The sequence below is a fragment of the Anastrepha obliqua genome, chromosome 6 (assembly GCF_027943255.1).
Source record: "Anastrepha obliqua isolate idAnaObli1 chromosome 6, idAnaObli1_1.0, whole genome shotgun sequence".
Lineage (NCBI taxonomy): Eukaryota > Metazoa > Arthropoda > Insecta > Diptera > Tephritidae > Anastrepha > Anastrepha obliqua.
The window spans coordinates 3,641,833-3,713,921 of NC_072897.1; the positions used below are offsets into that span (position 1 = coordinate 3,641,833).

A 72,089-nucleotide genomic window follows, 5' to 3' on the forward strand; every position below is an offset into this window, starting at 1 on the left:
CACAAAAGAGGAGGTTGCATAGGCAATTAAATAGGTTTTCACTTTTCAAATCTCTAGGCTCTGACGGGATTTTTCCCCAAGATGTTACAGGAAACTCTTTATAATATTCTGCCATGGCTAATGGAAATTTTCAAAATGTGTCTAAACCTAGGTTATACTCGAAATAGCTGGAGACCTGTTAGAGTCATCTTCATACCAAACGTAGGCAGAAGGGGACATGAATCCACCCTAGTATACATTATGGTTGTATAAGGCGGTTATACGACCAATTTTAACGTATGGCTCGGTAGTTTGGTGGAAAGCTTAGCAGAATACAAAGATCAGCCTGTGCAATAACAGTCGGTGTCCATGTCCTATGGAAGCCCTGAACGAACTGACACACGTTATTCCGGTAGATCTACATATCAAGAAGATTGCGACAATGAGTGCATTTAGGTTGAATGAAGCGGGTCGCTGGAAGAAAAAAGCTCATGGCCATGCCAGTCTATTACTGCGACAAACCCAGTATACCTCAAAGAGGACTGACTACATCGTCCCGACGGTAATATTCAGTAGAAATTTCGTCAATCTCTTTCCATCTCGGAAAGAATGGAATAAGGGATTATCACTAAACAAGTCCGACACTACAGTATATAACAATGGCAGTGAGATGGATTGTAGTGTTGGAGCTGGTATATATTCTCATAGACTTAAAATTGAAAGAAGCTGTAGGCTACTAATCGCAGATCCCTCTTTTAAGGGCAATATCGCTATTCTTTCCAGGCACTGGGTTCAGCTACAGCAACCTCTAGATTGGTGGAGCAAGGCAGGACTAGCCTTACCACCTTGAGCGAAAACCATAAAGTTACCTTAATCTGGGTCCCGGGACATCGGAGCATCGAAAGTAATGAAAAAGCGGATGCACTGGCAAGAAGGGGATGTGCCATAAATAACGCTCTTGCAGAATCGGTATTCACACCACTAGGTGCAGTCAAGAGTGCAATTTCCCTAAAATACTTCCGAATCGCAGATTGTAGATGGAGAGACCAGACGAAATGCAAAATTAGCAGAACGTTATGGCCCACCTACAACCTCAAGCAATCGTCAACATTGATAAACATGAAACGACGGGACGCCTGGAGACTAACGGCAGTCATAACAGGCTTTTGGTCTGTGGGAGAACAAGCAGCCAAAATGGACATCCCTCACAACACATACTGTCACAGTTGTAAACAACCAGAAAAAAAGGAAACAATCTTCCATTTCCTCTGCGAATGCCCTGGAAGGACAGAAGGTTAACCCTGGGTGAACCGCTGTTCGATAGTCTGGAACAGCTGTCTGGATTAGATGTCAACAACCTGATAAGGTTTTTGAACCGCACATCCAGTCATGCTGTAAATAACTGGTAAACAAGTTGTTAACGAGGATGTGGCAACAAAATGGTGTGGAAGCGCTAGTTGGATTCTGGAAGTATCACCACTTAAACCAACTAACCAACACTAAGCAAAACAGCTATATAGGGCAAATCAACTTGATAATTTTTCTTCTAAAATAGCTGCGTAACATTTTCTTGAATTGCCTTATAATGTATGTACATAAATGTGTGCACGAACTAGAGGTAGTTTAAATTATTTTGTCGTTTGCTTCAAGTCCTGTTACGTTTTAACGCTGCTTGAAATTTGAGTTTCTTGAAGGAAATTGTTATAAGGGACAAGTGCCTTCCTTAAAATTTTATTTCTTGTTGTCAAAATTGCGTGATATTTTTGTACACATTTCACAATTTAAAATGATTCATTAAGGTAAGTTGAGGAGTTTCCACTAGAAAATAAAAAATTTTCATGTGAGGAACCTAACTTTTTAGGACACTATGCCAAGAGGAGCTCAGCTATCTACCGAGGTGCGTGCTAGTATTCTTGCTTATAGTGAACTCTCAGTTCGCAAAATGGCGCTAAAAGTAAATCGTAATAAAAATACCAGTCACAACTTTTTGAAAAAACCTTATGGATATGGAAGAATTAGAATAACTGGTCCGAAGCCTAAGATTAACGACAGGTGTAACATAGAGATAGGCCGGTTGGCTGTCAATAAAAACATCAGCCCTAACCAAATTAGATATGAACTTTCTCCCAATAATACAATACGAAGAGAAGAATAGAGCAAAATTTGACTGCCGAAGCTTACACCGCAATCTATCATTTTTAGCGATGAAAAAAAAAATAATAATACGAATGAGACTGATGATTGTCAGAAGTATTAGAGAGATATTCGCGAGCTACGACAAACGCGTCAGTCCCGAAACATCCACGGTGGTTCTCTTATGACCTGGGGTGTTTTAGCTACTGTGACAATTTTGCATTAGACAAACGCAATAAATTACGTAGAGAATTTATTGAATTTTTCCGAAGAATTTCCCAGTGAATCTTGGACCGTTCAACAGGACAATGCTCCAATCTATAGCGTACAAAGGAGTTTTTCGCGTCGAGACTAGACCTCAGTTCAATGGAGAGCCTCTGGATGGTCGCAAAGAAATCTGGTAATCCTGGAAAGTGCCTACACATAAAAGTGATCACCAATTACTTTTTAATTCATTTAGGGGTTTAGAGTGTTCTGCAGTTATTGTACTTAGGCGTAGCATGCCAACAAAAAGCTTATTTACCAAAATATACACAAAAACCTTTCAGCAATTAGTGTTAAAGTTTAAGCTATTTTCCTGCGCTCTCCATATAAAATCTTGGAGAGCGCCCAAAGCGGAAAGTAAAACTTCTCAACAAAAGGGGCTGCCATCAATATTAATTTCAATAAATTCCCTGTAAATGTGAATTAATAACACTCCACCAGCCGGTAACGGTCCAAGTACTACAAACTCAACAATGTCACAAACAAATGAACATTTTCAACTCGTTCACCAATCCACGCGTACCAACCATTCCAGAAGATCTCACTCAGTAACTGAAGCAAAACTTATAGGAATAAATGATAGTAGTGCAACTCCAAGTTCTATTAATTCTAAGTGAAATCAAGTAAAAACCCCAAAAGCAAACCAAAATTGATAACTATTGGCTAATCAACCCAAGTTCATCTAAGAATAGATTTGATGATCTGGAAAAGAAGGAGCCTGACACTATTGTCGAAAAAGTCCCAAAATCCCCATCTATCTTTGTAGATAAAGTTAACAAATTTTCCTCCCTAACAAAGATTCTTTCTGAGCACCTGAAAGCCCGATTCGAAATTAAAGCGCTTAGCAGTGGAAAAAAGACTCCAATCAAACTCTCCCGCAGCTTATTTCCCTATGGTGAAACTTCTGGAGGAGAAAGAAACGGAGTTTTACACATATAAACCCAAAGATGAACGCAGTTTTAAAATGATATTCAAAAACATGCACCCTTCAATCGATGCAAATGGTATAGAGGGCGCCCTAAACGATCATGAGCACACCGTTACAAATATGAATAACACGAAAAAAAAGAGGCATTAAAACTCATCTGCCAATGGTCGTTATAGAGATTGAACCCAGCCAAAATAATAAAGAAACATACGAAGTTATGTATTACACTGGAAGTCATGCTTCAGCAAATTGCGCTAAAAAAGGAAGTCGCACTGGCGTCAAATGTGTATAATGCGCTAATTATAAAGGATGCTTAATATGTAAAGAACTTCAAAAAAATATATGCCCATCGTTAAGATTCAGGCCCACTCCTCAAAACAAACACCCACATCCAGTTCTAATCACTAATCAACAATCATATACCAAGTCCAGTGTCTCGTATGCTAATGTTGTGAAATATGACAATACCGCAACAAACCCACCAGCTAATAATGCTGTAAGAAACATCCCCAACAACGCTAAAATAAACGAAAGCTCAACTAACGAAATGCGAGAAATGATGGTATTATTAAGGCAAGCTCTGGCTCAAATACCCACTTTGATGTCGGCTGTTATGACTCTCACAGACGGACTAACGCTAAACACAACCAATAGATGTCACGCCTTATATCACCAAAAGGACGCCAACTTCTCTCTGTAATACAAATATCAAATCTTAATACAATCTCCACTGGTAAGCCCACTTATGGACCCTCAGATGTAAAAAGAAACCTAATTTGATAGATTTTTTCATTCCAAAAAGCGTACATCTCTCCAATGCACTAACAAGTCTTGCTTTGACTTGCCATCGGACCACTCACCCATAATCCTCATTCTCCACGAATGTTTGCACAACATGAATCAAAAATGCACTCTCTGCAATAACAAAACTGATTGGTTGAATTTAAACAAACAAGTCGCCTAGTCTCTAACTACCGAACTCCCACTAAAACGGGTAAAGGATATCACTTCAATGCAAATACACAAATGATGCCCATTGGGCAAAAAGTGAGCAAGTGAAAGAACAATTGATCACTCAGAGAAAGCGAGAAATACAAAAGTATGTGGAAGGCCCAATTGAACAAAACCCTCCCGATATATAGCCAGATGGAACGTGGGCTAAACGAACGCTGAGAAAGCGGACCGCTTTACTAAATGAGCCGCTCAATGCACACATCTATTAACTCCACTTTTTGAAAAATCATAAATTTAAGTGTCAAAACCCTTGGTATAATCATAACTTTTTATATTTATAATGACTTTCCAAAATAATAAGTATTAGCACCGTTAAATGTCAAATTTCTTTGGCAACTGAATAATAAGTAATTTATTTCAGAAGCCATTTCGATTAACTCCATACTCTAATATAAATCGTTTAAATAACGCCGTATCTGTTCTGGCTGTTCATCGACGCTTAATTGTTTTTAAACAGTCGAAGATGCTCTCCCCCTCAATAATATTCGTAACAAAATCGCATCGGTAAACAGATAAAAAGAAAAACAATGCAAGCGGTAGTTAGTATAGCAGTGATTTCGCACGCTGATTGTTACTGTGTACTTCATAGTCTTTTCAACATTACTCCCATATATTTTTTGAAGCAATAAATATCATACCGTTATAATCAGATGAGTGAGACCAATAATGTGAGTGGGGAGAGCAGTGATGATTCTTCAATACGATTTATCAACAGAAATTCTAAGTTAAAAAGACGTTTATCGTTTTCCGCGAATTCATCGGATTGCAATAGTACAAACCCAACAAACACATTGATTGGGAGAAAAAGAGGTTGTAATCCTGTTAAATGGATACGAAATTTGCAAAAGCATAACAGGTTTGGGGTACAGGAATAGGGGAGGAAAATTAAAAAACATTTGTCGAAATACAATGCAGATGCCGTCAAAATTGCAATAAAAAAATTATTTCGGATGGAAGAGAGGCTGCCATGAAAGAATTTTATAGCTTACATAGTCAACTTGACCAAAATATTTTCTGAAGAGGTTGTATCGAAGTTAACGAAATAAAAATAAGGCACCCTACGAAGATCACATTCGTTTACATATTACTTTCGAAAAGAGGGACTGGTTATTACTGTTTGTAAGAGATATTTTAGAGACACTTATCAGGTGAGTGACAGGAGGATATACGATTGTCGTTCTAAAGAACAAGTTACATCTTTGGTTGATAAGCGCAACGGTCGCGTTGCAAGCAATAACGTAGCACCAGTGAAAGAAAAATATGACTATAATGTGTTCTCTACAAAATTTAATTTACATTTTAAACAACCAAGGATACGTGTCAAACTTGTAATGCTTTTCAAATAAAAATTTAATCTTCAGACGATGAGAAAATTAATATGGAAAAAATTTAAAAGGAAAATCACTTAAAAGAGGCTGAACGGACTCCCAGCCAAATGGCTGCCGATCAAGTGGCAGCATCGGAAAAATTGTTCATAAATTCTTTTGACTTAGAAAAAGCTTTAGCCTTGTTGCCATTCGATCGGCAGCCATTTGACTGTTTGACCACAAGATGACCACATCCGTAGCTTATTATAAGCGAAATTTATATGTTTATAATTTTGGATGTCATTAATTCAATAAAAATATAAGCCACATGTTTGTTTGGCCAGAAACTGAAGGATCTCGTGGGTTTCAAGATATGTCATCTTGTCTAAAAAAAGTACAAAAAGACTTACGCTGCAAATTTCGAAAAAATAATATAATAAGATATTCGGATTCGTGTACCGGTCAAAACAGAAATATTAAAACCGTCTTAAGTTTATTGAAACTAGTTCAAAGCACGGAAATCAAAGCTAAATCAATTGACATGAAATTTTTGGTAAGTGGGTACAGCTATTTGCCCAATGACTCAGATTTTGCCATTATTGAGTCATGTGCGAAAAATAATTTAAACATTTTTTCACCAGATGATTGGTACCATATAATCAAAACATGTAAAAAGAAAGCGCCGTTTCATCTAATCCAAATGACTCACTAAGATTTTTTGTCAACAAAACCTGTAGAACAGTCTATCATTAACAGAAAAGTAACCGTCACAGGGCTTCCAGTAAATTGGCTTATAGATCAGCCTTTATTATATCCTAAAGGTAGAACTGTGACAAAGGAAAAATGGAGAGACCTTATTGACCTGCTAAAATTCATTACTCCTGTTAAACACGATTACACAGGTCGACAATGTTTTGTCCTATAAAAGTGTAGGGTAATTTCCGAAGGAATTTTTTGCGTAGAATCCGAATCCGGGGTTTAAATTGCTCTATCACGTCAGGATTGTGAGATATCCTAACCTAAAAGTGCAAAAAACCCTGTTTTTTGCCCATTTTTGAGGTTATGTAGCTACGCAGATTTTGCTCTTCATAAAAAAGTAAGCATAGTATTTTAAAGTATAAGTCTTCTTCTTTTAAATGCCGTTGAATTTGCTCAAATGTCTTTATTTTTCACTGAGATATCGCATTTTGAAGTTTTTTTTATTTTTTTTGGGCGACTATGTAATCGACCGTATCACGTCTCATGTTATCTCAATGGATCTTCGAATATCGAAAAATTCACAAACATGGAAACTTTGCGTTTGTCCTAATTTCGTTGGCACTTTCCAACTATCTTTCGTAAGTGCTCCTCTAGAGTGCGGTTGAATCTTTCGACCATTTCATTTGATTGTGGGTGCAAGGATGTTGAATGTGTTTTCTTGATTCCCATCAAGCAACACATCTCTTTGAATACCGCGGATTCAAAATTCCTTTCTTAGTCTATATGAAACACAATAGGTACTCCGAACCGAGCAACCCAGTTCTGCACAAAAACCTTAGCAATGGTTTTGATCTCTTGGGTTGGTAGAGCATACACTTCTAGCCACTTACTAAAGTAGTTCATAACAACGAGCAAATGTTTGTTGCCGTTTGCTGGTTGGGAATGGATCCGCCTCATTTATGGCTACTCACTCAAATAGTGACCCCAAGTTGTATTCCGGTAATCTTCCACGACTTCTCTGCTTTGGACGTTTCGCTGCCATACAATAATTTTAAGGATATTCCACTGCGCCCAATATACCTTAGCCACAGGACTTTATATAGTCATTTCAGTTTTAGATGGTATTTTTCAAGTGTCTTCCGCTTCAATGATCTTTTCAAGGTCAGCATCATTAAATGGACTTATTCTTATCGCACTTGGTTCCCACTCATCGTCGGGTTGCAACTGCATTAATCTGATATTAATTATCCCCTCAGATCTCTCGACTATGGAAAAATGCTTACACTCCATAGGACTAGGGCCACAAGGTCGCAGAGTATCATCAGTATTGTCAAACAACTTGGCGACTTGATTTACGATAATCGACCTCTAAGTCATAATTGTGCAGCTTTTCGATCTACCGTGCAAGTTGTGTTTCTGTATGCTTGAACTGGAGTACTCACCTGTGATGCATGGTCTGTGCTTAACTGGAGTCGTTGACCGTACAAGTATTTGCGGAAATTTTTTATGCACTCAAACATAGCTAAGAGTTCCCGTCTGGTCGGGGTGTAGGGCAGATCGCCTCCGCGTGGTGCACCCTAGGAAGCGCTAAATGAACTGCGACTTCACCGCCTTCCTGAACGATAACGACCCCCCGCTTTCGGACTTGGACTTATTTCTCCTTCAACACTTTTTAGACTTTTTTGACCCCTGTGCTGGTAGTCGCGGCATTCTGCCACCTGAGTATGCTGAGGTGAAACTCAGCAGAAATGGCCGGTGGTCTAATGACGTGACTGCCACCGTCCCACCAACCTTGGCAGGCCTCGGAGTACGTTTCAAACCCGTAGCCATTGGGTTGGCGGTGTAGGTGCAGTTGAGACGACTCCCGTGTTTGTGTCCGGTCTGGCTCTGAACGCATGCCCCATAAGGACATGCGTCAACCCTCGCATGGCCTCCCTGCTACGGCGCAGACAACCATGGGATCCTTTAAGGACGACTACACACTACGGGTTTGGATAGCGGCTTCGAGTAGGGACCCACTCAATACAATAATGAACTTGAACAAAACAACAAGAACAACACAACTAACAAAACAATAAACCTTAACAAAGCCTGAGAAGGTGACGGGAACTCGGAACCGAGTCCCAAAACCACCTCCCTCAAAACAGGAGGAGCGAAATCGCCTCCTCGAAAATTTTTGCCCCGGGGGGCAGTCTCTAGTGGGGGTAACGCGTCGGAATCGATGCGTAAGATAGTAGCCAAGGGAGACACCGAGGGAAAGTCGGAACCGACTTTCAGTATTAATCGGGGGGTAAAGGGTGGGAATCCACCTTTGATAGGTAGCGGAGTACAGACGGAACCGTCTGTAATTCCTAAAGTAAGGGCGATGAATGGGAAAGCCAGCACCAGCGAGGGGCTTTTCCCTAATTTTCCGGGGACTTCGGGAATATCTCTCCGGGGACCCTCCACTAGGCCTAAACGGCAGCAAGGACAGAGTAAACGGTCATTCTCTGATCTTTGTATGACTCTCAGTTTTCTGAGTTATCGAGTGGGCCAGGAAGGCCATCAGGGGAACAGAGGAGGGCAGTGGAAAGGGAGTGGAAGCGAATGCGCCACAATCGGACTCGGGAGTTAAAAGGCAACGCTCCCAGGAAGAGGATATCCCGCAAGAAAAGAGGCATAGGTTTGGTGGTGGCCCGCCAAAATCATTTAGCGAAGTCGGTAAACAGGTGGGCTCGATCATTCCTGGAGTAATGGACAGCGGTAAGGAAGACGGGAGGAATGGAAGAGGGTAGCGTCCGCCATCTCCGCAGTGTCTATGAGGGTAGTGAGGTGATGCCCCTGCACATCCGGACGTACTGGGAGACGTAAGGCCCGCGATGGAGAAAGCTCCTGTGGACATGGAAGTGGAATCCGTCATGTCGGAGGGTGACAATGCTGATGACGTCGCTCTTTACCGGGGTCCGTCATAAGCATCGGGTCGTTCTTCGACAGGGCGGAGGAGGAGAGGCTTCTGGCCTCGGAGAGCGAGGACGCTGTCCTTAGGGTGATGGACGGCGTCCGCCAACCTACTTATCCACCGTGAGCAAGGTGGAGCTGACATGGTCCTGATCCAGGAACCGTGGCTGAGCAGCAACGGCATTTCTGGGCTCAGGACGAAAAGCTACAATCTGGTGGCGTATAGCGGGACAGGTAAACCAAGATCCTGTATACTCATCAGAAAGGAACTTAACGCATTTATTTTGCCCAATTTCAGCAATGAAGACATTGTAACGGTGAGCCTGGAGAGCCCTTCTGGGAAACTATGGCTAATGTCAGTCTACATGGCACATGACGTCGAGGTGGAACCACCTCCGGTGCTGTTAAGGAAAACCCTGGCTGAAGCAAAACGCAGGAAAATCGGCGTTATTATAGGCACTGACGCGAACTCCCATCACACCTGCTGAGGAAGTTCAAACATTAATGCACGAGGTGAATCACTTTTTGATTATATTCTAAACGAGGACTTGTTTATTCGTAACAGGGGTAAGGACCCCACTTTCATTACCGCAGCCAGAGAGGAGGTGTTGCACCTCACTCTGGCTTCTTCTTTACTTATAAACCGAATCTCCGATTGGAAGTTCCTAAATGCTCACTCCTTCTCGGGCCATAGGTACATTCAGTTCCCTTCGCTAAAACTCGTCCAATAAGATCCCCCTACAGGAACCTGAGGAGGACGGACTGGGATGCATACAACAGAAATTTACTGAACCTACTCCACAAAGCACCGGGAGGAAATCGAGATCTATCGGAAGAAGCGATCGACGAACTGGTGGAGACTTTCACCTCAGCTTGCTACAATGCCCTGGAAACCTCTGGTCCAACAAAAGCTTTTCCCAGGAAGGAAAAACCGCCTTGGTGGACAGCGGAGCTCTCTGAGCTTAGGGCCTCATGCAGACGCCTTTTTAATAGGGCTAAAAGAATAAGATCTCCCTCGGGATGGGAGCTTTATAAGGCAGGGCTAGGAATATATAAGTCTGAAATTGGGAAAGCTAAGAGGGACTCTTGGAGAAGCTTCTGCGAGAGCGTAGAGGGCTGCCATGAGTCTTCCAGATTTAGACGAGTACTCACGAAGAGTTCCGCTCCCTTGGGGTACTTAAGAGACGAATTGGGACGTTGGGCGATGAGGAGCGAGGAGTCACTAAAGTTACTTCTCGACGCCCATTTTCCGACGAGCCCAGCACCTAGCAGCACCGGCCTGGAAAGCAGTTCAACTTGCATTCGGAACCCGGGCTGGTTGCTGGATAAGCGCCGCCTAGCTTGGGCTACTGATTCCTTTAGACCCTTCAAATCACCTGGTCCTGACGGCATCATTCCTGCACAACTGCAAAAATCTGTGTAGGTATCATGCCGTTGGTTGAGCCCTATCTATGCGAGCTCCGTAGCCAGAGGCTATATACCGAGATCATGGAGGGCCGTGAGGGTTGTCTTTATACCCAAGGCAGGTAAGAGCTCGTATGTCTCCCCTAAAGACTTCAGGCCAATCCGTCTCTCATCTTTTTCGAGGCCCGATGTCTCATCGTTTTTGAGGCCGCAGATGATTTAGCGCTACCCAGGGTGCACCACGCGTAGGCGATCAGCCCTACACCCGTAACGGTAAACTCCCGTTATTTTTACTCTTGCTTTTTATAATACTTATTCGTACGTTTTAGGAATTGCATAAAGTCGCAATCACTTTTGATCGTGATTTCAACGGACATATACCAAAATTTGCCGTGGTGCTGAAATATCCCTAGAACTACGTCAATTAATGATAAAACTGTATTTAGAAAAAAAAATCCTATCGCGAAATTGGCAAACTTGTTGATAAATCATGGTCCAGCGTTCGAAACATCGTTATGCATTATTGCAATACTGGCAAAATAGCTCCGGAGAGAAGATTTGGCCGCGCAAAAAAATTAACCGAACGACAGGAGCGAATTGTGGTGTCCACGATGGCACAAAGTCCAGAAACTTCGGCTGTCGAATTGTGCGAGACTTATTTGAATTCAAAATTTATTTCAAATCAATTTCAGCCCCCAAACTGTTCGGAATACCCTACAAAAGGCTGGGTATCATGGCCGAGTTTTTCGACGCAAACCCTTTGTTTCGAAGGTAAATAAGAAAAAGAGGCTAGAATTTGCTAAGCAGCATTTAAGTAAGCCCGACGCTTTTTGGGACACCACCATATTTAGTGATGAAGCAAAATTCAATTTATTTGGGTCATATGGAGCATAAAAGATTTGGCGAAAGTTAAATAAAGAGCTTCAAGAGAACACCTGCTCAATGCAGTTAAACATGGTGGAGGAAATGTGATGGTTTGGGGGTGTTTCGCGGCATATAGTGTCGGAAAGCTCGATGAGACAATGGATAAGCATGTGTATCGCAACATTCTTAAAGAAAATTTAAGTTCAAGCGTCGAAAAACTGGGCCTTAATGGGACAATCTGGCATTTTCAACAAGATAATAACCCAAAACATTCGTCTTATCTTGATCAGGAGTGGTTCTTATACCATTGCAAGCTTTAAACATCCCCCAATCGGCGGAATTAAATCCTATTGAGCATGTGTGGCATCTTCTGGAAGGGAAGATACAATCTCACCACATAAAGTGAAAGGATTCTCTAAAAGAGGCAATAATTGATGAATGAAATATAATAACACCTTCCGAAACTTCAATTACCAGTATGAAGAGACGTTTTTCAGTCTAAAGGAGGACCCACAAAGTTTTAGCGCGTTGCAGTTGCAATAGAGCAAGCTCATTAAGCTACCTGTGCCAATACTTTTTTGATGTGAATTTATGCCTTATTTTACCTTTCAAGGTTGAGCTTGTAAACCTAAGTCGAAATTAATTTTTTTTTGGGAAGATACGATCTCACCACATAAAGTGAAAGGATTCTCTAAAAGAGGCAATAATTGATGAATGAAATATAATAACACCTTCCAAAACTGCAATTACCAGTATGAAGAGACGTTTTTCAGTCTAAAGGAGGACCCACAAAGTTTCAGCGCGTTGCAGCTGCAATAGAGCAAGCTCATTACGCTACCTGTGCCAATACTTTTTTAATGTGAATTTATGCCTTATTTTACCTTTCAAGGTTGAGCTTGTAAACCTAAGTCGAAATTAATTTTTTTTTGATCAGATACGTAATAAATAAATACATTTAAAAAATACCGTTTTCTATTTTTTTATACTTTCATCAGAAGAAAAGTTATAGCACTGAGAATCTTGATTTTTCGAGTGTGCCAATACTTTTTTGACTCACTGTATAGTATTCAAAAATAGAAGGAGTATAGAATTGTGTCACCTAGTGTCATACGTAAACCGTACAACCGATGATTGTTTTTGCATTTGTTAGGAAGAAATTCGATAATTTGTGTGTTTACTCTTAAATTCATGTAGATATGCAAAAGAGATGAGATGTGTTGTCAAAATTTTTTCTGTTCACATCCTTATACATACATGTATGAATGGATCCACCATGTTGTATTTAATATGCTGAAGCCATATGGAATATTATACAGGGTCCGGCACTCGAAGTGTAACCAATTAAAAAGGCCATATATTTAGTTTGGAAAATTACTTTTATTCAATTCAAAGTAAAAAATATCTGAAAATAATACAAAATTAAGAATCAATTTACTTTCGCTCGATATGAGCAGCTTTTGCCTTGACTAACATATGATCTTGAGACGGTCCAGAAACGAATCGCAAGCTGCCCGAAAGTGACTTGCTGGTACTTTGGCCCACTAGCGGACAATGGCTTTTTTCAGCGCTTCGAGACTGGTGAATCTTTTAGATCGGACCTTGCTCTACTAAATGGTCCAAAGAAAATAATCCATTGGATTCGCGTCTGGTGAATTTGAGAGCATTGTTTGGACGTTATGAAGCTCGGTACGTTGTTTTTTAGCCATTCTTAGTTTTGTCAAGCTTTATGAGACGGTGCCGAGTCCTTTTGAAACGTCCATGGTCTGCCACCGAAATTTTTGACTGCCCGCGGCTTCGAAACAACCTCCAGAATACTTTCCCGAAAATATTTCGCATTTAGATTAACGCCAGGCTCGATAAAAACGATTGTGGAGTGCCCATCTACCGTTACAGTGGTCCATTACCTGTGGCGGGTGCTGCCTCCTGGCCACCAATCGGTGACTCATATTCTCGTAAGAACGGTCGGTGAAATAAACCCTATCGTTTTGGGGGTTTACGAATTGCTAAATTTGAAAAATTGTCTCGTTAGAAAACACAATGATCAGAATTGGCCGCTTTCGGCCAAGCGAAGCAACTCCTGCGCTCTCCCAAGTCAGACTTGTGGATTTCGGTCAAGTCGCTTCCTCACGTTTTTTACCATTTCACGTGACGTTGCAGTCTTTTGATGACCATCTCCATGATGTTTCACGATGCTACCAGTATCATTGTAACGAGTAATGGTGCGATAAATAAAAACTTTATTTACTTTAAGGTGCTCGAGCTCGCGAACAATCGCTGGTTGTGATTGTCCAGTCAAATACATATTATATAATGTAATCACAATATTACGTTTGATATCCATTACTGATTTTCTTCTTTGGCGCTTACTCTCAGCAAAATGCTTCCGCGCTTTTGTACACAATATTCTGCTCTCTCATTTAGCCAACTAACAGACAGCTATGCCCGTGCATCAGCTGCGCGAGCGGTCTGAAGTTGGTTACATTTCTTGTGCCGGATCTGGTATTTAAATCAGATGCTCAAGAATGCAGCTACTATTTCGTATTTCATATAGCTATCCGCTTTCTATTTAGAGTGATTCTATAAACTCAAGAAGGATATTTTGAGTTGTTGCTTTCTACGTAATTCGCTAAATTTCCTAGCGTTCATAGTTTATAATATCATACTTTACAGCTAATATTACTTATATTTAAATTCATTTCGTTTGTATTTGCGGTACTGTGCATATAAAAAAATGCCAAAGAAAAGGTATATACGTTTTTAATATGTTCAATCAAAAAACGCGGTAATTTAGAAAATGTAGTACTTGGTGTTCGACCAAAGTTGTTGACAATCAAAGAAGAACGCCCAATATTAAAAACAAATCACGAAAACCCCCATATACTCGTATCAGCCCGAAAAACTAATGACATGTTCGATAAGACAGTGCGTAGACAATGCAGGAGTAACAACAGCAACAGTCGCGTAGCCATTTTTATTCGCTATAAAGTTTTGAGCTTTGGAAAACCGTCATATTTAGTAACAAAGTATATGTAACAAGTATAACATCAAATGAAGAGCTGCGAATCAAAGAGCTATCGACTATTAAATGCGGCGGAAATTCTGTCATAGTTTAGGATTATATGCTAGCTCAGGGGGCCGGAAAACTAGTATTTAAAGATGGCACAATGGGTAACCATCATCAATTTCTCAAAGAAAATTTACATTCCGGTGTAGAAATAATAGGTATATCAAAAAACGAGTTTTTATTTCAATATTATAATGATCCCAAACATATAACCTATGATGTTAAAATGAGTATATTTTTCAACATATAGAATTTGCAAGTTCTTATACGGAATATTAAATGACCTGTACAAATATTTACACTCCAATACTAGACAAACACAAAACACTTTTGCGAGCAATGTAAATATTATAAATGTTTGATGAATTTTTATGTATAATTAAACTTAAATTTTATTAGCTTCAAATAATGTATAAAAATTTCAAGATTTGCTTAATCATCTGCACATGCAAAATACTTATTTCTCTGTACGCATACTACTTATTTTACGATTAATAGTATAAATACTCTACCAATTGTTAAGAAAATCGAACCCCTTTCGTAAATTAGTATCGTTCTCCAAAAATTTGATATTTTCGCATAGTGTTTTCACATCATCTTTCGCCTTGTAGTTCTTGTGTTCGTCTTCATCAGATATAGCTGATGACCAGTTTAGGGATGCAGTTGGAATTTCGCTGTTATTACAATTGTACATGAAGATTGCAGACTCACCTTCTTCGAAGTAGGCATCTGTGTAGTCAGCGTAAGTACCATTAGGCTGCTTTAGTTCGACATTACGTAAACATGTAATATCCGGTGTATTGCTTAAGGAATGGCTCAAGTTTACTTTATCAGGCTGAGGCATTAATCTTTGTTGTGGGATAGGCGTCAAGCATTTATCCGCAACGAAATTTTTAGGTGGGTCTCTATCGTTCGAATTATATAATCTTTTATAACTAATCCTATTAACAGTGGTGACATTGGTGTAGTTCTCGTTCTTAGTATACTTCAGCTGCCTCTTCAAGGTTTTTTTCAGCTCCTGCTGCAGCTGTTTGTAGTTTTTGGTGACAACTATAGTTGCTGTTATATTTTCATTGCGAGGCTCTTTCGAAAGAAAATACATGTCATCGGTCGTAGCTTTTGAATGTTTCAAGTTATTCTGTGAGTTTGTACGATAACTAAAAGGTCGAGAATGTTCGTCGTGGCATGTCCCCAACACGTCGTCATAAACCATTTTACGAGCAGCACTCTGTCCGGCATATATATCATGATTACATCCATCGAAAGTTGTCATCTCGTGCTTATTACGCAACTTTTTACACAACCCCAAGCTGGATTTAGCTTCGTTAGCGTTTACTGCCCTAGAAGCTTTTGCGATACCAATAGGTGGTGGCGGTGGTAGCGACGATGGTGGCCTCAATTTTCCATGAAGATGCAAAGCCATTGTTTGTTGAGCTCGGGCAGCTAAGGTATTTGAGAGCAAATTTTTACTCTGCTTTCGAATCGCATCCATTAAGGAGTTCGTTGATAAGCTACCACTAATTTTAATAGAGCATTTTTGTTCTTTTCTTCTTGGTAAGCTTTGCAAAATATTTTCGGCACTTGTAACCCTTACATCAGCAGATGATGAACTGGCGGATGATGATAGGTCTGATGATAATGGCGCAATCGATGATGAAAATTTATCAAAATACATTAAAGATATTTCCGGCTTTATCAGAGTTTCGTTTAAAATATCATTTTGCTCGCCTAGCTTCATTGCATACCAAAGTTGACCATATGACAATTTTGTCATGCTTATATCAGACGCAATACGTTGGGCTAACGGATTTAAGTGTGCAAAGTAGTCTTGTGCCATTTGAAGATTAAATGTATTATGTTGGAATGCAGACATCTTTGTTTTATTCAGTGATCTCGTACAAAAGTTGTAAATACTTTTTTCATTCTAGATAACAAGAAATTTGTTTAACATAATCATATAGTTTTTGAATTGGCAGGAAATATCAAACATTAAGAAAAAGTTTTAAAGACTCTTACAATATAATATAATACAAGCATCGGGTTAGGTCCTATGACGGCCGTAATATAGCTCGTTTAAACCACATTATTTGTAAAGGGTGGTCCATGTAACGTTTGAAACTTGAACTACTGATTGTAATGTGTCAACTAAAAAGCATTGGTATTAAGATAGAAAGTTAGGTTAACGTTTGCGGTTTCTTGAATGGATCGACTTTTGCTTGAACATTGTTGGGTAAAATTAAACATATATTTGCAAAATGGTAAGATTATTATTAAATATAACTATTGCGCGAACAAACCGCCAATGATTAGCGCTCCCAAGAATGAAACTGGTGCAGCCATCGTTCAAATACAGCACCATACAGTCAAAAATATATGGCAAATTTGGGTTCATCGAATCGGTTACTGCAAGGCCTGCCATAGAAGTTATTTAAGTGTATAATATTTCAAATTTCAAACGTTAGAGAGCTCTACTTCACGATTGAAATACAAATTTTTAAGTAGTTTTTCTGAGTTAAAGGGTATAATATTTTGGTTTTTATGCACGGCATTTCTGGCTTTTATATAATATATACAAACCTATAAAATATTTTATTTTTTAAATGTTAATAGAGCATTTCAGGCATTAATACTGTGGCAAAGCACAAAGTTCCAGAACTGACTGAAAACCAAAACCAATCGAATAAGATACCAAAACCAAAACATGAATTCGCCTTGACACCAGATGACAAGAGAGAAGTCGCCAGAAGATACGAGTTGCCAAATCTAGAAATTATGATAGTTGTCTGTAAGCAGAGGTGCACGCGCACAGGGCATTCAGTCTTAAGTTACACGTGTGAACGTGTAAAAATAAAATAAAACTATTAACAGTTGAAATTAAAAAAGCAAGCTGTGTTGCCATTAATCTGTAACTTTTATTTAGTAATCCAGTCATCGAAATAAGAGGATGGTCCCATATGTACAAGTTGGAGCAAGTGGGGAAAGTCACTGATCGCCGTTCACTTGGGAGTGGCCAAGACGATTCTTCTACATATGGTCCAAGCAGCTCACAACAGGATTGGCCAAAGTATCCCCTGAGTAGCTTCCGAACACCCGTTTGAGATCGAGCTAATGTGAGAAGTCAAAACATCCCAGGATAGGAGGAATAGCGCTGGGTTTTGGAGCCGCCACGGAAAATTCAACTTGCACAACGTACCATCGGGTAACGAACAGAGGTTGATCGACTTCGCAGAAGATACACCAAACTTGGTGGCTGTCTCCTGATTGAAAAACGCGAAACCAGATCGATCATGTTGTGATAGATGGAAGACACGCTTCTAGTGTTTTAGATGTACGTACGATCCGAGGACCCATCATCGACTCGGCTCATTACCTTGCTGCAGCCAAACTGCGCACACGCCTCTGTACACCAAAAAACGTTCATCTACCTACGCAGAGAATGATCGACATCGAAAAGATGCAATCACAACAGACAGCCAGAAGATTCGCCACTCGACACTCACTCCTGCTCTCAGAGAGTACTGCCCAACAATCCGGCAAGCACGAGTAATGTAGCAGCATTTCTCGTTCTTTGCGTACCGCCGCCGAAGAAGAAATTGGATTCCCGGGAGCCCGAGAAAACAGTTTGCACAACGCGGAATGTCATGCTGCCGCAGAAAAAGAGATGATGCCTATAGAGCCACGCTGCGATCGGGTGCAACGCGGAAAGAGAGGCGTATTATCAGAAAGAAAAAAAACGAAAGGAATTTAAGTATGCTCTGCCCAATCCATAAGAAGGGTGATCCGGCAATCTATGCCAATTATCGCGAGATTAATTCATTTAATACTAGCAAACCCGCGAACTCCGTTTCGCCACCAGATGGCTTCGTTTTTTGTAATATAACATTTCGTTTAGGGATTAAAAAATGAAAAAAAAATATTTTTTTTTGTTTTATATTTAAAAAGGAAAAATTGTATTTCATTTATCCGTTTAATAAAGTGCTTTTGGTAAACCACATTTTTTGTTCTTTGGTACGACGTTAACATAAACAAAACGGATGGTTTCCCAACTCGTGAACACGCAACGTATAGCTGCCCATGTGAAAAGACTAATTTTCTAAATTTATCCCGCAAACATTAAGCGATTGGCTTTGCGACTTGTTAATTGTCATTGTGAACGCAAGGCGAACCGGAAATCGCAATCGTTTAAATTCAAACGGCAGATCAGTCGGAACCATTAGTATTAGAGAAATACATACATTTTCACCTGCGTAATTGCGTTAATAATGGTTGCCTCAATCAAATTCGGCATAAGTCTTTTCACCGCAAGTCGAGTACCGTTGCAAAGTCGCGGAGGATTTAAATTACGCAATATCAAAATAACTGAACCAACTTTGAGTTGCAAGTTATATGGTGCAAGTTCTGGTAATTCCAGAGAGTTCAAAAACTCCGTTGGATAATTAACTACATCATGGGAATTTGTTATGGAGTCAACAAATTGGTACTCAGTGCGTATACATCATTATTCTTTGCGGCGAGAATTGCTCGTTGACTTAACCCAGCATAATTCTGATAATTTTCACTAATGTTTGGGAAAACATTTTCAATAAGAGCTAATTAAGAGTCTACAAATCGGCAAAAGTCGTTGGTAAGAGTAATTAATCCAGCTATCGCATCATCTGGGACTTTTCCATTTCCAACCGCTAACAATTGTTTGGAAAATTGTGGAACACTTTGTTCATTTTGAAGTTGAACTCTCATATTAGTGGTTAGCGATAATGTTTTTACTTTATTCCACAAAGTTGATGCCTTCAGGCAAGCATTCAATTCATCTGCAGGCGTTCCACGGGGAATTACTGTCAACGTTTCCCTAAAATCGTCTCCCAACAATATGATCAAGCCGCCAAAGGTGTTGTTATTTCGCCGAAGATCCTTCAGTATGAAGTTAGATGCTTCAAGTGATTTCTGCAATGCAAACGCTAGGATACAAGCAGTAATCAGTGTTGCATTCATATCGAAACGCTGCTCGATTCATATCAGCACTTGATAATTCCCTTCTTGTGCGTCGAAAATAATCTACTTGTTGATCTCTGTTATTCGCTCGACGATTTCGCATTGCCAACCGAGCCGTTTCACGGGCTGCCTCGCTTTGCTCTTGTGATTGCGAAGCACGAAGTCGACCCATACTAGCGCGGCGCTCTTCACGGGCAATTCCTTGTGCTTCTTAAGTCGTTTCATTCGCAATGTTTCGTATCCTTCTTGCTTTACGGCTTTGCCGGGAAAGATTCGATCGTCTTAGTCGCGTCATTGATAATGATGATTCAAAGAGAATACAAATTACTGTGATTATATATTTCTGACAAAATTTATATTATCAAAGTTTCTACTTAACCATAGACAAAATTACGTTTAGCTGTGATTTGCGTTTTGTTAATCCATATCAGATGCGTTTTTGTTATACCACATTTTATACGGAAACGTGTTCGAATGGGATAAAAAGTGTCTTATGTCCGGTTCAGCCGTTCTCGAGTTATAAAATGTGTAACTAACATGACTTTCTTTTATATATAATATACTAGCAAACCCGGCCCGCTTCGCTGGGCAAAGACACGGCGGGTCCACGTTTTGGCATATATTTCGAGACCCTAGTCATCAATAGGTATGAATATTACCCCGTATTAAAGCACTTATCAACAGCTTTCATTTGATACCCATATTGTACATACACAACCAAAGGTTACCCGGGTCCACGTTTTGACCTATATCTCGAGACTCTATGTACCAATAGGTATCCAAACTATACGGAAACCATCTTCAATACCTACTTAACAATGTGTGTAAGTTTGGTTTAATTCGGTGCAAAGACACGGCGGGTCCACGTTTTGGCATATATTTCGAGACCCTAGTCATCAATAGGCATGAAAATTACCCCGTATTAAAGCACTTATCAACAGCTTTCATTTGATACCCATATTGTACATATACAACCAAATGTTACCCGTGTCCACGTTTTGACCTATATATCGAGACCCCAGTCACGGAGCGGCATGAAAAATACTCTGTACTAAAGCATTCACCAACAGCTTCAATTTGATATCCATATTGTACGAACACATTCTAGGGTCCACGTTTTGGTCTCTATCTCGAGACCTTAGTCACAGAGCGGCATGAAAAATACTCTGAACTACAGCATTCACCAACAGCTTCCATTTGATACCCATATTGTACATACACAACCAAAGGTTACCCGCGTCCACGTTTTGACCTATATCTCGAGACCCCAGTCACGGAGCGGCATGAAAAATACTCTTTACTAAAGCATTCACCAACAGCTCCAATTTGATATTCATATTGTACAAACACATTCTAGGGTCCACATTTTGGTCTCTATCTCGAGACCCTAGTCACGGAGCGGCATGAAAAATACTCTGAACTACAGCATTCACCAACAGCTTCCAGTTGATATCCATATTGTACAAACACATTCTAGGGTCCACATTTTGGTCTCTATCTCGAGACCCTAGTCACGGAGCGGCATGAAAAATACTCTGAACTACAGCAGTCACCAACAGCTTCCATTTGATACCCATATTGTACATACACAACCAAAGGTTACCCGCGTCCACGTTTTGACCTATATCTCGAGGCCCCAGTCACGGAGCGGCATGAAAAATACTCTGTACTAAAGCATTCACCAACAGCTTCCAGTTGATATCCATATTGTACAAACACATTCTAGGGTCCACATTTTGGTCTCTATCTCGAGACCCTAGTCACGGAGCGGCATGAAAAATACTCTGAACTACAGCATTCACCAACAGCTTCCATTTGATACCCATATTGTACATACACATCCGAAGGTTACCCGGGTCCACGTTTTGACCTATATCTCGAGACCTTTTTTTTAATAAGAAGTATCCTATGTTACTTCTAACACCTCCAATAACATGTGTACAAAGTTTCATAATAATCGGTTAAGTAGTTTTGGCGTGAAAGCGTAACAAACAAACTTACATTCACATTTATAATATTAGTAGGGATAAGATATTAAAGTAAATAAACGAATAAATACAAATGTTTGTGACAATAACGATGTTGTCTGTCATTGCTCTTAAATTAATTAATAATTGAACTCCGATATAAGAAAATCTCTATAGTGCCAGGCTGAGTATATGACACCAGTTAGTGTTCTCCAATTTTTGCCATTTAGTATATATATAATATTACTTCAGCTTCGTTTAGCTTTGCCTGATTTCCTTCAGTACAGGGCACCTTCCTAAGAAGTGATACATATCTTCTTCTTCGTTTGAGTTGCATAATGTGCAACTTTTTACCGCGTTTGCATAGTGTATTGCATTCAGTTTTAACCAACCCCATTTTGCTTTATATATTGTTGCTATGTCAGTTACCCACATATCGTATCTAAAGTATTATTCTCCTTTTGAGTGATCTAAGTGTTTATATATTCGTGTCGTGCTTGACAGTGCTTTTTGTTTTTCCATGTTTAAATTTTGTAGTTTCATGTATAATAAAAGCTGGATACAGCGATCTTGCCAGTCCGTAGAAGTTATATTTTCTTCAAGCTTTAGGCTGAACTCCATACCTAAGTCATTGAGTTGTTTGAGCCAAAACACGTTTTTTCGATGCGTAACTATGCACTGTGTAAGTTTGTGGAGGGGTCTACTGTATGTGTAGTTCTAACGAATATAAGTAGCTATCTTCTATGTTAGTTTCTAGCGATATTGCATAATTCGGAGTGAAGTCAAGTAATTTGACAATTCTTTTAATAAAATAACGCTGAAGATTATTTACTTCTTCAAGCAGCGTATAACCCCAGATTTGAGCGGTATATGTTTGTATGGCTCTGCATACAGCTTGAAACAGCTTCCACTTAGCTTTGTATGAGATGTATGGCTTAGCTAAGAAATTGCACCATGTGCAATTAATGCTAGCTTTTGTTGAATTATTTCTGGCTTGCACATGTTTAGCAAACACCACTTCGGATGTGAGAATGTACCACCATTTGACTAGTTGACCACCTTTTCACAAGATCATCATCTCAAATTTGATTAAATTTACTTCCATGTTCCACATATTATATCAGGTCAGTCCATAAGTTCGTGCGTTTTTTAAAGGTGGTTTTAAAATTAATAAAAAAGATGTTTAAAGTATTTATTAATCAATAATATATTTTCCTTTATTATTTACAATGTCTTCCCAACGTATAGGCAAATTTTTAATTCCCTGCTCAAAAAATTGTTTGTCCCTGGAGCCAAACTACGCTTCGATATCCCTTTTTATAGCTTCTTTTGAGGAGTAGTTCTTGTTACTCATATAGGATTGAAGTCCACGGAAAAGGTGATAATCACAAGGTGCAATATCCGGAGAGTATTGTGGATGCGGCATTAGCTCCCATCCGAGCTCGTTCAGCTTGCCTAATGTTTGCCTTGCGGTATTTGTTTTTTTTTTTGGTGGGTGAGGTAGGGTTCAAAATGCCTTCGCATTGGTGGTGTGTCCACTAAAACGATCCCTCCTCTCCTTCTGGGGAGACACCCTTCCCGGAACTGCTTTCTATATTATTTCGGGAGGGCCCAGAACGTCATCCATAAAGGATGAATTCTATTCACCCACGTCTGGGTCCAGCATATTTGTAGCCAGCTTTCATGCTATAGGCTCGTCTTCCTGTGTCTCTATCTGTGTGGCTTCGCTTTGTTGCACTGTGTCGAGGTCAATCTTTTTTTTTCGTAGTACGTTCTCGATGTATTTTTTTACCGCGCTCTGTTGTCCTCGCGGTCGAGCATTTTGCTGATTGTGTTGCTTGGTGCGATGTCGCCGATCTGCTCCCTCAGAGCATTTCTCTTCGCCATCCATCTGTCACAAATAAAAAACGTGTGTTCAGCGTCATCGCCCGGTGCTTCGCTGTATATGCACTCGAAATCGATTACCTTGCCCATACGGTATAGATAACTCCGGAAGTATCCGTGGCCCGAGAGGAACTGGGTTAAGAAGTAGTTCACTTCTCCGAAGCTCCTTTGGACCCATTTGTCAATTGATGGAATAAGTTTCACCGTCCATCTAAGACTCGGCTCAGTGTTCCATCGGCTTTGCCACCGCAGTATGGTTTGGCGTCTCCGTTCTGGGAAGCTAGTGATTACACGTTTCTTCTTGGAGTCCCACGCATCCATTCGTTTCCGGACCATGAGGTCGATGGGTATCTGACCGCTGATCACGAAAATCGCAGCGCCTGAGACAGTGCGTTAGGCTGAGGCAACTCAGAGTGCCGCCGTTCGGTGCACAGCCTCCAGTGCTTTGCGCTTGGCTTTGCAATTTAGCACAATTCCCCATACTTCTCTGCCGTACAGGAGAATTGATGTTGGCCCACCGATGTTTGCCATTAATCTACTTAGCATACCCGTGAACTTTGCTGCTTTGGTAGCCGCATGCCGTATCTGGGCCCAGAAAGTAAGCCTGCAGTGAAGTTGAATACCTAAGTATTTTATTACTTTTTGGGTCACTAAGGACATGTCGCCTATTTGCATGCTAATCTCGAGTGGCATGTGACCTCGTGTCATAAGGATGACTTCGGTCTTATGTTTGGCGAGTTCCAGGCCGTGGTCCTCAAGCCACATTTGCGTCCTTATCATGACTTTGTTCAGCTTCCTTCTAGCGTCCTCAGTGTGCCGAGCTGGTATGACCGCCGCTATATCGTCCGCGTATCCCACAAGGTATGTATCTTCTGGCATTTCTATGCTCAATATCTCATCGTAGCTCAGATTCCAGAGATCGGGGCCGAATATAGATCCTTGAGCTGCGCCAGACGTTAGTGCTTTTGTTTTTTGACCATCTGGTGTGTCGTACAGCAGTTCGCGTTCGCTCAAGTAGCACTGGAGAATCCTTATCAAGTATGCAGGTATTCGAAACCTTTCTCGTAGTGCCTTTATAATGTCTGTCCATTGTAGGCTGTTAAAGGCATTTTGTACATCAAGCGTAGCCAAGACGGTGATGCGATTCGGGTAGTTCCGTCTGCGTTGAGCGCTACCTCCTCTATTGCGCCAAGGGTTGATTTTCCGCGTCGGAAACCGTATTGCCTTGCTGACAATCCTCCTGCTCTCTCAACAGACTCTGCAAGTCTACGCTGTATGAGTTTCTCAAACAATTTCCCGGCGCTGTCCAGCATGCAAAGCGGACGCCAAGCTGACGGTTCCGCTGGGTTACCCTTACCCTTACTGGCCAACATCAGTTTCTGTATTTTCCACAGCTTAGGGAAGATGCTTTGAGCGAGCAATGGATGCATTTTAAACGTCGAGCATCACATCTGGTCGGCTTTCAGCCACAAATTTGAGTGCTTCAGCTGGGATGCCATCTGGGCCTGGAGCTTTGTTTCTTTTGAGGCTTCTTTCAGCGGTTTTAAGCTCTTCCTCGGTCAAGGGTGGGAGCATCTCGTCACCTTGGGGGTCTCGGTCCCCGCACAGCATAGGGTGCGTGGGGAACAGTCTGTCCACTATTTTGCTTGTACCATCACTGTCTAAATTTACGGTTGTGGAGTTGGCGTTTAGCTTCCCCGTTACAATTTTATAGCCCAGACCCCAAGAGTTGCTATTTAGATCGCTTCGAAGTTCTTCCCATTTTGCCTTCTTATTGGCGATGATTGCTTGCTTCAGGACTTTTCAGGATTGTCTGAAATCAGCAGCTTCCGCCTCTGCTTCTCTGTTTCGTCTGGCTTTGGTATACCTTCTTCTATTACGGAAGCAGGTTCTTCTGGGGTCGCCTTCTTGAGCGTAACCCCGAGCGAGGTGCCGATGCGTCACAGCTTTTGGCAATGCGCTGCATCATGTCGCTTGCAAGCGAGCCAGCGTCACCCCTTATGTGCGGCATGGAATTTGCATCAAAGTGAGCTAGAAACGCTTCAGTGTTCACTTTGGCCGTGTTCCATTTGCGAGAGCCCTTTGTTGTAGGTGTTGGGGTAGGGCCAATTCTCGCACTGATCCGGAATGTGATATACTGATGGTCACTTCCAGTATATTCTTCCAGAACTTCCCACCCGTTGATTGCCCCAGCCAGACTATCAGTCACTAGGGTGATATCCGGCGTGGTGTGTTCACATCCTGGTCTCCTAAAAGTAGTGGCATTTCCTGTGTGTGCCACTACAAGCCCCAGTCTGGCAGCCATGTCTAGTACATGTCTTCCCCGTGGGTTCGTAGTAGGGGCGCCCCACTCGACAACCTTGTCGTTGAAGTCTCCGGCTACGATGAAGGGGCCACCTATTTTGCGAACCTTATCCTGAATTAGGTCCAGTGTTGTTCTAAACTGTTCAATACTGTCGCTGGGGGTAAGGTAGCAGCTTAGCATTGTGAAGCGTTTATTTTGAACGTATGTGTAGCAACGACCGGCTCCGTGCTGTGTGACGGCGACTGCGCTACCGCTTGGTACCCAGAGTGCGGCGGTTTCTGTCTTCGAACCAGGTTCCCTTGGAAATCCGTCCGTACTGCTCGCTGATGATGACCGTATCTAGCTCCCTCTCGATAGCTATTTGTTCGAGCAGAGCGGCTGCTGTACGACTTCTATGCATATTTGCCTGGAGTAGTCTCATCACTTCTTAGCTAGAGGGCATCTCCTTGACCATGGCAGGTGGTCAGTGCGGTCGCGTTTCGCGTCTACGCAGTGAACGCAATTGGGGGCTGCTTTGCAGTCTTTTATTTTGTGCCCTAGTTTCCCCCCTTCTATCAGGGCCACTGCAGTTTGCTTGTGTGTGCCTTATCCCAAGGCAGCGATAGCATCTCTTAATTTGTTCGCATGGACGCATCTTTGCTCGGATCCAGCCGATTTTTATATCGCCGATCTCTATTAGCTTCGCGGCCCCTTCTGCAGATAGCGTGATGAAAGCACGTACTTGCTCCCGCGCATTCGGCGCAGTTATTCTCGTCTGTATATGTTCCTCTTTGGTAAGTAGTTTCCGGACTGCTGTTTCTACCTCCGCCTTGGCCGTCAAGGAGTCGAGATCTCGTATCTCAATCGTGGCGCTCGGTTTTAACTCCGCAATGGAAGCCGTATCCTGCACAGTGCTTTTCAGCTGATTCACGAACTCTGGCGTGACTGTCTCTCCCCTACCAAACTCCAAAAGTATGGCCCCAGCCTTCGTTTTCCTGACGGACCTTACTTTGACTGACTCATCAGTCGTAATATTCGCGTGCAAGTCCTTCAGCACATCTGCATAGCCATGGCCTTCTGCGAGATTTATCACAACAGCTTCTGGCTTTGCGTGTTGTGTTCGCGGCTTGCTCCTTTTGCTTGACTCGGCTAGCTTATCCTTTGGCTTCTTTTGGTTGAGCTTCTTGGTAACTGCCTGCCAGCCTTCATCGGTTTTCTCAGGGTGTCCTTTTTTGTTCCCTGTGGGTCCATTTGCCTTGGCTTTCCTACAGGCCTCAGGGGCAGCCGGGTTGGTTGCCAGTCGCTTCGGGTTCGTCGTCGCAGAGGTGGGAGTATCTGTTATAGCAGTGTTCTTACGGGAGTTCGAGAGCGACCTTCCGTCTTCTGCTGCCTTCCACGAATGTCTGTAATTCAGCGTTACATCTAGCAGCTCAGCCATTTTGGACACTCCAGCTTTCACTGCATTGCTAGTGTTCTTTTGACGTCCGAACGCTTGCTGCATAGACCGTATCACCAACTTACATTGCGAGATCGCATCTTCCTCCATCCGTCTCATGTTTTTTATTAGCTCGAGCCGAGGAGATATTTCAATAGCGTCGATTGACGCGCTCTCTTTTGTGGGGATCGTTTCTATATTGCCATTCGCTGGAATGGGAGCAATGAGCCTTTCTGCCACTGCAAGAGTGCTGGTGGGCATATACTTCGCTGATTGTAGCCTTCCAATGGCAGTATTGGCGGCATTCTTCATCGGAAAGCTGATTTTACTGTCCCCGTTGCTGTTTGCGGGGCTATCAGCTTTGACATTTTTGAATGCACTGCGGGCTTGTCCGCTTACAGCTGCTTTAAAGATTGGCGATCTTTGCCGGCGGGGATCTTAGTAGTAAACTACTTTTCCTGAAGACCGCTCTTGGATCCACATTATCATCTTGACTATCACTAATTACTTCATCTGTTTTTTGCTCGGGTCGGGAAGCTATCCTTACACGAAAGTGCAGTTTCCCTAAGTGTCCCCATGGTTATCTATGCGAGCAGGGATCGATCCTGATGAGCTTTACAGCCCTGCCGCTGGAGGTACTCGGGGTCTATGAGGCTTTCGAGCCGAACCCCTTCCTCTCCTGCCGGGTTTTAGTCGCCTCTTACGACAGGTATACCTTACCGCGGATGTATTTTTTTCCTCAACCCGCTTGGCGCGGTATGAGGTCTTGCTGCGTTGTCGTGGTGAAACAAAACTTTGCGTCTATTCACTAAAGACGGTATATTTTGTGCGAAACGTGCCTCATTCAGGTTTGATAGCTGAAGCGAATAATAATCAGCAATTATCGTCTTGTTTGGTTCTTGAATTTCATAATAAACAATACCGGTCATATCCCACCAAATACACACGAGAATCTTCTTGGGGTGAAGGCCATCTCTAGGGGTCGGTTCTGGTTAAAGCTGAAGCAAACTGTATGAATTCGGTACTGAGTAACGGGTACGCTCTCTAGTACCAAGTAACGAAACGAATATATTCCGTTACTCACATTTTTTGTAGTATGAGTTCAGTTCAGTGTAATAAGTTTATACGTGTAAGTTAGCGCATTGCACACTTGCAAAGCTAAAACAGAGGTTTGATGATTCCCTTGAATCACTCCCACGTTACTGGTTGTTTGTAATTAGATCGCACAGCTTACTCCCACGCCTGCTTGGCTTTTGGATTTTGTAAATAAACCTCACAGCGGTCAAGCTGATCGTCAATTAAAGTACGTGACTTTGGGCAACTTGAGGAATGCAGCTGAGAATACATTCGTACCAACATACAAACAAAGCTACCGGCGCATCTATACCAATACAAACTCATCGTTGAATAGCTTCACCGCAAGTAGGGATTTAGGGTAGATTGTAAGAACATAGTTTTTAGTTGAGATCAGTGGCATATTTTGACAATATCTCTTTTTACATTCAATATATAATATTTTTATCGGTTTTCTTTTTCCATAATCATGGGAATCACTTACCATACTCTATATAAACAAAAAAAAAATTACGGATAAATTTTTTCACTTGGATGCCCTCAATATGCAAAAAATACTTGCATCAACTAAAGAAGAAAATCAAGTTTTCGGGATTTTTTCGATAACTCATCTATGACTTCATCAGCTGTGATTGGAATATCATGATGAATAGCTAGAGCAGTCAATCCGTTCAAGCGATCAACGATCCAATGAGTTTCCAGGTTTGATATCGCCTTTACGAATTAAATATCTCTTCCAAACTTTTAATTCGACAAGAACAGCATGTAGCCCCGCAGCGAGAAATTCCTGGTAAAACTAGACTGTTTTGATGAATTTATCAGCTACTTTGTCGATTTCGTTCAAATCATGCTTGAATAGGGCCGAAAATCCTTCTAATATATTTTCATGTTTGATAAATCTTTCTCCAAGATCCATGATGTAAAAATCGAAAAAAGGATTGAACGCTGTCACACGAAAATAATCTTCCATGCTTTGAACTTCAGGATTTGCTCGATTTTTTTGTCTGCGCGCTATTCTTTTGTGTTTGATCTCAATGTCAAGATTTTCAGCAATTTTTTTCGAAGCTTCGTAAATTGCCAAAAAAGCGTCTTCTTTTGCGCGAATCTTTTTTACTTCCTGGCGCAAATCTTTGGCGAGATCCATGGCTTAGACCAAATCTAAATTAACCTTTTGCAATTCACGACTCAAAGGCAACGAAAGTTGAAAAATTACATTGATAATATGTAAACATATTAAAAATTCGAAATCCATTTCGTTTTTCAGATTTTTGGCGTCTTTTTCCGAGGTTCTCATTGCATCTAGAGTTTCGTAAACAAACGGGAATAACTCAAAAAAGTCGTTGACGGCCTCATATTTCGAAACCCATCGAGTCAGATTCAATCTTTTCAAAGATTTCGTTCGTGGAGTTTCATCAGATTCTTGAATCGTGTTTTCCAAAATGGCTTTTCTTTTAGGGGTATGCAAGAAATTGTAGACATTTTCGAGGGTACCGAGGCAATCTCTAATGGCTGGTATGCTGCTAGTGATGGATATAGCAAGATTCAAAGAATGTGCGGCACAATGAACGTATATAGCATGAGGCGCATAATTATTACGTATAATTGCCTGAACACCTTTATATTGACCGGACATATTGCTTGCTCCGTCAAATCCTTGGCCCATCAAGAAAGAAAAATTTTGAAGATTTTCTACCACTAGCAAGAGCAGCACCTGTAAATTTGAACATCATATAATTAATGACATAAATATATATATAAACCTCCCAAGTAGCATACACTTGGATCTGGCCAAAATCTTTGACTGTATTTTCACTGCCTGACGCTTCACAACGAAGTTTCTTCGCAGTCGTTTCAGCCCCTTGAGCCCCCCCCCCTATCTACGCCACTGGTTGAGATTTGATATTAATAAAGAACGGTCGAAAATAGAAAAGTGGCGCCCAACCGGCGAAGAACCCTTCAATTAATCAACCAAGAATAACTTATCTTGTTACAATGCTATATTACACTATAATAATACTGTAAGTAATTGTTCGGTTTTTAATATGTGATCCAGTGCATTTAAAGAAAAGAAATATTTTCCGAGGGTACTAAGGGGGAAAATAATAATTTTTTGTTTGAAATTTTTTCTTCCGGGTTTACGGTCTACAAATCTAGTAAGCAGTCTTTAGTTTCAAAAAAAAAAAGCAAAAAATTTACCAAAATGAGTGTAACTAGGGAACAAGTAATCGAGATTTTGAGACAACAAAATGAGCTAAATAAAAGAGAATTGAATGCCCAGTTGGATGAAGTGATGCAAACATTTCGCTTAGAGCCGCCATCCGCGGAGAGTTATCTTCCCGTGGAAATAAATCCAACTGTGGTCGGGGGCAACACAAATATGGATTTAATAAAATCCTTACAAGAATTTAAGGGGGATACTGCTTCTTATCCGGCCTGGCGTTCCGCAGCAGAATTCGCCATTGGCTACTACAAAGAGGGTTCAGAGCAATATTATGTTGCAATGGGGATATTTATTAGAAACAAGATAGTAGGCCCCGCAAATGCAACGCTCGCTTCCTTCTCAACTGTTTTAAATTTTAAAGCTATAATAGCTAGATTGGATAAAGCATACGCGGACAAAAGACCGCTACATGTTTTGGAAACAGAGCTCAGCGTTCTGAGGCAGGGGAGTTTGTCAATCTGCCAATGATACGGTGGGCAAGCAATTAACACTCATAACAAATAAAAATATAATCACTCATTTAAACAATAGGCAGCTTGCCGCCGCGCTCAATGATAGAGCTAGGGAAAACGCATTAAGGGGTAACACCACTGTACACGCGTAAAATAAACACGATTTTTAAAGAATTTTTTTGTATAGAAGAAAAGGGGAAACAATCACTCTGATTTGGAAAGTTATTACTTATATACTAAAATACAAAACTACAAAGTTTGATCGAAAAATTTTACAAAATGGCGGCATTGGAGACATTTTTGTAATGTGGTTTCTCTTGAAGGAGCTCCGCAGCACGCAGCACAGAGGGTGCAAATTTTAATCTGGAACAAAGAAACATTTTTTTTTCTTAATCTAGATAAGAATAGCTAGAGAAACACATAGGGGATTTAAAAAATATTTATTTTTGTGGAATTAGCAAGCATTTGAAGGAAAAAACTCTATTTTGGACTAAAAAAACGGCACTTAAATAATTATAACAATCGTTTAAATTAATCTATCGAAAATCCCCTACGCTCTTCTCTTAACAAGGTTATTATACAGACGTAGTGAAAAACCTGATTAAAAATATTTAAAATTGTTTGAGTTATGCTGCGTGCCAATTTCAGAAAACGTGTTTTGAGAAAAACGCGTTTAAAGTTTGGAAATTTGGAGAAGTCGTTAGGTAGCAGTCACTAACGCTTGGTTAAAAGCTTAAAATATTTATGAAATAGACTTCGGTAACGTATAAAACTTTTTGTTCTGTATTTTAAAAGGTTCAAAGAATTTTTTAAGCTTATAAAAAAAAATCAATATTTTGAAATTTCTACAGTGGTGTTACCCCTTAAGAGTTTTTATTTCTGGCCTAAAGCGGCCGTTATGCGACATTCTATTTTCTGCCAATCCTAAAGATTTGCCTTCTGCACTGGCTACTGCCCAGGAGTTAGAGAACAACCGCATGCGTTATGATTTCGCCAGAACATTTGCGGTTAACAACGTAGCAAGTACCATTAGCCCAAAATACCACAATAACTATCCTGGCAATCCCCAAATGCCTACTCCAATGGATGTAGACCGCGGATCCTCCGCATTCCGACGTACAAAACAGTCCAACCAGGGTTATAGAAAGGGAAATGCAGTGGGAGGGCACCCCAAAAGGGATGCTAATCAATACGTGAATAAACGGGAGCACAGAAGGGGAGATTCAGTAAATTCACGGAAGCCGAAAGTGCAACGGACCAACCATTTTGGGACAACCCCAGAGGTGGATCCACAAAAGAAAATTACTGTGGACCGTGACAGTGATTCGGATGTCGAGATCGCTTCCAATTTCGCAATGGAAGTCGAGATTAATTTTTTAGTATAAGGTCGCTCCTACCTTACATTACCAAAAAGGCGTCGGAGGGGCAGGAACTTAGGTTACTGATTGATACATCCACTTCAAAAAACTATATCAAAAATTTGAGCTTCCTAAAGGGAATTACCCCAGTGGAGAGACAGTTTACGGTCAAATCTTTAAACGGATGTAATCTAATAGAGAGAAAAAATGTAAGGTTTTCGTTTTGGGGAAAGTCTCAACTTTCTTCATTCTTCCTAACATAAAGGGCTTCGGTGGTATAGTGGGATACGATTTCCTTAAGGAGATAGAATCTAAAATTGATACGACATCGGGATACTTATATTACGAGGGTACTAAGGAAAAATTAAATAACGTCAAATGTGAGCAAGTTAACTCCATATATTTAGACAAAGACTCGGTCCCAGCTCTTGTGAAAAACGAGTTTGACTCTATGATTAAAAAGAATTTTAAGGCCTTTGCCGAACCTAACCACGCTTTGCCATTTAATACTAAGGTCAAAGCTAAAATTCGTACCACTTCCTCGGAACCAATTTACACCCGATCTTATCCATACCCGGTTTCGGCGGCAGGACTCATTAATAAGGAAATAGAAATATTGTTGAAGGAGGGAATTATCAGAAAGTCTAATTCGGCGTATAACTCTCCGGTCCATGTAGTGAATAAAAAAGGCCTGGATGAATATGGTAAACAAAAGCTCCGCATGGTAATCGACTTTCGAAAATTAAACGAAAAAACGATTGCAGATAAATATCCTATACCAGATATTTCTACCATATTGGCAAAGCTGGGCAGTTCCAGATTTTTTACTACTTTAGATCTAAAGTCTGGATTCCACCAGATAATCCTTGAGGAGAAGGACTGCGAAAAAACAGCCTTCAGCATTAACAATGGCAAATATGAATTTAATAGATTGCCATTCGGGTTAAAGAATACGCCAGGTATCTTTCAACGGGCTATTGATGATGTCTTAAGAGACGACATTGGCCAAAGTTCCCAAGTTTATATGGATGATATAATCATCTTTTCAAGGGACGAAAAGTCTCATATTCAACATGTCGATAAGATACTGGGGAGGTTGGAAAGGGACGGTATGCGAGTTTCAGCAGCAAAGACTAAATTCTTTAAAGATGAGGTTGAGTTTCTTGGCTTTATTGTCTCTAGAAGGGGGATAAAAACATGTCCAAATAAGGTCAAGGACATAATGGGAAGCTGGAAACACTTCGAGCATTACGCTCTTTCTTGGGTCTTTCTGGATACTATAGAAGGTTTATACGGGATTAAGCGTCTATCGTCAAACCATTAACAAAGTATCTTCGGCGGGAGAATGGCCATGTGTCATCCCACAAGTCCAAACACACTAAAATAGTCCTTGATGACGAAGCCATTCAAGCATTTAAAAGGGTAAAAAGCATTTTGGCATCGGAAGATGTTTTGCTGTTTTATCCGGATTATAACAAAACATTCGAACTAACAACATACGCTTCCTCTAGCGCTTTAGGCGCGGTCCTCTCCCAGAATGTTCGACCCATTACAATGATTTCAAGAACATTATCAAAAACAGAGGAGAATTATGCAACCAACGAGCGTGAGCTCTTGGCTATAGTGTGGGCCCTTAAAAACTTTCAACATTACTTATACGGTATTAAGGACATCGTAATATTCATAGACCACCAGCCTTTAACTTTCGGCATTTCGAACACAAATCCTAATACAAAAATGAAGCGATGACGTGCGTTCATAGAAGAATTTTCGCCAAAATTTGTTTATAAACCCCGGCAGAGGCAACGTCCTAGCAGACGCTCTGTCCCGTCAGTTTTTGAATAATATGAGTGATACAGATGCTACAGCACTTAGCGAGTCATCGCTCTCAAACACAATTAAAACTATCCAGTATCCAGTAAACCAATTCAAAAGACAATTCATTTTGACGAAGGGGGATCATTATCACCAAAGTACAAAAATAATTTTTCAGAAAAAAATTTGTTATACTATAAATTACGACACAATAGTAAATTTGTTGCATAATCTCAAGAAACTCGTAAACACTAGCGTTACAAACGCTCTCTGTTGCGATCTTCCGACACTATCAGAGATCCAGGGACCTCTTGTCGAAGCATTCCCGGTGGTTAAATTTATTCATGCGGAAAAATTTGTAATCGATCTAACTAATCCGAACGATCAACAGGAATCAATAGCAACGGAGCATGCCCGTCAGGTCAGCTGTATCAAATTGTAAGATCTGCCTGGAAAATATATACCAAAGAAAACCACCAAATCCGGAAATTGGGAGAACTCCAATCCCAGAGCGCCCAGGAGAAATTCTCACAATTGTCACAGATAACGAAAGAGCGTTTACTTCAAATTTAATTAGAAACATGCTACGCGATCATTTCTCTATAGAACAGTTTTTCGTACCCACCTTACATAGCGAAAGCAACGGACAGGTCGAAAAGTTTCATTCAACCCTTTTGGAAATAGCCAGATGCGCGAAGGCACAGCAGCAGATAAGCGAGGTTAAAGATTTGATTTTGCTTGCTGCTTAAAAGTACAACAGAACAATTCACTCGGTTGTAGATTCGAAACTAATCGAAATTTTGCAGAACTGCCCAGCGGAGAAATTTGGGGAAATTAGAGATAATTTAATAAGAGCCCAGAATTTGGTATTGAATAGATTGAATGAGAAAAGAATAACCAAAACATATCAGCCTGGTGAAAGGGTGTTTCTTCGTCGAAATAAGCGATTGGGAAGTAAATTTGAGAAGGTGTTCGTGGAAAAAATAGTAGAAAGAGATTTAGGTACAACAGTACAGATAGAAGGCAGGAAAATTCATAAAAGTTATTTATATTACTATAAAATCAATTTCAGATTGCCGCTTGCCCTAGTCTCCGTCACTAGAGCCAAGTTAATTGACTACACCTCCTCACAAGTTATCACCATTCCTCGGGGAAATGTGGCTATTTATAATGAATTCATTTACCTCGTGCACAACACCAACTTAACAGATTATCGCCAGATAGTTTACGAAAGCCGATGATTCACATCAAAATCAAAAAATCAGGTAGTGAACGAAAATATTTTGAAACAACAAGGTGAGGAAATACTACACATAATTCGCACTTTGGAAATACCTAGGTCAATAGATTTTCTGGGGTCCGCCCTGAAATTTATAGCCGGTACCCCAGACCACGAGGATTTTGAACTGCTCTTGACAAAGGCAAACATGTTAATAGAAAAAACAATAGGCAGATTAGAAATAACTCCGATTTACAAAATAGAATTAACGAAATTACCAACCAAATCAATACACTTCGCGGAAATCAAACGGATTGGATATTGAAAGACGAGAAAACATTGCTCTGTGAAAATTTGGTAAGAAGAAATAACCATATGATCAGCCAACTAAACAGACTAGCACTCTCCATTGTGTTAGCAAAAAGTAATATCATAAATCCACTTGTTTTGGATGACGAAGAGATGGATCAAGCGTTCAATTCCGAACAGTTACCCTTTAGTTTAAGTAATTTACTTTTAGTATCTAAGGTAAACATTTTGCAAAGTTCTGATGTTATTTACTATATTCTTAAGGTTACAAGTTTCTGTCAATTCTTAAAAATCTATCCTGTAGTCCATAATAACAGTATCGTAAAGCTAGAGACCACGCTTGTGGCAAAATGTAGCGATACGTTTCAACCACTCGAGAACGGCAATGACACTTTGGTAGCTAAAGTGTGCAAACCGGCTCACTCAGATTGCTTGGGTCAGATGTTAAATAATAATACAGCCAATTTTTCATCAGAATCGGCATATCACATACCATCAGTTCAAAAAATAGAAGAGGGCATCATTATTCTTAACAACGTGCAACCAACGACAATATTTGATCAACGAAAATTGGAAATAAGGGGAACGTATCTGCTTCTTTTTCGTGACTCTATCACCATAAATAATACAACTTACGTGACAAAAAGGGAACCGACTTATATCCAACCACATCCTCCAAAAACCGTATCCAATAATTACTTGGAACACCATACGAGTTTGTCCCTACCATATTTGCACCAAATTTATATCGACAACATCTCTCTCATTCGCGAATTGAAGGAGGGTATATCTGTCCATCGTAATTTGTTGTGGACGATTTTTTCTTTTCCTCCATTACTATTGATCGCAATAGCAATTTTTTTCATCCACCGCAGAAACAAATTAGCAAGTAATACAGTAAAAACTCAGAGGGCAGTAGAGGAAATTTTGGCACGAGTCGAGGACGGCTCGTCTTAAGAGAGGGAGAAGTTAGCGCATTGCACATTTGCAAAGCTAAAACAGAGGTTTGATGATTCCCTTGAATCACTCCCACGTTACTGGTTGTTTGTAATTAGATCGTACAGCTTACTCCCACGCCTGCTTGGCTTTTGGATTTTGTAAATAAACCTCACAGCGGTCAAGCTGATCGTCAATTAACGTACGTGACTTTGGGCAGCTTGAGCAATGCAGCTGAGAATACATTCGTACCAACATACAAACAAAGCTGCCGGCGCATCTATACCAATACAAACTCATCGTTGAATAGCTACACCGCAAGTAGGGATTTAGGGTAGATTGTAAGAACATAGTTTTTAGTTGAGATTTGATATTAATAAAGAACGGTCGAAAATAGAAAAGTTGTATAAAAACGTTTGCCGATGTACGTTTGTTTGCGCATGCGCTCATTCGGTGAATTTAAAAACTCTCGTTACAAAGACTGATGTTTGTTTGTTATTATAGTACCTATATTAAAATTTGCAAGTTAATCGTCCGTAAAAGTTTTTCAGTGCTTTTGGTGCTTCAAGTTTTGTGTACGTAGACAAAGTTTGAAATTGAAATAACGTTAGAAAATATTGTTTACACTTATTATTGTTATTATTTTAGAGCATAATTTTACTGGTACAATGGATAAGAAAAGGAGTAAAGTATGGGGTTTTTTCACGGAGGCTAAATACGATAAGGTAAAATGTGATCTTTGCAATTCGTTGTATTCCGTGAAAGGTGGCTCTACTACAAATTTGAAAAAGCATCTCATGAAGAAACACAGACCAACATATGAGACCATCATTCTGTGTTCCGAGTCAAATGCGCTAGCCCTGGAAGGTCCCATACCACCAACTTCAACAAGCGCAGAGTCTAATCCTGAAACTAATCTTGTGATTAAAACAAATGAGACCAATTCGAAGCAGACTAATTTAAATGCCTTTATTAAACGTCCAATAAGTGTAGTAAGAGAAAAAAAAAATCATGATTTAATTTTTAAATTGATAGTTAAAGACATTCAGCCTTTTTCTGTAGTTGAAGACGCGGGTTTTAAAGATCTTATTAATTACTTAGAACCAAGTTATAAAATACCTTCAAGATATATGTTAAGAAATACTTTGTTGGATTCTCACTACTCCGAAGTCCAAAAAAAATTAAAAGTAGAATTGGAGAATGCTAAATATGTATCGATTACCACCGATGGCTGGACTTCAAGAGCAACAACTTCTTACCAAGCTGTAACAGTCCATTATTTATTAAATTGGGAGATTAAGTCTGCATTACTAGGATGTTTTGAATGCCATGAGCGACATACGGCCGAATACATCAAAAATGAGTTGCATAAGTTGCTCTGCTATTGGGACGTACAAAATAAAATATTTGTCTCCGTTACAGATAACGCAGCGAACATGAAGGCTGCTATACGATTGACAAATTATGAGCATTTACCGTGTTTTGCTCATACTCTTAATTTAGTCGTGCGTGCAGGACTCCAGGAATGTGGACTCGGGGAGCTGATAAAAAAATAAAAGCTATTGTGGAACATTTCCACAAGAATCCAATAGCTACCACAAAACTAATTGCCATGCAGGAGCAACTGAGGCCTAATCAAAAACCGTTAAAGCTTAAAATGGACGTAGTGACCAGATGGAACAGTACCCTAGATATGATTGAGAGGATTTATTCACTTCAAGAAACTTTAGAAGCGTCTCTCGGAATCTTACACAATCCAGTAGAAAATCTTTCAGAAGGCGAATGGCAGACACTGCCAGAAATAATAAAAATTCTGAAGCCATTCAAAGAACTCACTGAAGAAATGTCTTCAGAAAAAAAGGTCACTGTTTCAATGGTCCTGGCTTCGACGGAAAGCATGACCAGAATTTTGGTCAGTTTAACTACGAATATATTAACAGATACAGGAAAGAAACTGCCAAATAAAATACTGACGGAATATAAAAGTAGGTTTAAGAATTGTCACAGGCACCCTGTGATATCTAAAGCAGCACTATTAGACCCGCGTTTTAAGAAGCTGGCATTTAGGTTTGATTTATCAAGTTATGAGTCAGCGAAAGATGCATTGAAAACTGAGCTGCAAAACGAGTTCAACTTTCATCAGCAATCTATAGAACCTACTGAATCAACGTTAGCTATAACTACTAGCAACACTGACGCTGATAACGATTCAATTTGGAAAGATTTTGACGCTGTGGCGACGTCAGTGTCAGCTTCAAACTCTGTAGTTAGCAGCAGTATTATTACTATGAGGCAATATTTAGAGGAAAGAATTATATCTCGAAATGAGTGTCCTTTGAAATGGTGGCAAGCACGGGCAATTCTATACCCGGAGCTCTAGAACTTGGCTGATAAGAGGTCAAGGACAACGATAGGACGAAAAGGAGAGGGGTGGGGGGCTGAATATTTGTGGACTATGAACGGTGACTAATTTGCGGGTGTGTTAGCCGTTGATGCTGAGATGAGTTGTGCTTTTCATATTCTTTGCTTTGCAGTGTAATCCTTTTTATTTTGATCTCATTCCTATCTATTTCATTTTCTTCTAATATCGAATATCGCTACAGTGATCCCTGCAGGATAGATATAAAACAAAAGACAAATAAGAAAATAGAAGAGAATTCAAAGAAAGAATTTTAATTTATAAAGAAAAAGAAAAATAATAATTTACAGGAAGCGAAAATATATACATACATCTTTCTTGTATATCCATCCACGTTTTTGACAGTATGGTGAGTGCCGAAGGAATATCGTCACATTGATCCCTACATGTTAGATATAAAAATTAAAATATTAATATATATATATATATATATATAAATATTATAAAAATATATACTATTCGAATTCCGGATACAATAAGGGATTTATCTGTTTATGATGGAAATCCTCGGCAACTGCACGAATTTATTAATAATGTGGAAGAAATTCTACTCTACATTAGAAATTCCGACGCAACTCCACTGGGACAAATATTACTACTTGCGATTCGAAATAAATTTATCGGCCAGGCTAACAAAGCATTAAACATGTACGAGACATCCCTCAGTTGAGATTAGAGACCTAAATAGCATCCGCCAGAAATGCATTAATATTAAACAATTTTATAGTGAGATAATGGAATAGCAAGCATCCCTCCTCAGTAATATACAGATTCACGAGCAAGATGAGAAAATAATACAAGCAAAGAAAGATTTGTATGTTGGAATGTGTCTTAACAGCTTTCTTATCGTACTTGATTTTCACAATTATTCACTCAGTTAGAAGCCAAAATAGACTTGCAAAAACAACATATTCCTCTAAAATTCAAGCCAAATCTTTCCTCTGGCAAACATATCGCACCCTAAATACAAAAGGGTCACAACTCAAAATTTTCCAAAACTGAGTTTTTTGCATAAATTAATTCAGAGTACACATTTCTAACTGCTGCAAATATTTCGTTCACATAACATCTTCTTTAACTGGAAAAATACAGTTATGTCTATTTTTATGTCAAGTGTGTTGCTTTTGCACGATCAACTAAAGAGAATTATTTTTAGTTGCGTTAATGGGCTCAAGAACAGCTGATTACTTTTATTACACATAAAGAGTTTTATTTTGAGTTCTGCCTCTATAACTGTAAAAAGTGATAAATTTCGTGGTATATTATTTTGCATTGTGCCTCTTTAGTTGTGAAAAGTGAGTTCAATTAGGTTAGGAAACTTAAAAAATTAAAACATTTTATCAGTTAAAAAGGCACAACTTAAGAAAATATCACTAGTTAATCGAAAAAATTTCAGTTAAAGAGTCATATCTCAAAATTTTGTTTTATTTTCGCAAACATAAAATAAAATTGAGAAAAATATAGTAGAACCTTCTTCAATGTTGTATATTTTCATGATGGAACAATATTTTCTTTAAATATTACAATAATTTTTACATAAAACGTTTTTCGTCTCTCCTGAAAATCTTAGTATTTTGAGTTGTGACCCTTTTGTATTTAGGGTGCGATATCATTCCTAGCTACTCAAAAGCAGTCATAAAAACCTCTGTTGACATCCAAGATGGAAATATTTTTATAAATATGACTTACATCAAAGAAACACTTTACATACCAGAAGAAATATACTACGAAGAAAACTGGTATAGTCTCGTGGAAGTAGTAAATATTTCAGAGAGTCAAGAAAGTAGAAAAATATAACGACGAAGAATTCATCGAAATCCTTAATTTCGAAACCAATCTATTGAATAATGAAAATATCGACTTTCCCATTAATTCGAACAGAACATTTAAATATTGAAGAAAAACAAAAACTTCTAAAACTATGCCGAAACTACCCGGACATATTTTTTAGAAACATTTTTTTATGAAAATGCTTGTACTTCACTACGCTTAATTTAGCAAATGGCTTCCATCAAATTGAAATGGACTAAAAAGATATCGAACGAAGAAAGGAGAATAGGAACGAATGCCTTTCGGCTTAAAAAATATACCTTCAACTTTTCAACGAGTAATGGATAATGTCCTAGGTAAACTTATGGCAAAATATGTCTTGTCTACCTTGATGACATAATCATGTACTCCACTTCCCTTCAAGAACCCATTCATAGCCTATTGTAAATAGTATTCGATAAATTGCGATCCTCCAATTTTAAAATTCACGCAGATAAATCGGAATTTCTTTACAAAGAAACCACTTTTCTTGGGCATATTGTTTCCACAGAGGTCATTAAACCTCGAACTCGAAGACAAATCTAAAGTTTTATAGGTCTTGTAGGATACTACCGGAAATTTATAAAAGATTTTTCAAAACTCACCAAACCCCTAACTGAATGCCTGAAGAAAGAAAAAACAAATGAACTAAACGACCGTTATATAAATGCTTTCAATACATGTATGTAAATATATTTTAACTAACGACCCCTTACTACAAAACCATTCATATTAGCAACAGACGCTAGTAATTTCGCACTAGGCGCAGTTCTATCTCAAGGACACATAGGTTTCGACAAACATATCTGTCGCACACTCAATAAATCAAAATACAACTTTTCTACAATTGAGAAGGAACTATTAGTCATAATATGGGCTAATAAATATTTCCGTTCTTAACTTTTTAGGCATAAATTCTTGATTATAAAAGACCACAGGCCCCTGACATGGTTGATGTGTTTAAAAGAACCCAATTCAAAATTGGTCAGACGGCGGCTAAATTAGTAAAATATAATTACGAAATAATTTATAAAAAAGGGAAATTAAACACAAACGCAGATGCACTTAGCCGAATCAAAATAGACTCACCAACCACAGTAGACATAAACATAAATAACACACTCTCTAATTAAGGCACCTCTGGTAGCACAGTACATTCAGCAGAGGAAAACCTCAATGATGGCATATATATTTCAAACCTTTAAATGATTTTAATTTACAATATATTTTCGAAAAAAGCCCCAACAGTTCAGAAATATTAACATAAAAGCCTTTCAAAAATAAACAACGGCGTATATTCAGAAAACCAGTATTCACTTAAGAAATAATTACCGAAATTTTCAAAAAATTCAGTATCAGTTGTAAAAGGTTTTCTAATAACAGGTGTTACAAGTGAATCTAGTGCACTATCGAGAGTCGATTACCGATTTTTTATGGCCCGAATTGGATAGTATTGACCTGGACAACGTTTATTTTCAACAAGACGGCGCTATGTGCCACACAAGCAACGAAACCATTGATCTTTTGCGGGAGAAGTTTCCGGACAGTGTTATCTCGCGAATAGGTGATCACAATTGGCCACTGAGATCTTGTGATTTAACACCTTGTGACTTGTTTCTTTGGGGCCACGTGAAAGAGAAAACAGCCGAGGGTCGATTGAAGACCTCAAAGATGGAATTCGTGAGGCTATCGAGGACATAGGGCAGCCACTTTGCAATTCGGTTATGGAAAATTTCATGAAAAGGATATTGTCATGTATGCGTGGTCGTGGTGGTAATTTGCCTGATGTTATTTATTTATTATTATATTAAAAAATAGCATTTTTCTTTCACCTCCTATTAAAAAACCCTTTATTTACTGACGATGACCCATTTCAACCTTAACAGAAAATTGTATTTCCCATTCATGAAAAGTAAAATTACTCAAACAATAAATAACTACGATAAATGTCAAACTCTCAAATACGATAGAAATCCCCCGAAACCTATTTACCAACAACCAAAAACCCCGAAAAACCCCTGGATATTCTTCACATGGACGTCTATAGCATAAACAACGAAAAAATCCTCACAATAGTTGAGAAATTCTCAAAATTTACTGCAGGATATACCCTACCATCTCGAAATAGCATTTGCATAGTAAAATCGCAGATCGAGGATCAGAATTTACTCCAAACATTTTCAAAGATTTTTGTCGCCAACTTCACATTGAATTGCACATCAATTCATTCCAACAGAGCACAAGGAACGCTCCAGTTGAGAGACTTTACTCCACTCTTACTGAAATATATATCGAACCGTGGCAACAACAAGTGGAAGCCATGATGATATACTAATTGAAACATTCATAACATATAATACTTCAATATACTCCGCAACTAATTTAACTCCCTTTGAATTATTTTTTGGTAGAACTTTCCAATTTAATAATACAGTTACATTTAATAACGAACACGAATATCTTAAAAAACTCAATGAGTTTGAGAACTCCCTATATCCAATAATTAAACCAACCAAACCAACCAACCAAATAATAGATAAACTGAACAAAGATCGATCTGAACCAGAAAATTTAGAAAACCAAACACTTTTTAGAAGAGAGGCAAGACGTAACAAAATAACACCAGGATTCTCAAAACACAAAGTAAAACACAATAATATACTGACAATAATCACTACAAAAGACAAGGAATTTCATATATCAAAACTTAAAAGATTACACAAACAACAACTAAACAAAAACGCACATAGTACCCCTATCCTTAGGCTACCACACATATTTCCCCAAACAAATTGACATACGACACATATACAACCTACAGAAAATAGAGAAATTTGAACTTCGCCCTGCAAGAATAATTAATAACTATAATAACCTTATACAAATCATTAGCCTCGATGAATACTTTAAAAGGCTTCACGGGATCACTATATTTATAACAGTAACTAAAATAAAACTCACAGAACTCGAAAACAAAATAATCATTAATAATCACTTATCTATAATAACATCGCTGAATCAATTATTTTAGCAAAACTAAAAATAGTACCGAAATTCATATTAAGTACTACAGAAGTAGGCGAAATATATGAACAAGTGAAAAATAGCATATATAGCATGTAATAAAAACAACATTCTGTTTTTTGGTACAAAGTGCCCAAAGATAGAAGGTCAGTACTACTGTATGCCATTGTAATACACCCAACACACCACGCTCCACTAAAGAAGAAAGATAAAGGCGAGATAAGTTCCATTACGCAACCAGAGCCATATTAAATCGAATTGCAGTGAAGAACCATACGAGATAAATGGCACAGCCCTTCTACACTATATCAATTGCATAATATATGTTAACGATGAAGCCATCAAAGACACCCCGCTACAGTATAAAGAAGAAATTTTCGTGCCACCGGCAACTTATTCACAAATAATACCAAGGATTGTAAAGGAAAAGCTAAGCCGGAAAAAATTAAGAGAATACCAAATACAAGGCTATGAAGCAGCATCAAAGAAGAACAACGGAATATTAGTCGTAATATCCACCTTTGTGATTGCTGACATCCTCATCATCGTATATTTCATCAAGAAAGAACTAACGGCAAATATTTACCGAATTATTTTTTCACTGCTGCCGCCCCAAGCACATCTTTGTGGCCTTCGCTTTCCTTTAAGGGGGAGGAGTTACGGCCGCTTCCGCAACCTCAACGGCTACAACAACACCAACCAACAACCATCGGTAAAGCCAACAAGGGCAAGAAGCTAACCGGCCATCAACACCGGAAAAGCAGACGCATCAAGAATTGGCTAAATTTAAGTTATATGAACTAAATGCTTCTCTAAACCAAATTAAATAATTACTTAATGTAATAAGAGTTGCATATAAATTGAGCCATCCCTACTAATATTATAAATGTGAATATAAGTTTGTTTGTTACGCTTTCACGCCAAAACTACTTAACCGATTATTATGAAACTTTGTACACATGTTATTGGAGGTGTTAGAAGTAACATAGGATACTTCTTATTAAAAAAAAGGTCTCGAGATATAGGTCAAAACGTGGACCCGGGTAACCTTCGGATGTGTATGTACAATATGGATATCAACTGGAAGCTGTTGGTGAATGCTGTAGTTCAGAGTATTTTTCATGCCGCTCCGTGACTAGGGTCTCGAGATAGAGACCAAAATGTGGACCCTAGAATGTGTTTGTACAATATGGATATCAACTGGAAGCTGTTGGTGAATGCTTTAGTACAGAGTATTTTTCATGCCGCTCCGTGACTGGGGCCTCGAGATATAGGTCAAAACGTGGACGCGGGTAACCTTTGGTTGTGTATGTACAGTATGGGTATCAAATGGAAGCTGTTGGTGACTGCTGTAGTTCAGAGTATTTTTCATGCCGCTCCGTGACTAGGGTCTCGAGATAGAGACCAAAACGTGGACCCTAGAATGTGTTTGTACAATATGAATATCAAATTGGAGCTGTTGGTGAATGCTTTAGTAAAGAGTATTTTTCATGCCGCTCCGTGACTGGGGTCTCGAGATATAGGTCAAAACGTGGACGCGGGTAACCTTTGGTTGTGTATGTACAATATGGGTATCAAATGGAAGCTGTTGGTGAATGCTGTAGTTCAGAGTATTTTTCATGCCGCTCTGTGACTAAGGTCTCGAGATAGAGACCAAAACGTGGACCCTAGAATGTGTTCGTACAATATGGATATCAAATTGAAGCTGTTGGTGAATGCTTTAGTACAGAGTATTTTTCATGCCGCTCCGTGACTGGGGTCTCGATATATAGGTCAAAACGTGGACACGGGTAACATTTGGTTGTATATGTACAATATGGGTATCAAATGAAAGCTGTTGATAAGTGCTTTAATACGGGGTAATTTTCATGCCTATTGATGACTAGGGTCTCGAAATATATGCCAAAACGTGGACCCGCCGTGTCTTTGCACCGAATTAAACCAAACTTACACACATTGTTAAGTAGGTATTGAAGATGGTTTCCGTATAGTTTGGATACCTATTGGTAGATAGAGTCTCGAGATATAGGTCAAAACGTGGACCCGGGTAACCTTTGGTTGTGTATGTACAATATGGGTATCAAATGAAAGCTGTTGATAAGTGCTTTAATACGGGGTAATATTCATACCTATTGATGACTAGGGTCTCGAAATATATGCCAAAACGTGGACCCGCCGTGTCTTTGCCCAGCGAAGCGGGCCGGGTTTGCTAGTATAGAATAAAAGGCTCCATAGAATTTAAGTTATATGAAATAAACTGCGTAGTAAGGAAATCCAATATTGTAATACTTATTAATAAGTATGAGTTAATAACAAAATAATATACACTTGTCATATTGCAGTCAAAAAGCTAACTACTTTGTTTTTTTTTTAAACTAGTTAGTGGACGTTACCATAAATCCAGCATTATGGACAGCTCAGGCACGTGAGAGAAGATGTAGTGGGCTCGTTTTATCAATGATCGAGTCTTGCTTTGAGAAATCTGCGCTTGCGTTTATGAATTAAATAGCTTTTTTTGTATTAAAGAACATTTTAAAATGCTGTTTCTGCGCCTATAAAGGTATTTTGTTTTTGTAAGTAAGCAAAATTTCATTAAGTATATAATAAATAAAGGGCATATATTTTATTAAACTTTATAGATATATATTGTATAAAAAATACGTTAACTTCTAGTTGGTGAGTATAAAATTATATACTTTATTGCGATATAAATATTTCAATAAAATACTTCATATAAAATTTTTAGGCAAAGACAAATCGACATCGCATTGGCTTTGTGTCGATTTATTTTTGTGTATACGAGCAAATATATCGTTTCTTGCGTCTAGAACTTGTTGCGGTTCGCCCTTCCTCTTCTGTTCACCCAACCGACCGCAAAAATTGACTGATTGTGACTCTGTCTTATTATGATACTTACTCAATGAATAAACCTATTCAGCTAACTGGACCAGATGTAGTGAAAGACGATACATATTTACGGCGGACGTAGAATGTACTAACATGGTCACAATCTCGAACAAAAATGATGTACCGGTACTGGCACCCTATTTCCACTTAAGTATGTTGTTCGTCTCTTTTTTGCAAGTTAAAGCAAGTATGAATAGGTATGTACAAGTATGATAGGCAAATCAATGTATCAAGTTATAGAGGCGACCAATAATGGCATACCCAAATAGTAAACGACGGCTCTATATAAACAGCGGGAAAAAATGAATTTTGCTAAAAATGTGTTCCTTAGTGGGTTAGACTACGATTAATACTTGATATTCGGTTTTTTTTTCATACGTATATATTTCCAACATCAAAATTTTTGACTTGTGGCCACTCAGAAAGCACTGTACGATTCTGTCAAGCAAGAGCCGTGCCAAAAATAGCCGTGCTCGCTAAAACTTTTTAAGAGTTCGCATTCGTTGTCTGAAGCAATATTTAAGTATATGTAAACATAGATACACTATAGTAAAAAATAGCAGCAGTCTTGTTTCAAAGTAAATTTGTACCTTTACGGCTATATTACTTATTTGGTGCATTTTTTTATTAATTGGATAATTCCATACGTGAAGATATATCTTAATTTAGTATTTATCTTCTAAGAGAGAACGAAAAGGAATAGAGTTGAGATTTTCAATGGTACAAATTTCGAAGACGTAATCCCGTTTTAGGCTAACGGCACATACAGCAGCTAAAACAATGACCATTCGCTATGACTGCCGCCATTCTGTCGCGGACTTCTATGGGTGCATTCATAACAAATGGTTCTGCAAAAGTCGCGCCTAGATGTTGTTTAAAAATAAAAAAGTAGGTTGTCGCTTTATAATTGCCTAATTGTTCAGAATGTCGAGATATCGGTGTTACGCTATAACAAAAATATTCTCAACACAACGTCCAGTTTTTTGTCGCCAGCCCTTTCCTCGAAAGAACCAGTCTCTTGAATTTTTTTCACCAACCTATGAATTATCGACTCTTTCGGCCCATGATTTCCACCAAAAAAATTACGAATTTCGCGATATGTTGTTCCTGAAGATCGACTGTTTTCATAATAATAATAATGTATTTGACAAATGTCAAAAGCGACATAAAGAAAAGTTACCGTCTAGAAATTAGTCAGTACAGACGTACCGGTGGCACTTTTCAAGCACCCTTTATATACGGAATACCATCATTTCCTTCATGACAAAAATTTACAGTTCGCCAAAATTTTTGTCCTCGTCAAGAAACATAGTCTTATGTAAGGCTTAGGAAGGAAGATGTGGCGGTTCGTTTTATGAATGCACGAGTGGTGCTTTGACAAATGTGGACTTGCGATTATTGTATTAAATAACATTTTAGAATGCCCGCTGCAAAGCGGCTATCCTGTTACGCATGTTGTTGCCTCGGCACCTATGAGGTTATTTTGTTTTTGTAAGTACAATATTGTCAATATCGAGTGAGGGACGGCAAATTTCATTGAATGAAGAATAAGTAAAGGGCATACATATGTATATATTTATTAGCATTTATGTATACATAAATACAAATATGCACGTTAAGTATACAATTATCTACTTCTTCAATGAGATAAATATATAAATAAAATAGCTCTTATGTAGTACTATAAAATATTTTATAAAAAATTCTATTATACAAAAATAAAAATTAGCTAAACCAAAATATTAGCAAACCAGCAAATATGCTACATTTGTGCATATATACAAATGTGTGCATGTATATATGGTTGTCCCGCGGGAGGGAAACGGAGCTGGGGTGGGTTTTTAGTGGGTGAGCCGAAAGGCAAGTCTCACACTTTTCGGCTTTCAATGCTTTGTGCCACCTCCATAAAAAGAAAAAATATATATTAGTGGAGTGTCTGGAGCGTTAAAAACGTTAAAACCTAGGATGTCTTAGGGACTAGATGAAATTAAATTATCTCTGCGAAAATGTGTTGTGAATAACATAAATAATAATCTCTACCTATTTAAAAGTTGTGCATTTGATTTTTAAATAGCAAAAATTTATGATTGCAATAACTTATGTGCTATAATGCAAATAACGTTGTAGAATTTATTGTTTTTGTAACAGAAGTGGAAGCAAATGAAAAAATAAATAGATTATGGATAATTAAATGTTAAAAAAAATATATTATGTAAACTATTCGTTTATTTAAATAATTAGCATACAAAAAAAATAAAAAATTGTTTTCTGTTATTATAGCATAAAAGTAAAATCGAATTAATTATTAAAAACAAAAAAATTATGACTATTTAAAAGAAAAAAATGAATTAACAAAAAAATTTGTCTATTGAAAAATTTACATTTTTTCAAAAATCATCTTTAATTTCACTGATGTTAATTATAGGCGCTACATTTAGACAGCTGTCGTCGTGGCACTGTAGGCATGCTACACTGCAGTATAATCCACTTTTTCGGCATCCGCATGCAGCTCCACATCCTTTTTTGCAATTGCAAAATAACATTTTTAATAAATTTTCCGGAGCAGGTAATTGATTCGTAAATATTGGATGATAGGTATTATTGGAATAGTTCCATCCCCAATTTTCGATGATTAAATCATTCCCTAACCACATCTGGATTTGTAGGTAAACCCGTTTTAAGTGTTTAAATGCTGCATCAGATGTGGGAGGTAACGAAGATAAAAGAACACTTGTGTCTTTGCCAGTTGCTTTGATGAAGGAATTGAACCTGAATGTATTCAAATCTGCCATTTTTGCCGAAGCACCATACAGTCCCAAAATACATGTAATACCAGCTTGAAATATATTATTTGCATCTTCATGTACATTTTTAAATACTGCTGCTGAGTCATGTAGATCATTCCGCTTCTCAAAATTTTTGATAAACTTAATTTTTCCTTTGTTGTAAAACGCCGAAGTAGTATCACAGCCCGTGAAAGCATGTAAAAATAGAACATGTTCTTTACATGCTGGTAGAGATTTTTCTAAACTTTTCGATGAAAATATTTGTTGGTTAACTTTGCCTCGGGATGGTTTTAAAAAATATATTTCACGATCAGTAGGCGCCAATGCCGTTAACACAACCAAGACGTCAATGTCTTCAGAAATTACAACAATATTTTATCTTGAGCGATTTTTAACGGCATATTTTCATCAAATTCAATATATGTACTTATATTTTTTAGTGCGCGACGATTCCTTTCAGCAGATTTAATACCGTCCTTCTTATATCCATCAAATACCACGTATGCGTTATTATAATTATTCCTCAAATATCTTACGTAATGTTCGCATATCATTTTGAATGTTTCATTTAATTGCCATTTGCAACGATACATGCCTCCATCAATAACATAATGAACATTTTCTAAGCTTTTCAAATTAATCTGAATTTCTGGGAATAATTCGTAGAAAGTTGATTTTTTTGTCTTTCGCATTTGGCCATCTTCAAACAGAGCAAGTGGATATGGTGCCAGTTCATAATTCATATAAGTTTTTAGTTCATCATCTGTTTTTTTCAACACACAAATACGTTGAAACAGCAACAATGGATCAACAGGAATAACATTGTTATGAAATTTTATTTTATTATTTTTAGCCAATAGAGAATTTATTTTATCTTTCCTTAAAAAATTCAATTCGCGTACATTTTTCCCTTCGATTTTCTTCATAACTTTTAAACCGTCTTCAAAAGCATTGTAACAATTTATACTTTTATCACCGGTAATTCCAGTGGCAATTGACATAATTGCATCTGTATCAGGAAAAGGACTGTGTTCTTTGAAAAAGTCTACCAATCTTTTTACATCGATACCATCCCTTTCTATTCTAGCATCTGTAGAGTCACTGTGTTGATGACTTTTATTGAAAGATATGTCACAAAAATTTTCTATGCTTTGAATAATACCTTTACTATAAATAACTCCTCTGATCCATTTATAAACTACACTTTCAGTGGCACCTCGTTTAAAAGGACCCCCTTCGACGCTCATTCCTTTCATTAAAGTCTGCTCAATAGTCTGATCACTTGCAATACCAGAAAAAAAAAATATCTGATCGCCTAGATGTGATATATACTGTTGTATATTTTTCGAACTCTGCTGGATCCATTATATACTGTAATTCCTTCATATCTTGCAGATAAATTTGTGCAGCCTTCGCATAGGGAAAATGTCCTGATGCGTGGAATAGTGGAATCATCAGCTCAATACTATGTAGATGTAAATTCCAATCCCCCATACGGTCGGCAGCAATGAAGTCTTTCAATATTGTTACCATTCGAAAATACGTAATCCATAGTTTTGATGTTTTATTTTTATTTTCAAGCTCAACTAACTTATCTTCAAAAATTCTACTTAGCATTTGAAATCCTTGGTTTTCTGTAATTTCATTGTAATTGAACATTTCAAAAAACATCGATATTTGTTCGTCATTCAATACATTTAAAAAATCCGCATTATTCTCCTTAAGATCTTCAAAAATTAATTGTGCTAAAGCTTGCTGCAATAAGGTATGAGCACGTACTGCTCTAGCATAGGCACGTCCTGACGTTATGTGATCAATCGTATTTTCTGCATAAATGGTAGAAAGAACTTCTTTTATCCCACTTCCAGCCATAATATAGCCAATAGATCCCATGTAAAACATTAGAGTATGAAACGAGCCTAATCTGACTACAACTAATATTTCATCTGATAAAAACACAGCAGAAGCTGCCGTTCCCCTCTTCCACTCGGTAAAAAAACAATTGTTCGTGAAACTGGCGTCAGAAATATGCGAGGTTTTCAAGTTGCTCCGATAACTAAACACTTTTGCAAAATTTTGGAAGTTTTAAATAAAATCCCAAAATTTTCACTATTACGTATTCACAACATTCGCTCAACACGTGTCACTTATAACTGATTTAGCCAGAACAAATTCATAGTACGTCGCAGCTGCCGTTCCCCTCTTCAAGTTTGACTACCTGCTCAAGGTCTCTTCGACCCGTCAAATAAAATGGAACGTTGGGAAGATGTTTGTCTTTATCTATTTAAGTAAAATTTAACGTAGAACTAAAAAAAAAAATTTTTCCAACTCAATATTATGCTCCAATATATTAATTTTTCATATTTTTTTGTTTAAACAATGAAAAAATTAATTGCACAATATAATATTGGTAGAAGTTACAATTTAGAGCATACAAAAGAAAATCCTGTTGGTTACATGGCAATTCATTCAGTCCCTACGAGATCCGAGGTCAAAACCCCTGGGCACTCCACTATATGGTAGTACACGTGTGTACGTTTACAGTGCGCGTGCTCAGTTCTTCTTAATTCTTCCTCAAACGGCTTTCATGGCTGCACTGGTACGTTGGGAAAAAACTATTGATCGTGCGGTAAAAAAACATTCTCGAAATATTAAGTTTCTTCAGCAATTCGTAAATCTCACTTACACTTTTACCACACTTTTTACAATCAGTGCAATGTGATATTCCTTAGCTCGCCACTCTATTGTTAACAAGCTAAATTTGCCACGAAACTGAGACAATGCATACGCACATACATATGAACGAGGTGTGTTCAAAAAACAAAGTGAAAATTGAGCGGGCTGCATACATTTGACTTTCCATTATTATATTTTTTTTTTAATTTGGTACACTCGTCTCGAAGATATGTTCGCGGTTTTAGCAGTATAGCATGTGTTTTGCGTATTCTGCAATTTTCTACTATCGACTCTTGGGTCTCCTGGACTCTACCAGTGGGACGATTAGGCTTTGGTTTCGATATCATAATCATTCGTCACCAGTTATGACCCTTTTAAGAAAATCTGGACCATCGTTGACGACATTCAACAATATCTGAGCGATGCTCGTGCGATGTTGTTTTTGGTCAAAATTCAGCAATTTTGGAACGAATTTCACTGCCATACGCTACGCCAACCGATATGCCGACATCCTCAGCAACTTCTCTAATTGTGATTCGGCGATTCTACATGACAATTTTCTTCACTTTCTGAACATTTTCATCGGTTGTTGATGTGCTGGTGCGTCCATTGTGAACGTCACATTCACATCTTCTCGACATTCTGTGAAAAGCTTGTACCACTTGTAAACTTTTTTTTAACTCAGAGTACTCTGACCGTGTGCCACTCTCCACATTTCAAGTGTTTTTAAGCACTTAATTCCATTTTTACACAAAATTTGGTACAACGTCTTTGATCCATTTTTTCGATCATAGATTCATAGATTCTATTAAAATATTTTTGAAGATTTGTAATTGACTCAATCTGTGTATTTCCAACTGACAACTAATGTTAAAATGTGGAAATATTTAGTTGGTACTCGTAATAGCTCTTTTATTTTGTTGAGAAGGCCACCGTAACATATCTTATCGAAGATACATCTAGGAATACAGCGGAACACACTCTTTGCTTTTCGAAGGGATTTTCTATAACTTCTGTGACTTGATCGATTGTTGAATGTTTTGGGTGAAAGTCACATTGACGCCTTGGTATCAGGTTCCTCTGCTCAATAGCAAGTAATTTTTCTAGTAGGGGTGGGTAGGAGTGATATAGGCCGATATGATCGTGTGCTAGATTTCCTGGATTGGTGAAAATAATGATGTCGGCAGTTTTCTAGTATATAGAAATGTGCTTCAGTTTGAATGTAGCATTCATAACTTCTGTTAATTAAGTTGAAGTAGTGTTTTAGGATTACTTCAAAGGATAAGGTTAAAGTCAGGTGACTTTGTGGATTTTAATATTTTTAATTCTTCATATAATTCTGAATCCGTTACTGGAGGAATTTCGTCGTGATAACTTGGATCCATTTGCTCTTGATACATCGTATGGTTTGAATATATTTGCATACCTATTTATTTCTGATCTGTGTGTATCATCCGACAAATTGTGGTTCCGTGGGAGTTACACTTATATGTACTGTTAATTATATTAGGGAATGTTCAGAGTTTAAATCTAGTTCGTTTTCTATGCGCATATATTCGAAGGAAAAATTTTTGGTTATGAAAAAATCTATAAGATGATCTGTTGGCCAATACATTGGTGCCCCAGTAGAAAGTTGCATCCAGTTTTTTTAAAGAGCTTTGTAAAGGGTTTTCCAATAACAGGTGTTATTTTGAATATCCTGCTATTTCGGTATATGCCACTTTTGAAGCTGTCGTTTTTTTGATATTTGACAAGTAGAAACTACGCCATTTATAAAAATGGAACGATACACGCTTAAACGACACATTGAAATTATTAAATTTCACTATAAAAATAGTGAACATTTTGCAGAGACGGTTCGTAAAACTCGAAAATTGTTGAGTCATCGTGAAGCACCTTGTCGGACTGCAATACAGAAATTGGTGAAAAAATTCGTTGGTACAAGTTAGTTATGTGAACAATAAAACCCGTGCACGTCGCTCAAGAACAGCCGAAAATATTGCTGCTGTAGCCGAAAGTGTTGAAGAAACCCCAGGTTTGTCCATTCCTGGTCGTTCTTTGGAAATAGGCATTCCACAAACGTCGTTACATCGTATTTTGCATAAAGATTTGGGTCTTAAGGCTTATAAAATCCAGTTAACACAAGAACTCAAGCCGGTCGATCAGCAATAACGTCGTGTCTTTGCTGATTGAGTCGTATAAATGCATGAAAATTCCATCGAAAAATCATCTTGAGTGATGAGGCCCATTTCCACCTCTGTGGCTTCGTCAACAAGCAAAAGTGGTGAATATGGGGCTCAGAAAATCCAAGAGTTATTGTTGAAAAGCCCCTCTATCCTCAACGTGATACTGTTTGGTGCGGTTTATGGTCCGGCGGTGTCATTGGACTTTACCTTTTCGAAAATGAAGCTGGAGCAACAGTTACGGTGAATGGATTACGCTATCGAGAGATGATTAACGATTTTTTATGGCCGAAATTGGATGGTATTGACATAAACAACGTTTATTTTCAACAAGACGGCGCTACGTGCCACACAAGCAACGAAACCACAGATCTTTTAACAAAATAACACCTCTGATTGAAAAACCCTTTATAATTCTCTGCCTTTTGTTCTGATAATTCTCGACCGCTAATTAAAATGCTTAGCATGTTAATTTCCGCCCATTATGCATGAAGAGGAGCGAAGTCCCACAGCCAACTATATACACATATATGTATGTATGTATATATTAGGTGTGCAACTAAGTTCTCGCTGTTTGTCAATAGATGCCACCAGTAGTGTGTGCCAGGCGATTCTAACATAACCTAAATGTCATAAACCAAGCTTAGACATAGGGTAAACAAACTACTTCGACACATTATTGATTTTGTTTTGGTATCATATATCTTGGTTTTGTGAAAATGTCTGATGTTGTGCCGAATAATCGTCATTTGCGGGAAGTGTTGATTTTCCTCTTTCATTCGAAAAATATGGGGCTGAAGCACATTGAGACCTACAAAAACTTTATAGAGATGCTGCTTTAAGTGAAACAACGTGCCGATATTGGTTCCGTCGCTTCAAAGACGGTGATTTTAATGTTAACGACCTCCGCGTGAAGGATGGCCAAAAACCTTCGAAGACGCTGAATTGGAGGCATTGTTCAATGAGGATATGTGTCAAACGCAAGAAGAGCTTGCTTAAGTATTAGGAGTTAACCGCCAATCCCTTCCCAAGCGATTGCATGCTTTGGGAATGATTCAGAAACAGGGGACTTAGGTTCTTTATGAGTTAAAACCAAGGGATGATGAACGTCGTTTTTTCGCCTGTGAACAACTGCTCCAGCAGCAAAAAAGGAAGGGTTTCCTTCATCGCATCGTAACCGGTGATGAAAAATGGATTCATTACAGCAATCCAAAGAAAAGAAAGTCATGGGGACTGCCCAGTCATGCTTCTACGTCGTCGCCTCGGCCGAATATTCCCGCCGCGAAGGTTATGATATGTATTTGGTGGGACCAAGTTGGTGTTATTTATTATGAACTGTTAAAACCAAGCGAAACCATCATTGCGGATCGGTATCGACTTTAATTGATGCGACTGATCCGAGCACTGCGCGAGAAGCGGCCGCAATACACGGAGAGGCATGAAAAAGTGATTCTACAGCATGACAGCGCTCGGCCTCACGTTGCCAAACCCGTTAAAACCTACCTGAAAACACTGAAATAGGGAAATCTTACCCCACCCACCATATTCTCCAGATATTGCGCCGTCCGATTATCACCTGTTCCGATCGATAGCACATGGTCTAGCTGAGCAGCTGCTCCATTTATATGAAGGCATCAAAAAATGGCTTGATCCGTGGACAGCCTCAAAAGATGAACAGTTTTACCGCGACGGTATACGAGATCTACCAGAAAGATGGGAAAAAGTAGTAGCCAGCGATGGTCAATACTTTCAATGATTCACTTGTAACCGAATAAGTTAATAATAAAATTGTATTTTCATAAAAAAAACAGCAGGAACTTAGTTGCACACCTAGTATAAATAATATATTTTATTATGCTATATACAACAATATATTTTATTATATTATAAATGTATATTCGATTCTCGTCCTAGAGAGACGTTTCTGTAGTATGAATTTGAAGTGTGTAAAATGTAGAACGATGCCCCGTTAATCCGCCGTTCCTTGTGGTGGTTTTTGTGGAGGTGCCTTCCACGCAAAATGTATTGGCTTTTCGAAATACGAGACGGTTGCACTGTTGAGGATTGAAAAATTTTTGTGGTCCATGCATCGATTGCATAAAAGCGGCAATCAATAGCTATGAAAAACTGATTGATTTAATAAAGCAAAGTGAGAATAAAGTTGAAAAAATCATTGGTAAAAAAATGCAAGTATAACTGAAGCGGCAAAACAAATTAAAGCAAAGGGCAAAGTGGACCAAATTACAAATAATCAGAGCCGAGTGGAGAAATCAACGGAAGAAGTGAAAAAGTCAAAGTCCGGTATTGCCCCAGTTAAATTGAGACCGAAGATAAATCAAGAGAGCGAAGTAACAAAAAGAGATGTAAAAACAATAATAAAGCCCTCTGAACTGAAAGTGGGTGTAAACAGAATTACGAATAGACAAAATTGTGCAGTATTAATTAGGTGCGAGAGTAATGAAGCGAAGAAATTACTGGTTAATGATACTAAAGAGTGAGAAGTGAGTGAGTAGTTTAGTAGTGAGTAAGTGGTACGACACCTGCCAAAAATGAGAAAACCAAAGATAATGATATGCCACAATAGTTAAAATCAATGGAAATGATGTAATGTGTAATGAATACAAAAAAATTGCACATCGAATGGGACAGGTGTACTTTATACGAAAGCTGCAATATATTGAGGTATTACAGTTGCTGGGGATTCAATCATAAATTCACTGTATGCAAGGAAAACAACCAGCATGTGCCAAATGCGGAGACTCGGGATAATAGTATGTCCGTGAATATACGAATGATTTTCTGAAACGTGTTAAAGCAAAATAAGAATTTACCTGACCGAACTCCAAGTGATTAAAAAAAATGCTTAGAAATCAATCTAATAAAATACAATATTAACAATAACTAAATGCTTGTATCATACTTGAACGCGAGAGGGCTCCGAAAAAATATAAACCAGCTAAAAGCTATCATTTTTGAAACGAGATTTGAAAAAGAATGAAATAAAAAAAGAATGAAATAAAATTGAGCAACTATTCAATAATAAGATGTGAGGTGTGCTTTTCTGTACCAATCCTGAAAGGAATGTGAAAGTATTAAGAAAAGTCGCTGTAGGAAAAATGATTTGGTGGCTCGTGATAAAGGTCAAACAGAAAAATGTAACTTTAACACTAGTGGCCGTCTTTAGATCGCCAGATAAACAGAAAATATATTTCTTCATTTTTTAAAGGGCGTGGTTATGCAAATGATGAAACATTAATAATGGAAGATTATTGATTGATTGACATATAAATAATTCGTACAAACAACAAATTGGACAATTGATTTCTGATAAGGCATAGAAACAAGTAATAAATGAACCCAGGAGAGTAACTCAATCTCGTGCGAAATTAATTGACTAAGCGCTAACGAATATGTCGAATATTGAAGTGAAAGTTAACCCTAACTATTGTATAAAGTAAGCGATCATGAGTCGGTTATAATCAACTAAAAAAGGCATAATCTTAAACAAAGAAAAAATATAAAAAAAACAATCAAATCAATCGTTTTCAACACAGAAACATTTACTGGCGAAATATTAAAAGGCAATTTCGGGTTATAGAAACTTTGACGAGTTGTTTAACAGCTATCTGAGTACTATGAAGATATAAAAATTCAATTGTTTGAAACTGCGAAATGGAGCAGAAAACATAGTTATTGGCAAAAATATAAGCAATACAGAAACCATTTCGTAGAAAAACAAATTTAAGGAGCACGAGACGAAAGGGCAATGTGGAGAACAATGTGGAGAACATCTAGTACTAAACGAGAAAAGGACGAATCGAAACATATCGATAAATGATGAGATGCTAACAAAAAAGCACGAAATAGAAAACAAAATGAATGTATTTTTTGTAAAAAGTGTAGAAGAAGTTAAAAATAGCATTCCAATAGTCGGGCATAAGACGATATACCGCAAAGCGATGTTCAGATCCTGTTCACAATAAACCTACACGATTTAGAAAGGGTGATTAAAAGTATGAACAACAAAAAATGCTTCAATTTGATATCTACGAAAACGATATTGTGTACATTTCACGTAATTGGCCCCATCTTCCTGAATATCATAACCCATTCTCTGAAAACGGGGGAGTTCACCGATAGCTGGAAAATCTCAACAGTCATACCTGTAGAAAAAGTTAAAAACACAGATAAGCCAGAGGAATTTAGTCAAATTAATATGCTGATGACTCGAAGTACAATTATTGAGAAGGCAGTACATAAACAATTAGAAGCGCATATGGATTTAGACAACACCATAGCTGTGAGTCAGCGCTAAATTTAGTGATCACGAGGTGGAAATCAGAAATATCTGAATACAAATGTATAGTGGCTGTCTTCCTAGACTTTAAGGGAGCATTCGAAACAATTCACAGAAGCATTCTTATAAAAAAAAGGACAAAATACGGAATGCAAGGAGTTGAACGAAAATGGTTTGAAAGCTGCTTAAGCAACAGAAAGTAGTGCACAAGGACCAGAATCGACCAGAAATCGATAGCGTTGGGAGTACCTCAAGGAGCGGTGCTGAAAACGCTTCTATTCCGCATATAGGTACATTAATAATATGGCAAAAGTATTACGCGGAGTCAAGATCTGCTAATTTGCTGATGACACTCTACTGTATATGACTGGTAGTTCAATGCACGAATGCATTGAAAGAATGCACACTAACTTAAAAAACAAAGATAAGTAAAAAGTGATCAGATTGGAGTTACTTTTCCTAGTAGAGCTTTTTTGAGGGACCACGGGTGACTACTGTCAAACTAATAATACATAATTTTTTTTAGTATTCATTGATATTTTCTTATGGAAAATTGTATTACGAAAATCGACGCTCTGTGAAAAATGTTCATCGCGCGCTCATGCCTACTTATGGTGTTCAGAGATGAGGCCTATTTTCGCCTTAATGGCTGCGTCAATAAGCAAAATTGCCGTATTTGGGTTGAAGAGCAACTCGAAACCATTCAAGAGAAGCCATTATATCCATTTAAAAGAACCGTTTGGCGCGGCCTATGGGCTAGAGGAATCATCGACCCATATTTCTTCAAATACGAAGCTGGCGCCAATGTAACAGTGAATGGCGAACACTATCGTGCCATGATAAACTACATTTTGATGCCGAAAATTGAAGCAAGTGATCTCCAAAACATTTGGTTCCGGCAAGATGGCGCTACTTGTCATACAGTTAGTGATACAATGGATCTGCTACGTCGGCGTATCGGTGAGCAATTTATCTCCCGTCTCGGACCAATGGATTGACCACCAAGATCGTGTGATATCACACCTTTGGAGTTCTATTTGTCCAAATGTTTTGTGGATAAACCAGCTTCGATTGAGACATTGGAAGCTAACATTACTAAAGTTATTCACGAGATACCGATCGAAGTCTTCCAGCGAGTCATTCACAATTGGTGTTTATGGATGACCGAAATACGGCGCAGTTGTGGCAAACATTTCACAGGGATTATCTTTAAAAAAAATGTTACGTATGGTTCTACATAAAAATAATAAAGATTGCCCAATAAATTTCAATTTTCTTTGCTTTATTTCAATTTTAAATCCGAAGCCTCTAAATTGATTTTTTTTGTTATTTAAAAATGAACAAGTTAAAACTCAATGTTGGCTAAACTAAGGCTATCATAATAAATAGAATTTTAAATGATATATAGGCATAGATAATGAAGCAATAGAAAAAGTTAATAAAATTTAGTACCTGGGCATAGCTATCGATAGAAATTTGAACTTTGAAAGGCATTTGAACAATGTGTGTTGCAAACTTGCCAAGAAGACTGTTTTTTTCGTAGAATAACAAAAATATAAGATTATATAATGTGATGACCAAGCCTCATTTTGAGTATTGTTCCTGGGTTCAACAGAAATGAGAAATAGGCTGCAAAAATACAAAATAAGGGTATGCGCCCAATAACATGAATGCTCGATACTTTAAAATACATTAATATCAACCAAAGAATTAAAATTATGCTGTATTATTAATATTTTTAACGAAACATAACCTTCACCAAAATATATATCAGAACAACTAGTATATGTGGGAGAAGAGCTACCGTTTAAGAATTACTATGTACAGCACTAGTAGGTCACAAAACGCTCTACTATGTAAAGGACTAGAATAAAAGCGAAATAAAATTATTATATATTGATCGATTAAATTAAAGAAAATGTTGTATAAAATAATCATAACATTAAGCAAGCCATACAAAAAATTACAAAATTTATGAAATTAATATTATTATGAATTGAAAGCTAAATAAATAAATATTATATAAAAATTATATATAAGTTAAGGCATGATACCGAAACCTAATATAGCAACAGCATTTCGTTGCGTATACCTCACATACCCTACCGCTTTTTCTGTCAGCCCAGTGCTGACATCTAAGCTCAGTTGATGCAGCCTGACAACAGACTAGTATGATGTGATCACTTGCCTACAAAAACCCCATTGCCAACAGCCCCAATATGCTCGCCACGTGCCTAACAAAATTCATTGTCATATTGTTGCCTTTCATAATAACAACAAATTATCACAGCATAGCAACATCAATGGTCGAGTTTGATATGCAGCCCAACACCAACAAACATAATGAGCACTACCTGCGCTTACCTTAGCAACAGCATGCTGGGCAGGCAGCGCAAATAGAGAGACTCTCGCCTGGCCTCACAAAACAACCCACTGCATAACAACAAACAGTGATCACTGCTTCCGCTTTTCTTGGCAACAGGATGTTAGGCAGGCAGACCAAAACACAACAATTGTTGTCTGGGCCAACTCACCACAGACTGCATAGCAACACAACATGCGTGAGCTTAGCATGCAGATCAACTGCATGACTACAGCTCGATCAATGCTTGCGCCTGCTCTAGCAGCGTCGTGTTGGGTAGGTAGCCCAAAATTACAACGGTGCTTGCCTGCTTTAGTGAACCACTCATTGCATAGCAACGCATGGTTGACATGCTTGGTACGCAGGCTAGCGGTACCACTTGTCATGCCATGATATCACCTCAAGCGCATACAACAACACAATTGTGTTGCTAGCGGTAGAATCCTAGCGACCTTTTTCGCGCAACAACACTTACAGGTGATTACCACTGATCGCGAGGGTATAAAAGGCGGTATCATTGCCTGTCGAAGACAGTTCTTGTGATGTTAAGGAGTTGCAAAGTCAACTTAAATAATAATAAAGTATTTAATTCAAACAAAGTGTTGTTTTATTTTATAAGCAATATGACTTGCTTAACTGGCGCCCAACTAACGTAGAATCCAGTGTCCTTTGAAAAAATAAATATCCTGTTAAAGAAAGGATAGTGACTTGTTAAAACCATAATATAAAAAAAAAAAAACTTTTTATAAATGTGTAAGGAAAAAAAGGATAAAAAAAACTAAGTGAAAATACTCTCATGGAAAAATAAAAATAAAAAATTGATTAGTGCTTGAATAAAACTGAATTGAAATAATAATATCCTTTCAAAAAACAAAACACAGAAAAAAATTGTGACTAATTTGTAAAAACTATTATAAAAAAAGCTAATACGTGTTTTTGAAAACAATTACTTGATTAGTTATCCTTATAAAAGGAAGCGAAAAAATAAAATATCCTTAAAACCTAGTGAACCTGCTTGGAAAAAACAAAAAAAAACTTTCCTGTAAGAAATAATTGCTTAAAAAAAGCGAAAATAAAACTTATTAAAATATATCCTTACGAAATATTTATAATACTATGAAATCTCATATAAAAAGAAAATTGTGAACATATTAAAAAAGGAAATTTCTTTTTTTTTTGAAAAATTGTATCAAATAAACAGTTTTCAAATATCCTTTCAAAAAGGAGTTGTGAATGGGTTGCGAAAAACTTTTGAACAATCATCCTAATAAAAAGGTTAGCAATTGCGTCTTTAAAGCATATCCTTTTAAAAGGAGTATAAAATAATTTGCCAAAAAAATACTAAAACCAGAATAAATTGGTATTAAAAAAAACACTTTTTGCGAAAAAAAATATTTAAAAAAAACCGTGAACAATAAAATATTCATAAAAACCTTCTAATTGCTATACAAAACATTTGCATATTCAACAAAAAAGTTTATATGTACCAATCGGATGTGGAAGTGGCCAAACACACACAATTTTAGAGGACGAACTATCAGCAGGAAAACACCACTCAACACAATCTTGGCTATCAGAAAATTCCAGCAAAATATGTACGTATGAGAAAATAACTAGTTAAGTCTAGTAAGTATTGTAATTAAAAAAAAAACATAATTAGAGTAGGTCGTTTACTTAAAAAAATATATTTTGTGTTCTTGAAAATAAAATTAGTAATAAATAAACATTAAAAATGGATAGAACTGCAGTCGCTAGTCTTTTAGAGTCGACAGTAGAAGTGGTTGAACAGAATTTTAGGGAACAATTAGCAGAGCTAAAACGAGAGTTTCAAAGTATTTTACCCAAAAAAAATAGAAGTTCTTAAGCCCGTTACTATTGTCGAAGGTGTGCAAAGTACTCACACGGACCTTAATTTGATAAAGTCTCTACCGGAATTTAGGGGTAAAATTTCAGAATACCCAGCATGGAGAGAAGCAGCTAGGTTCGCGATAAGCTATTATACCGAGGGCTCAGAGCCATATTATATTGCCATGGGTATTTTGCGTAACAAAATAACCTCAGCAGCTAATGAAAATCTTAGCGCTTTTAACACACCATTAAACTTTAAAGCTATTGTAAGTAAATTAGATCAACTTTATGCAGATAAACGACCACTCCACATATTAGAGAACCAACTAAACACCCTCAGGCAGGAAAAAATGTCTATTAATGAATATTATGATGCAGTTGATAGGCAACTAACATTGATTTTAAATAAAAACATAATGACCTATAGCAGCAATGAGCAACTTCTTCATGCATTTAATGCTGAGGCTAGGGAAAATGCTTTAAGAGTTTTCATTTCTGAGAGTTTTCACTCTGCGATACCCTTTTTTCAGCGAACCCGCCGGATCTTCCCAGTGCACTTGCTGCAGCGGAGGAGCTGCAACATAATCGCGAAAGGTATGCGTTTGCACATACATATGCCTCAGGTATATTGCCACAAGCTTTCCAGAGCGCTCCATTGTTTAACACTGTGCCGCAACCGAATCGAGCTAACAGTCCAGCGCAATATCCTGTCCCGATGGAAGTAGATCGGCGAACCTCTCTATTTAGACAAATTCCCCAAACTCGAACTAATCAACCGTCAACAAATATTCCAACAGGGAAATAGTTCTAATTTCCCAAATCCTTATCAGCAGCGGTCACGGCAACAAGCCAATAATTTTTTCCAACCACAACAACAGTATAGGATACCTCATACTAATCACACCATTAACCATTAATCACACCCCCACTCAAACACCCTTGCAACGGCAACAACAACAACAACAATATAAGAGACCTTACACCCGTACAAATAACACCTCCACTCAAGCGCCCATTCAAAAACTCCAGCGTATCAACGCTATGGGAAACGAGCCATATTCTACCGAAATGGACGAATATGAGGACCCCTTTTTAAACGAACCACCGTACTCCGAAATGGGAGACACCGAGTTACCAGATGAGGTCACTTTTTTAGGCTAAGGTCAAACTTTTCCTTATTACCCGAACTTTACAAAATGGGCAAGTTCTTAAAATTTTAGTAGATACAGGAACATCAAAAAATTACATTAAAAGACATAGTTTTTTGAAAGGTATAACTCAAATAAAATATCCCTTTCAACTAAGATCCATAAATGGTGTGAATAAAATTTCTGAGAAATGCAAAGTAAATATTTTAGGATCTACTGCTACTTTTTTTATACTTCCACAACTAGATACTTGCGATGCAATCATTGGGTATGATTTGTTGAAAGATATCGAGGCAAAAATTGACACTAAGGTTGGTCTCATTTTCCACAAAAACGGAAAGGAGAAGCTTAACTTTTTTCAGTGCCAACAAGTTAACACGGCCCAAACTAAACCAATTGAAGTACCCTATAGTATCAAAGAATTAAAGCAACGTAATTTTAATGCATTTGCAAATCCCGATAGAGCTCTCCCATATAATACAAATGTTATAGCAACAATAGACACATTAACTGATAGGCCAATTTACTCAAGAAGCTACCCATTCCCAATATCAGTAGGAAATTTTGTTAATAATGAAATAGATTCTCTGCTTAAAGACGGCATAATAATAAAGTCCTATTCACCCTACAACTCACCTGTCCATGTAGTCTCAAAGAAAGGTTTAGATGACGACGGAAATCCAAATTTAAGAATAGTTATCGATTTCCGGAAGCTAAACGAGCATACTACTTCCGACAAATATCCCATTCCCGTTACTACAGTGATACTTTCAAATTTAGGCAAGTCCAAACTATTCACAACTCTAGACCTTAAGTCCGGGTTTCACCAAATTTGTCTTCTAGAGAAAGATAGGTGCAAAACTGCATTCAGCGTAAACAACGGCAAATATGAGTTTTGTCGTTTGCCCTTTGGTTTGAAAAATGCACCGAGCATATTTCAAAGCGCAATCGATGATATATTGCGCGACGACATCGGGAAAATATGTCACGTTTACGTTGATGATATCATCATTTTTTCACCTGATGAAAAGTCACATTTTCAGCACGTTGACTCCATATTGAAAAAAATTGAGCAAGCAGGAATGCGCGTATCGTTAGAAAAATCTAAATTTTTTAAAAGTGAGGTCGAGTTTTTAGGTTTCACAGTCTTTCATAAAGGAATCCAAACATGTCCTAGCAAAGTAGAAGCTATCCTTAGTTACCAACAGCCAAAGTCGTTAAGATCTTTGCGGTCCTTTTTGGGTCTTTGCGGTTATTACCGTAGGTTTATTAAAGACTATGCGCATATTTCAAAACCCCTCACGAAATATTTAAGAGGCGACAATGGCCACGTTAGCAGTCGTCAGTCCAAAAAAGTGAGTATTTCCCTTGATGATGAACCAGTCAAGGTCTTCAATAAATTAAAATCTATTCTGGCTTCGGAAGATGTCCTTCTTCAACATCCAGACTACTCTAAGCCATTTGAGATAACAACGGACGCCTCATCCGTAGCCCTAGGAGCCGTACTTTCCCAAAACGGCAAACCCATAACCATAATATCTCGCACGTTGTCTAAGGCTGATGAGAATTATGCTACAAACGAACGTGAACTCTTAGCGATAGTTTGGGCATTCCAAAAGTTAAGGCATCACCTATACGGTATTAAAAATATACATATTTTCACTGATCATCAGCCCCTTACATTCGCTATGGACTACTGGACTGCATTCATAAATTCTTTCGCTATGAAATATTTCTATATTTCTGTTGAGAAATTTCACTTTTTTACCTGCATAGACAAATTTTCCAAATTTACCATTACCATTCCGATTGAATCCAGATCAACAAATGATATCAAAACGGCTTTATTAATAGCTCGAAATAAGTTCAAAAAAACTAAAACAATTGTGTCGGACAATGAAAAACCCCTTCAGTCTAACACAACATCTAATATGTTAAAATATATATCATATTAAGCAATTTTTCATACCAGCCTTACACAGTAACAGCAGAGAATGTTAATGCAATGAGAAGGAGCAAATGTTAAATGAGCTTTTTTCGAGTTCTAATTTATAGATTCATAGTAAGGTCATTTCAAATTCAACTATCTTCACGAGTGGGGAATTGCAGATATTTACCACGCGAGTGACGCGAGTGGAGGGTTTCTATATTTACTTACCACGCTAGGACAAGAATTCAGATATTTTCTGCGTTTACCATACTACTGAGGAAGTTCATAAGATTTTTCGGCACACTACTAAGGAAATCGAAGCGAATAAAATTGCGATTAAGAAGGCCGCACGGCAGTTAGTTTGTGGTGCAGAAGCTAAAGTCGGCGGAATTATTCGTTTTGTTTTTTGGCACGTATATAATTCAGGTTCGAGTCCTGAAGACATTTTTTTTTTCTTACACATTTTTTTTTTTACAATTCAAACCAGGAAAGTTTGGTAAAATTTTTGATTTTATTTTAATTAAAATTTCTTTAAAATACTGCTTTTTTTTGTATTTTATAAATGGAAATTTCTTTTCGGTATAAAATAGTTCATACTGGATATGACCTGACTTTTATATAAATCAATCAAAACAGAAAATATGTACATATATCTATAATCTATTTCATCAAATCCAAATTATATTGATGAGAAAATATCATTCTAATATCCGTCCAGAAAGCCAAACGCGCATACACACATGCATATTCATATAATTACGCATACAAACTTTCAACTAACGCAGAATATGTGCATATAAAACTGCGAATCGAATAAATGAGTGATTTAGAAAAGATCATTAATGATTGTACATTAGCGCAATCGTGAAAGACGTGTCGTATATGCAGTACATCGTCTCATATTTGACTCAGGTTCAAATCCTGGGCACAGTTTTTTGTTCGATATTTTTATTTCATTTTTTATATTTGGTTTAATTAGAATTGATTTAAAATAGTGTATTCAGATTTTTCTAATACCTGTTATTTAGAAATTTATTTTCTATATAACATTATTCATACTTCTTTTGAATTAATTTATATGTAAAACAGCCATAAACGCAATCATATGAATATGCATTCCTATATTTAATCTCTTCAGTCAAATCTGAACTACTTACATACACATATTGATGAGAAAATATTCTAATATCCATGGATGCATCCAGAAAGCCAAACGCGCATACACGCATATGTATACAAATATATACAAACCTTCAACGAACGCAAAATGTATGCATATAAAAAACAACAACTGCGACCGTCTTCTTGTCCGGCAGTGAAAAGATGAGATATGTATACCCTATGAGCAAAAAGAACCGGGAAGGTGATGTTTACTGTTTCCTTCGATTGCCAAGGCATAGTCCACCATGAGTACCTTCCATCGGGCCAGACAGTCAATAGAGAATATTATTTATCTGTTGTGAAACCTTAGAGAGATGCTGTGTGTTGCAAATCGCCGGAAATGTGAGCAAACAATTCTCAGATTTTGCATGATCATAACGCGCCATCGCACTGATCAAAGAGAATACAAATCGGCCTGCCGGGGGTGTTTGGAGGACTGGGTTAAACGTTGGCACATGTGTGTTCCTTCAGACGGGTCATATTTTGAAGGAGATAATATAAATTTGCCTTAAATTTAACTCTGTTTTGTTTAATTTAAACATTCCCGGTACTTTCTGATCATAAGGTACATATATGCGGCTTTGCGGACAGCAATGTGTGATTCGCTGGAAGTCGCATTAACTCGCGACTGTCGCACAGTTAGAAGACATATTTACATACATATAAGGGTGCATACATACATACGGAGCCGCGGCCACTCGACATGACAAAAATTTAAGATTTATCAAATATTGGCAAATAATTCCACGCGAAATATTCCAATATGAATGAACTTTTTGTTTTGTTCTAAATTGTTCAGCGCCGTCGCTGATAGAATCATGGCCGCTGCGACTGCGTCTACGAATGTATTTTGTTTTTGTAGTCGCTAGGCTTAGATTTTAGCTTTGGGCGACATGCGCATGTGAGGTATGTGTTTTTGTTGTGTTCTAGAACATTTTAGAATGTGCGGTAGCAAAGCGGCCATCGCGTTGTGCTTGCTGTTGCTTTTGCGTCTATCAAAGTATTGTGTTTTTGTAAGTACAATATTAGGAATATCGACTGTTGAAAGACAAAAGTACACGGAAGCAAGAAGGGAGCGCTGTGCTCGCGCATATGTATATGTATGCTTGAATGTATGAACGTGCATGAATGTAGTAACATATGAATACAATTATTTTGTAGGAAGTTTAGAAGGCAAGTAGGTATATATGTATGTATATATGCTGGGACATAATACATACATAGAGCAGAATTGTTTTTGCACTTGTTAGGAAGAAACTCCCCAGCAAGAAGAGTGGTAGTCAGGTTACCCTGCACATGACCGCCACGCGTGGTCGTTAAACTGTCACTAGCCCCGCCCCTTTACAATCACTTTGTTAAAAGCGTTGGGAAAATTGTGCCAAATTTTTTGTGTACGTGTGATTTTTTATCCCTTTCATACATATGGATTCGTTTGCCAGTGCCAGTTTCATATAAACGTAGCGACGAACAAAATAACTTTTAGGCCAGCGGCGACAGCACAGCGCGATAGCCCAGCGGCTAGCAATGTGGGCTTCCGATCCGAAATCCTTGGTTCGAATCACAAAAAAAATTTTTTTTTTATACATTTATTTCATTTTGTTTTATGATATGTTTATGAGCAGATTTTTTTCATGGTAGAAATACACTCGGTGTTTTGCCATTGCCTGCTGATGGGCGACCGCTATTAAAAAATGTTTTTATTAATTTTGCTTTCACCGAGATTCGAACTGACGTTTTCTGTGTGAATTCTGAATAGCAGTCACGCACCAACCCACTCGGCTACGGCGTTTGTTTACTTTGACTGATTTAAAAATGAGGAAAAATATATGAATGAAATTTGCTTACTGCTTACATATTTGCCAAAGGTTGACAATTTGATTCTCGGCCTACTTTGATATCAAAAAGAGAGAAAAGATATCTTTTTGACTTATTGCTTTGACAGCCACTTGCCGTTTTTTTTTGTTTTTTTTTTCTATTGATGCAAAAATGAGAAAAAATATATGAATGAAGTTTGCTTACTGCTTACACCTTTTCCAAAGGGGACGGAGCATCAAAAAAAAAAGTCGATTTCCAAAGAAATACGAGTGCATATGTGTTTGTAACATATAAAAAAGTGTAATTGTGTTAGAGCTTCGGTCACGCAGGTTTTGCTGGGTCGCTAGTGCGTATGTGTATTTGTCTTGTAAGAATGTGATGTGCTGTGACTTGTGTACATACATAAGTCAAGGTTATGTGGACATACATGCATATGTACATATGTATGAAAGGAAGATGATGTTCTTGCGCTTGTGCATTATTGTTTTTCATATACAAATGTACATACCTACATATGTATGTAAATGCTGTCGAATACATAAACTATAAATTGACATACAATATAAAATAAGTGTTGATTTATCTTAAACCGTTTTTTTTTTCTTAATGCAAATACCTCCTATTGACATGTACATACATATTATGTATGTATATTGTCATATACCATCATTTATGTACATATAGAGAATACGTTCATTTATGAATGTATGTAATGAAAAACTTCATGAATTACTTTCAGAACTTTATTAAAATTAATTCGCGTCGCGCGCATGCACAAAACCTTGGTTCACAACGCAGGCGCAGAAATAAACGCACTGCGTATTTATCCTCCCCATGTGACTTGGCATCAATTCTCGGCGCCAATTTTTTTTTTTTTTTTTAAATGTGTTTTTTTTAATGTAATCGTAAAAAATTTTTAATAAATTTAATGTATCCGCTTATCATTTCAAAAGTAACAAAATGGTAAAAAAATAAGCAGTCGAAGAAATAAATGCACCGCCTATTTTTCCTCGCCACATGTTAGACTCGATTTCAATTCCCAGTGCAAACCTTTTTTTATTAATTTTTTTTTTTAAATTCGTTTTTTTTTTATGTAATTAAAAAAAATTATGTAATAAATTCTACGTATTCGCTTATTATTTCAAAAAATACGAAAATAGTAAAAATTTAATTAGTTTAATGTATTTATCCTCCCCACGTGACTCGCCATCAATTCTCGGTGCAAATTTTTTTTTTTTCGTTTTTAAATTTTTTTTAATGTAATCGTAAAAAAATTTGTAATAAATTTTATGTATCCGCTTATCATTTCAAAATTAACAAAATAAGCAGTCGAAGAAATAAATGCACCGCCTATTTTTCCTCGCCACATGTTAGACTCGATTTCAATTCCCAGTGCAAACCTTTTTTTATTAATTTTTTTTTTCGTTTTTTATATGTAATTAAAAAAAATTATGTAATAAATTTTACGTATTCGCTTATTATTTCAAAAAAATACGAAAATAGTAAAAATTTAATTAGTTTAATGCATTTATCCTCCCCACGTGACTCGCCATCAATTCTCGGTGCAAATTTTTTTTTTTCGTTTTTAAATTTTTTTTTTTAATGTAATCGTAAAAAAATTTTTAATAAATTTTATGTATCCGCTTATCATTTCAAAAGTAACAAAATGGTCAAAAAATAAGCAGTCGAAGAAATAAATGCACCGCCTTTCTCGCCACATGTTAGACTCGATTTCAATTCCCAGTGCAAACCTTTTTTTATTAAATTTTTTTTTTTTAATTCATTTTTTTTTTTATGTAATTAAAAAAAATTATGTAATAAATTTTACGTATTCGCTTATTATTTCAAAAAATACGAAAATAGTAAAAATTTAATTAGTTTAATGTATTTATCCTCCCTACGTGACTCGCCATCAATTCTCGGTGCAAATTTTTTTTTTTTCGTTTTTAAATTTTTTTTTTTAATGTAATCGTAAAAAATTTTTTAATAAATTTTATGTATCCGCTTATCATTTCAAAAGTAACAAAATGGTCAAAAAATAAGCAGTCGAAGAAATAAACGCACCGCCTATTTTTCCTCGCCACATGTTAGACTCGAGTTCAATTCCCGGTGCAAACTTTTTTTTATAAATTTTATTTTTTGAAATCGTTTTTTTTTTTAATGTAATTGAAAAAAAAAATTATGTAATAAATTTTACGTATTCGCTTATTATTTCAAAAATACGAAAATAGTACAAATTTAATTGGTTTAATGTCGAGGTGAGAAATGTGTTGTGTGTTGAGGTGAAAGATGTGTGGTGTTTCTAATTTTTGTGTGGGCAAAAGTCAGTGAGGTGTCTATAAACTCGGTGTGCTAAATGACCTTATTACAAATCTTTCAGATCTCAATTGTACTAAAAAAAGCTTACAGTAACATTTGCACCTTCTCATTGCATTAACATTCTCTGGTAACAGTAATGGCCAAACCGAAAGAGCGCATTCAACGCTTACAGAAATCGCTTGATGCATAAAAGCCGAACAAAATATTACAGATACCCAAGAACTAATTTTACTTGCCACATATAAATATAATAACTCCATACATTCTACTGTAAATGCAAAACCTTTAGATATTATTAATCATTTTACTAAAGATCACCTTGATTCAGTAAAAGCAGCACTTACTGCTGCACAAGATAGTATTGTTACAAAATTTAATAATAGTCAAAAAACCTATCAGGAAGGCGAAAAAGTATATGTTCGTCGTAATAAGCGTTTGGGAAATAAATTAAATAAGGTGTACGTTGAAACTGTCGTACAAAAAAATTTAGGTACAACTGTCTTGATAAATGGTAGAAAAGTCCATAAAGATAATTTAAGATAATTTCCGTTAATCTGTTTACTAAAGGAAAAATCCTGAAAAATATCAACGACTTCGTCTGTTCGCACCAAAATTAGCTTAAGATAAAATAATTTTCGATTGAAGCATATTTTGTTATAATTTTACCATTAAAATGTAATATCAGCTTTTTTTTTGAATTTTTGTCTAAATTACTTAATTCCAAAAATCAGAAAATTTCATTACATCAATGTTAAAATAAAAAAAATACGAAGGAAATAATTACAAAAAAGAAACGTACATATGTATACGGTAATTATAATTTCCCCATCATAATTCTTCAAAACATAAAGTTGTTAAAATATAGAATT

General features: G+C 37.7%; 1 protein-coding gene across 7 annotated transcripts; it reads right to left on the reverse strand.

Annotated features, from left to right (window-relative positions):
- Window positions 1-14,763: 14,763 nt before the first annotated feature.
- On the reverse strand, window positions 14,764-60,153 carry LOC129249832 (uncharacterized). Of its 7 annotated transcripts, none has more exons than XM_054889504.1 (3): window positions 36,237-36,350; window positions 15,305-16,517; window positions 14,764-15,232 (listed from the first exon to the last, which is right to left on the reverse strand). In XM_054889504.1, exons 1-3 carry the CDS (start codon window positions 36,309-36,311, stop codon window positions 15,102-15,104), a joined length of 1,419 nt encoding a protein of 472 aa, XP_054745479.1. In that variant the 5' UTR covers window positions 36,312-36,350; the 3' UTR covers window positions 14,764-15,101. The 7 variants fall into 7 exon arrangements, with proteins under 7 accessions (XP_054745479.1, XP_054745476.1, XP_054745475.1 ...); XM_054889506.1 differs by lacking the exon at window positions 36,237-36,350 and adding exons at window positions 39,267-39,337; window positions 60,090-60,109 and having other exon boundaries at window positions 14,767-16,517; XM_054889505.1 differs by lacking the exon at window positions 36,237-36,350 and adding exons at window positions 39,267-39,337; window positions 46,182-46,333 and having other exon boundaries at window positions 14,767-16,517.
- Between the last annotated feature and the right edge of the window lie 11,936 nt (window positions 60,154-72,089).

Bases quoted from the DNA above. Each gene is read 5' to 3' on its own strand.
- LOC129249832 (XM_054889500.1), bottom strand. From the start codon at position 36,311: ATGGTGTTCCAAGTAATTATTGGATACGGTTTTTGGAGGATGTGGTTG. The intron at 16,518-36,236 runs GTAAGTTGTATT...CTTGTTATCTAG, and splicing joins GTCGGTTCCCTTTTTGTCAC to AATGAAAAAAGTATTTACAA.